This window comes from Chanodichthys erythropterus, chromosome 2 (genome assembly GCF_024489055.1).
Source record: "Chanodichthys erythropterus isolate Z2021 chromosome 2, ASM2448905v1, whole genome shotgun sequence".
In the NCBI taxonomy this organism is placed as follows: Eukaryota; Metazoa; Chordata; class Actinopteri; order Cypriniformes; family Xenocyprididae; genus Chanodichthys; species Chanodichthys erythropterus.
Genome location: NC_090222.1, coordinates 1,503,010 through 1,575,098, shown reverse-complemented (window position 1 = coordinate 1,575,098; position 72,089 = coordinate 1,503,010). Strand labels below are relative to the sequence as shown.

General features: G+C 36.2%; 3 protein-coding genes across 6 annotated transcripts in view; 1 reads left to right on the top strand and 2 right to left on the bottom strand.

Moving 5' to 3' along the window:
• hace1 (HECT domain and ankyrin repeat containing E3 ubiquitin protein ligase 1) overlaps positions 1–10,068 on the bottom strand; it is a 29,694-nt gene extending 19,626 nt beyond the window's left edge. Inside the window, exons 1-7 of the mRNA XM_067399457.1 lie at positions 9,790–10,068; positions 6,371–6,425; positions 6,107–6,196; positions 5,746–5,850; positions 5,444–5,519; positions 1,125–1,256; positions 947–1,029 (exon numbers count right to left, since the gene is read on the bottom strand). Of these exons, the coding sequence (XP_067255558.1) occupies positions 947–1,029; positions 1,125–1,256; positions 5,444–5,519; positions 5,746–5,850; positions 6,107–6,196; positions 6,371–6,425; positions 9,790–9,880 (632 nt within the window). The 5' untranslated portion in view covers positions 9,881–10,068. The remainder of the gene's footprint in view (positions 1–946; positions 1,030–1,124; positions 1,257–5,443; positions 5,520–5,745; positions 5,851–6,106; positions 6,197–6,370; positions 6,426–9,789) is intronic.
• A 42-nt stretch (positions 10,069–10,110) lies between these two features.
• Positions 10,111–30,210, top strand: cyb5r4 (cytochrome b5 reductase 4). 4 transcript variants are annotated; one of them, XM_067399470.1, is made up of 19 exons: positions 10,111–10,232; positions 10,397–11,173; positions 12,998–13,945; positions 14,985–15,103; positions 15,192–15,345; positions 16,724–16,824; positions 18,261–18,345; positions 18,589–18,624; positions 18,711–18,783; positions 19,102–19,159; positions 19,262–19,355; positions 19,426–19,458; positions 20,251–20,373; positions 22,681–22,821; positions 22,935–23,084; positions 25,545–25,695; positions 26,437–26,523; positions 26,857–27,018; positions 28,491–30,210. In XM_067399470.1, exons 3-19 carry the CDS (start codon positions 13,834–13,836, stop codon positions 28,543–28,545), a joined length of 1,734 nt encoding a protein of 577 aa, XP_067255571.1. In that variant the 5' UTR covers positions 10,111–10,232; positions 10,397–11,173; positions 12,998–13,833; the 3' UTR covers positions 28,546–30,210. The 4 variants fall into 4 exon arrangements, with proteins under 4 accessions (XP_067255571.1, XP_067255590.1, XP_067255599.1 ...); XM_067399489.1 differs by lacking the exon at positions 10,111–10,232 and having other exon boundaries at positions 11,066–11,173; positions 12,998–13,091; positions 13,843–13,945; XM_067399479.1 differs by lacking the exons at positions 10,111–10,232; positions 10,397–11,173; positions 12,998–13,945 and adding an exon at positions 14,000–14,842.
• Positions 30,211–32,724: 2,514 nt separating this feature from the next.
• Positions 32,725–53,664, bottom strand: csf3r (colony stimulating factor 3 receptor). Its single transcript, XM_067399444.1, has 16 exons — positions 53,464–53,664; positions 53,000–53,065; positions 51,542–51,844; positions 48,880–49,009; positions 47,179–47,345; positions 46,298–46,455; positions 46,040–46,199; positions 45,052–45,119; positions 41,737–41,935; positions 40,741–40,929; positions 38,967–39,065; positions 38,651–38,797; positions 38,417–38,551; positions 38,149–38,245; positions 37,829–37,910; positions 32,725–35,764 (listed from the first exon to the last, which is right to left on the bottom strand). Exons 2-16 carry the CDS (start codon positions 53,052–53,054, stop codon positions 35,282–35,284), a joined length of 2,472 nt encoding a protein of 823 aa, XP_067255545.1. The 5' UTR covers positions 53,055–53,065; positions 53,464–53,664; the 3' UTR covers positions 32,725–35,281.
• Positions 53,665–72,089: the final 18,425 nt, after the last annotated feature.

Genomic DNA, 72,089 nt, shown 5'->3' with positions numbered 1-72,089 from the left:
CTAAACATTACTTTATGGAGAACACACGACCTACTAGCTACTTTTACCTATAGCGGCTAATGAATCAAAAATCGTTAATTTATAAGGTGATGTGCCGGGGAAGCCAGTGAATATGTGTGCAGGAGATAAGGAGGACACCAATGAGGATGAGGAGAAAGAGAGCAACATTTTTCCTCAAGTTTTACTTGTATAACAGCTCACCATCCCTCCACTGACTAACATATGAGCAAAAAAAATCAAATTTGGGTCACTTTTGCCCGCAGTCTGAACGTAATCTTTGTATGCCACCCTCAGTTCAGGACTCAAGACAACATCCTGGTTGCCCACCAGTAATGATGGCCCTGCCATTCCCGAAACCAGAAGGATGGGTATGGTTCATTTACAATACGCAAGTATCACAAAAGTGATATTACAAGAGTCAGAGCAGACTTTTTTTCAACCCCATGTTTAATTACTCTCTTTAATTATCTGTTGTGAGGCATGTTAGTGTTGATCACATCATCATCAGCCTCGAGTGGACTGATATCAGTGGCAAAATGTAATCAAAACAAGAGACGGATGCAGTGCTGTTGCTCAGCAACCAAAGATGAACACTCAAAATACCAACAGCGGCGCATCCTCATCAGGACACATTCTTATTAGCCTGTCATTACAGCAAAGAAAGCTCAATTCTCTAGTTATGCTCATTAAACTCACAAGAAAGCCCTGTGTTAAAAGGTTATATCCAGTAGAAATATCTGTTCAAACCCCTAATTATGTTTTTTGTGTAGTCAGAAAGCTGTCCCGATTCAGTCACTGAATGGAAGTTAATTTTCTTAAGGGGTCACATTCTAATTCTTGACCAAATGTGTCACTTTCCCGTATCAGGCCGAAGCGAAACAAACAGTAATCATGGTAAACGGTCTCTCTTTACATGGGCAGCTGGTAGTTCTGTGAATATGATCACCTGCAGGCGAAATAGAGTGGAGTCGCTCCAGACACATTGGGCCTGTTGATGTCCGCTCCGCTGTCCAGGAGACACTGCACTGTCTGTGGGAAACATCACCAGAACATAACTTAATACGATTAGTAAAAAGGACGTTTAGTTCTAGTGTGCAACTGTTGTAGTCAGACAGTTTTCGTACAGTCTTGTGTCCATTCTGGCAGGCCACATGTAAGGCTGTCTGGCCCATGGCGTCCTCCACGTCCACATTAGACACATGCTGCACCAGGTCATGGAGAAGCTCAGTCCTTCCATTCACTGCCAGCCAATGAATCTAATCAGAGGATGAGATACAGAACACAATATTAGTAAATAATATTATAGGGTCATTTCATGTCAACTCAACCACAGTTTGCACATTTCACATTTACAATATTGCACATCGTTAGCCTCATAGCATTATTGCCTAAGTCATTTTTTTGGCCAAATTGTGATATCTGCCTTTGAAATATGATCTGGGCAATTATGTTATGAGGCTAACGACATGTATTTCCATTTAAATTTCCTTTTTGTTATATAACTTTTTTTTTTTGTCAATGCCACATATTACCCTTAATTGCTGCAGACATTGTTGAAATACCAATAATAACAATCTAAATAAATAATAATAATAATAATAGTAAGAGTAATAATAATACCAACAACAATAAAACCAGTCAAAGGTTTCTAATGGTCTAGGCCAGTGGTTTTCATCCATTTATAAAAAATAATAATTTTGTTAATATATGTAAAAATGTCTAATTAAATATAATAATTCAATATATAATGAAATAAGAAAAAAATAAATATTAAACTGTTACTGTGTATTTACTATTTAAAGGTGCCCTAGAACCAGTTTTTACAAGATGTAATATAAATCTAAGGTGTCTCCTGAATGTGTCTGTGAAGTTTCAGCTCAAAATACCCCATAGATTTTTTTTATAAATTTTTTTAACTGCCTATTTTGGGGCCTCATTAAATATGCACCGATTCAGGTACTGATATTGGCCCTTTAAATCCTCGCGCTCCCTGCCCCCCGAGCTCTCGACTATAATACAGTGCATTTACAAAGTTCACACAGCTAATAAAACCCTCAGATGGATCTTTACAAGATGTTCATTATGCATACTGCATTCATGCATCAGATCATGTGAGTATTGTATTTGTATTTGGATGTTTATATTTGATTCTGAATGAGTTTGATAGTGCTCTGTGGCTAAAGCTAACATTACACACTGTTGGAGAGATTTATAAAGAATGAAGTTGTGTTTATGAATTATACAGACTGCAAGTGTATAATAATGAAAATAGCGACGGCTATTGTCTCCATGAATACAGTAAGAAACGATGGTAACTTTAACCACATTTAACAGTACATTAGCAACATGCTAACGAAACATTTAGAAAGACAGTTTACAAATATCACTAAAAATATCATGTTATCATGGATCATGTCAGTTATTATTGCTCCATCTGCCATTTTTCACTGTTGTTCTTGCTTGCTTACCTAGTCTGATGATTCAGCTGTGCACAGATCCAGACGTTAATACTGGCTGCCCTTGTGTTATACCTCAATCATGGGCTGGCATATGCAAATATTGGGGTCATACATATTAATGATCCTGACTGTTACGTAACAGTCGGTGTTATGTTGAGATTCGCCTGTTTTCCGGAGGTTTTTTAAACAAATAAGATTTATATAAGAAGGAGGAAACAATGGGGTTTGAGACTCACTGTATGTCTTTTCCATGTACTGAACTCTTATTATTTAACTATGCCAATATAAATTCAATTTGTAATTCTAGGGCACCTTTAATCCCCATAAATCATAAACAGCGTCTCAGAACAAGCCGAGATCCCTGGCGGTGTGAGGTCACTTTAGCCACAGGCCCCACCCACAAATGTTGACAGACACTGACGTTTGAACATAGAACCGCCCTGAGCGAGTTCACAGTGAGTTGTACACACTCCGCTATTGCTGCACTGAACGTCTCCCAAGAGTTTTAGGTGTTCTGTAGCTGGATGGATTAATCCACATATCTCTCTCCATTTACACCCGAAATCTGAGCCGCTGAAGATGAGGTGGATTCATTCTGTTTTCCAAGAAAATGCTACCTCAACTCTACCAAAATTCGTTTATGTCTGCGCAAATCATTTCACAGCGGACTTCTTTGTGAACGAATGTCAATACAAATGGAATATACAAAACATACCGTCTCCAGAGTGATACTGGATACGGCAGTAATGAAGCTGAGAGCACATTATTACAGTTCATCGGAGTTGATTTACGGATATAAAGTTTACCAGTTTATTAATAGGGGTGTCACGATTCTCCAAATCCTCAATTCGATTACATTTTCGATTCTAAGGTCACGGTTCGATTTGATTCTCGATTTTTAGATTTTTTTTAAAGCAGAGGTTGCTATGCCATTTTTCAGACTAGACTTTTATGCAATATAATATTTGACCTTTGTTCGCAATGTACCACACTACATTGTCAAATTTAAAACTTTTATTAACAACAATGTGCTGTGACAGTCATGAAGCTCTTTGTTGTTCTGGAGGTCCAGCAATCTGTAGTCAAGGCAACTAAATGTGTGCAGCTCAGACCTTCAATAACTTTCTCTTTTACATTACTAGGAAGTATACTATTCCACCCCTAATGAAAATTCAAAATAAGATAAAAAGGGCTGTCAAACCGCATAAACTTTCCAGAGGAGCCTCGGATAGTATATTTAAGGTGCTCAAGTTTGAGATATGACATCACCTCTTTCACCCAGCGTTTATGAGATGGGGGCATTGCCTTTTTCCAACTGAGAAGAATCAGGCGTCTAGCCAATAATGTGGAGAATGCGATAAGCTCTATTTGATTAGTGGTTAGTTGCATTTCCTCTGGCACTACACCAAAGATGGAAGATCAAGATCTTTCTTGCATATAAATGAAACCGTTCTGAAAATGTCTGACCAGAATTTAGTCAACCTGGGGCATCCCCAGAACATGTGACTCAGGTCTGCTGGTTCCAGACTACATCTGGGGCACTTCGAGTCTAACCCTGGATACATTTTAGCCAACTTACTCTTATTCCTATGAAGCACCTTAAACTGCAAGAGCCCATGTCTAATACATACTGAAGATGAGTGCACTAATTTTATTGCCTACTGCCAAGCTGAATCTAAGATTTCCAATCCCAATTTCTCTTCCCATTGCCTCCTTATACGATCGAGAGATGGGGAAGCAGTTCTTTGAATGTTCTCATACAGGATAGACACCATACCCCTAAGAGAAGGCTCCGTGTTTAACAGATCATCTATCCAGCCACCATCCAGTTTGTTCAAAACGTAGCGTGGTTCTAGTATGCTAATTTAATGCCTAAAACTGGAGTTTTCCACCACCAAATAAGGTCGCATGTCTGTGGCGAATCGAAATCGTGACACCCTTATTTATTAAGCACCAACCGAAAAGGCATAAGGTCTTTATATATTTGTTTACTGTTATTTGTAACGAGTGTTTCTGTGTAATTCGCTGTGTATGTTGATGATAATGCAAGGGAGAAAGAGAGAGTTTATGGATAATATTTTAATGCACACTTGCACTGTTTTATTACAGTGATTTTCTAGAGTGCAAACAGACGCTTCATATTTTGTATGAAGTACAATAAACGTTATAAATCTCATCGGTATACTGGCACAAACTGGACCAAAACAAGACGACAATATAAGTTATAACCGCAATTGAACTAAACTATACCTGTTCTATCTCCATGCAGCATATATTCACAGTTTCTGACATTATAGTGCATCCTGACTGAATCCTGACACTAGAGAATCAGCTCTTGAAGCTCCGCCCTCTTAGGCCGAGTGCAGCAGCTCATTTGCATTTAAAGGGACCACATTGAAACGGTGTGTTTTTGCTCAACCCCAAAAAGTGTCAATTTTAACATGCTATAAACAATTATCTGTGGGGTATTTTGAGTTAAACTTCACATCAGAAGCTTATTTGACATCTTGTAAATGGGGCCATATTAGGTCCCCTTTAAGCTTATATGCGGAGGACGAAATCCAGCAGGAACTGGAAAGTCGCGCAGTCCTATGTCACCGGACTATCTTCACGGTACTTTAGACCACTATGGAAACGCAGCTATAGGTCTGGGGGGGGGGGGAAGTTCCTGGGACAAATTGTTCCGGGTAATTTTGGTGGAAACGCAGCTATAGTGACCATAGCAATGGATGGGACAAAAGTCTGATATATGTGCATTGATGCTAAAGCACCAGATTTGATTCTGGAACTGGGCCTGTGCTCGGTAACCCATCTGCATTCTCTGTTCATTGCCAATTTATTCAATTTATTCCATTTATATAACAATTATATGGTAAATATATTGTCATAAAGTGGTAGAGGAATAATAATAATAATTTTCTGTTGTTATTAATGTTGTTTTTGTTATTTCTGTCTTAAATGTGCAGTTTTATCATCATACTCACAGCAGTGAGACCTTCATTATTGCAGATATTAACATCAGCATTGAACTCTAACAGTCTGCCCATACACTTCTTCTGTCTGTGAAAATATAAGTCAACATGGGAAAAAATATCATGGCACTCAACATAAATTAATTTCTCAGTCTGAATAAAATTACTGATCAGATACCTTTTTTTTTTTTTTTTTTTTTGCATGCAATAAAGACAATTGCTCAGGCTTGAATGGATAAAAACTGATGAATGTAAATTGTTCTGCTTCCAGCAGGTGGCAGTGCTGTGCCGAGTTTATAAAACCCTCCATTTACCCGTTTCTTGCAGCCAGATGCAGAGGTGTGCAGCCGGAGATATCCTGATAGTTTGGATTCGCTCCACGCTTTAACAGCAGGACAAGACACTCTACCGATCCACAACTGAAACAACAACAACAAATAAACATCCGAAGAACATATTCAATTTGGGTCATGTATATACAGTATATATAAAATGCTGTTTATTTAGGAAACACTAAGAAAACTGGAAACCCCTTAATGAAGGGATTCAAAAATATATATTCAAATGATGGTGGCAGAATACAGTATACAGTATACATTTAAAAAATATGGTTGTGTCAATTCTGTAATTTTGTGAGAATGTGAAAATAAATAAAATGATACAGCAACAACTTACTTGGCAGCAATGTGTAGAAGGCTTCTTTTAACACGTCCAAAGGCGTAGTTGACATCAAACTTTGAGTTTAAAAGCAATTCAGAAACTGACCTGTAAGCATAAATAGCAATAATCATTCACAGTTGTTACATTCAGACGTGTGGCCCAACAGATAAGAGTTTATAGGAGTTTAATTGTGTTCCAGGCTGTTGCGTTCTCACCATAGTCAGGGAAAAAAATATGTCGGACTAACAATGTGTTCCTCATGGGAAGAGTGACACTCACCTGTGCTGGTCAGCCATGACCATGGGCATGAGGGTGTACACAGCTGTTTCACTGTCTACAAGAACAAAAATACACATATTTCAAATATACTTTCTGTCTAACAAAGACAGTCCCAAAACAGTGCACCTGGAGACAGCTTTGGAAGATGGAATATCTTATGTTAAATGTAAAATACATCAGGCCTAGTAGAACTACATTTGATTTACGCTGGATTAAATAAGTTACTGTATTACAATAATGAGAGTATATTGAGAATCGTCATCAAGAACAAAGAGAAAAGTACAATGTCCAGATGCATTACAGACCATTATGAGAGCCATTTAGGGCACATTTCATGTCCATTGAGGATACTGATACTTTTATAACTTTCTCTCTCTCTCTCTCTCTCTCTCTCTCTCAAAAATATTTATCAATTAAGGGAAAGCATTTTATAAATTTCAAACAAATATTTTGTGCACCCTATTTTGTTTCAGTTTGTTTGAAGCTGCCTTGATGTCCCTTAAATTACATTTTTTTGAAGTGAGTGGGTCAAAATGATCCTTTTATCTCAAACATCTAAATACTTATACAAGTTTTGTTGATGTTAAATTTAATTTAAGAAAATATTTTATTTTGTTCATGTCCACAAAAGTTCTGTCAACTATGTTACTGACCAAACAACGTCCTGCGAATAAAAAATAGTTTATAACAACACCATGATGAAATCAACATCATATAATGTTATTTTCTTCTGTGGTGGACATTATGAACAACATTACTGTAGGTCTCCTTCTCTCTCTCTTTTAAAATACTTCAGAACACAAATGAAGAACTTTTAGACGAAATTTGTCCCTCCATAGACAGCTTTGCAACTACCACTATTTTTAAAATTAAAGAAGTTAATAAATTGAATTGAGTGGTTTAGTCCAAATTTTCTGAAGAGACATGAACATTTTTTATGATGAACCGATTGAATTTAGGCTTTTATTCACAAATAAACATCGATCAGCAAACATAAACAGAAGCTCAACCGAACCCGCTCGACGTGTGAGATCTAGTGTTGTCAAAAGATACCAAGTCGGTACTGAAATTTTAAAATGTGACGCTTGGAGCGCTGTGGACTATATGCACGGGTTACTTCCTGGTTGTCGTTAAGCCAGCTCGAGCACTTCCGGTGAACTGTTAGCTGTTCATTCTGTAGTCGTTGTACATCGACACAAAACCATCTATGGTTGACTTTTCAATGTTTTATTTATATTTTAATGTAGTTATCACATTTACCTAATTTGCCAATAAACCAGTTTTATTGATTGCAATAAAGATGAAGCTATTGGGCCCGTTTAAAAATGCCGTGTCTGTAATTAGACACGCACACACATTTTTTCCCAGCACTTCAAATGTTATTTTTAATGTGATGACCACAAACATTATTTGTTCATCCTTCTGAGATTGTCCCCATTGTAAAACCGAACGTTTAAAAATATAGGAAATTTAACATTTGATAGAAAACACTTATCTAAAAATAAAAAAGACTGTAATTAGCACTTTAAGCACCAGATGGCGGCAAAGTTGCATTTATTTGCGCAGATATCAGCCATTTCCTCTAAACGTTTTTCACTTCGTTTTTGACTAAATATTAAACATTATAAAATAACTAGGTTTAAAATACATTTTGTCAATGTGAAGTATGAAATACTCACAAAATCTTTTGAAAAACAATAACTTTTATTGTGAATTACACAGAAAGCGAGCGCCGCTCTCTCTTTATAATCACAGCAGCTGTCAGTCAGTGCAGTGCAAGATCAATGATTTCAGCACACTTGTGAAAACACACATTTATTCAATTAATCTAACTAAAGTGCACAATAAATATTTAGTTTTTGAAGCTTTTTTCCACATAAAAGTGTGAAAACTGATGGTCGAATTGAATTTAGCCGAGGAGGAACATTGAGGTACGTCTTTATTTATTTATTTTTTATGCTGTCTTGCGTTTGAATAACTAAATTAATGCTATGCCACACTATTTAAGTGATTATATTCTGATTATAAACTAAGTATTACACTACTGATGCTCAACACACCAGCACATGACACCTCACCGGAAGTTTTCGAGCTGGCTTATATTAATGCGGAAGTTCTAAAGAACGCACCGTGCAAATAGTCCGTTGAGCGGATTCATAAACACCTCTGATTGGCCTTTGTGTTCACACGTTCAATGATCAACGCTTCAAAAACATGTTGTAAACAGACATCAGTGACGCTCTTCACCGAGCGCTGATCAGCGGTCCACTGATAGACAGACCCCTGTTTTCAAAAGCTCCCATGCATTGATCATTGTAGCCAATCACAGACATATATGTTGAGTGCATGAACACATGGGCCAATCAGAGGTGTTTACGGATCCGCTCAACAGCGCTTAAAGCTTCACATATTTAAAATTTCAGGAACGACTTGGTATCGGTACTTTTGACAACACTAGTGAGAACAAACCGCACTGGCTCTCGCGGACGCTCAAACATGCTGCGTAACACACGGGAACGAACCTCATTGGCTTGAGCCTCCGTTTACCACAACTAACATGTGAGTTGATGAATGTTTATATGTGAGTAAAAGCTTAAATTAAATCTGTTTATCATATAAATCGATCGAGTCTCTTCAGAAAATGTGGACAAAACTGCTCAATTCATATGGATTAGTTTTACAATCTCTTTTTGAACGTTTTGAAGTGTCACAGTGGTAGTTGTAGCCGTCAATGGAGGGATAGAAAGCTCTCAGATTTCATCAAAAATATCTTAATTTGCATTCTGAAGATGAACGAAGGTCTTACAGGTTTGGAAGAACATGAGGGAGAGTAATTAATGACACAAATTTCATTTTTGGGTGAACTATGCCTTTAATTGATCGTCAAATATGTTGGGTATATTGTTAAGGTTTACAATCTTTCTTTGATTATGAGTTCAAATGTATATTCAATTTTGAGGTTAACCTGATAAAGAAAATAACATTTGGTTGGCCAGACAAGGCCTGACATTGAAATAATACGAATTCAAAGTCAAAATGGTGAAATTGTCAAATATGTTACCGCTCGACTAAGTTACCCTGTAGAGCAAATCTTGGATAACATATTGTGTGACTGTCAGATGACAATATGTATATTATTTTGTGAATATCTTGGAATAATTAGACTAGTTATTCTCCAATCCTTTCACAGTATATTGTATTATTTCATTATTGTGAAATGTATATGTCCTGCCCGGAGAATAATCCAAATACACTTTTGTGTATTTGTAGTTTTTGACCATATATGGACAACCCCGAGAGAATGCGTATGGCCGCAGACAGGAAGGATGACTACAATGTATCCAGGGTCGCCTTGACAACTTCAGAAGTCTTCAGAAAAAGGAATGTTTGTACATAGAATGTACTGCGTGACGTCTCACCTTCGGGGAGTTCCACGGTCCTCGCGCGGCGCAGGGAGCGCGTCAGTCGATTCAGCTGTACATTAAAATGCTCCATCGCCCGTTCCATCATATGAGATGACCAACACAGAATTCAGCTCATGGAACACTCTCTCTCTCTCTCTCTCTCTCTCTCGCGCGCGCTCTCTCTGAAAAGCCAACGCCTCGATCTCTTCCATCGGCTGTTGGCTGATGCGCTGTGTTCGAGACTCATTCCACCGCACAATATCCCTCCATCGCTCTATGATTCATTTTGGGACAATATTTCCTCATGGTGTCTTTCTTCCTGTTTTTATTGAAATGCATTATGGGATGTGTAGTCTCGGGACAAATGCACATGTAGACGTAAGCGTGACGCCTTTCCATCAATTGGTCTTTCTTTCTGACTTAAATGTTATAAAACATTTCATTTTCACAACTTAAAGGTATTTAACACTTTTTTTATGCAGAACATTACAGTGTTGACTTGTGTTAGTCATAATCTATACTAGGCATAACTAATTATGCAATAATACACTTTATTCACTTCATTCTCTCACTGCACCATTTTATATTATTGTTTTATATTAAAGCTATTTTACTTTGAAAGATAACACAGTAAACAAACAACAGATGAGTGCGTGTGAAGACGTTCATCCAGGACCAGCAGATGAGTGCCATTCTCAGGAAAGAGGACAGCAGCATGTCTCGCTCCTCCGTGAAGTTTCCCTATTGACTAGAGATGGACAAATCACAACAAAGTGAATTTTAGTAGGATGTTCAATATTACAGCATGACAGTCAAAGGACGTGTGATTGTAGAGAGAAGTTCATTTCCAGGTGCTGTAATCCAGACCTCTTCTCTTCTACAAGGTTCGGCTCCAGATCCTCAGTGTGCTGCGCTCAAACAAAGACAGTCGAGACCAGTATCAGAAATACAGGGATTTTATGAGGCATTCAAATGAAACACAATCAGATTTTATTGTTATAAAAATGTGGGTTACTGAACTTTAGTTAGAGATCAAATCCAAAGACAACAAAACTACTGTCATAAAAGCAGTAGAAAAGAAAACACTTAAAGGTGCACTATGTAATAGTTTCTGTCTGCTCTAGAGGCCTATTCAAAATAAAGGCGTAGCTTGATGACGCCAAGTTTGAGTGCAGAATCTTGGGACGTGTGGTCTTCACATCACAGCCGTTGGAAAATAATCAGGATAGGACTCGTGAAGAAATCATGTTCATGGATGTTATTATTAACGTTACTGTAGTATATGAAGCAGAGGAGCGAGTGTTGTGGAGCTGAACGAGGAGCTGGAGCGATTGATCAACACACGCCTCACGAGCAGCGGGACTTTTATTATGACACAGTCGCCGGTCATGAGTATGAGGTAACGCAGCTCTGTTTATCATATAAGATACATTTGAGAGTGTTGAAAATGATGTTATAACGTTACTCTGTGCGTTCACTCGGCGGCTGCTGTGAGACACTGTTACACACTGCAGTAAGATAGATCCATTTTACAATATCAGATTAAATGCTGGATGATTGTGTTGATAAATGGCATGCAATTAATTTGAAAACGTATTGTATGATGGAGAAAATGCTGTATTACTGTTACTAAAAATAAAGCTGCATCTGATTATGCTATGTTAGCTACTTCACAAAATAGTGTTTTTCTCTGAGGATGGTAAAACATGAGACTCGCAAAAAACAAGAAAATTAGATTTAAACAATTTGACTAAACGTGTTGAGCTATATAACAATAATTAGTTTTGTGTCTATAAATAATATTATAACAAATATATTAATATATGAATCCATGGTTTCTACAAAATAAAATCGGAAACCGAGGATAACGCGGGTATGACACAACTGACGCGTCACAGGAGCCTTGGGTAAAACTGCAATTTTCTCACGATTTACAAATAGTTGGAAACATTTGGGATATTGTAAGTACTTAAGTGAGCAAAATATATAACACTGGACTAGTGATTTTGGATATTTTACTGCAAAAATATTACATATTGCACCTTTAAATGAACATACAGTAACAGTACATGTAACTGCAGCTCATGATGACATCTTATGTCCTTTACAGTGTGTGAAATACTAGTTCAATGCGTTTCAACACTCCAGTTAAGTGGTTACGGCTTGAGTTAAAGCAAACAGCAACAATAGGGTTACCTTATGTTTGACCTGTAATGTGACTCTTTTCAACTTTTACCACAGCAGCTCAAACAGTGGCATGTATGGAAAAAGTCACACAATAAGCAACAGAAAATATCAGTATTTGAGTTTGTTTATGTTTTTATTAGTGCTGTCAAAAGATTAATCACATTAAAAAAAAAAAAAGTGAGTATTTACATAATGTATGTGTATATACTGCATAATTATTATGTATATGTAAATACACACACATTTGTGTATATATTTAAGAAAAATGTTATATTTATATATGAAATATTTATATAAAATGTAATATGTATATATATATATATATATATATATACATCCAAATATTTCTTAAATATATACATGAATGTGTGTGTGTATTTACATAATTATACACAGTACAGACACATAATTATGTAAACACAAACTTTTCTTTTGGATGCGATTAATCACGATTAATCGTTTGACAGCACAAGTTTTTATATAGGGTTAATATGTTTTTGTGATTTTAATTTCAACATACGATTGACATTACATTATTTGTATTTCAAGAGATTGGCCTTCATGAGAAGACAGCCTACTTTGTTCGTAGTCACACACAAGAACTAAAGACTATAACAACACTACTGTGTGATGTAATAACAGCAGTAGAATGATCAGGTGCACAACAACAAAACCAAAAACAACAACTGCCGCTCAGTGTCATGACGTCATTAGAATGTGACACGGCATGCTGTTCTGCAGGAGCTCTAAAAATACTATAAAGCACAAGCGTGTAGATAAGCATGCTAGATAAGTACATTTGACTTATTTACATACTGAACAATCTAGTCTCCAATCATGGAATGTCTCAATCAAAATGATCAAAAGCATCTCCTTGAAGCTTCATGTTTGAGAAAAAAATAAATAAAACCTCTTTCACATGACTCATTAAATGTGCAGGTGGAACAACTAATCTTTATGTGACTGCAAAAAACATAATAAAAAATAATAATAACAAAAAATAATATGATGATAACAAGTTTGGCATTTCCCACAGCAAAAGCACAAGAAGACTGAAGAAACTCTCAGAACTACAGGCTTGTGATGCTTTTGGGGAAAGCAGCACAGATCAGTGAGCTCTACTGCATCAGGTAATAATGATATTCTTCACAATTTTTTTTTTTTGCAGTTAATCTGAATGCATCACATTGCATCAATTCAATTGGAATAGATTTATGTGGCTGCTTCTTATAATGTGTCTTTTTTAGTTCATGACTGTTTTTGAGGCCATCTATATTTGTCAGAATCAGAGAAATGAAGAGTGTCCAATAAGAAGGAGTTCTTCTTCTAGTAAATGATCTACTGATAACTCAAGAATTCACTCATGTAAAACTCATCTCACACAGTCTTCAAGACAATTTTAGTTGTGCATCAACTGATCAAAGAATTTTTTCAAAAAAAAAAAAAAAAAAATGTTAAAAATGTTAAATGTTCAGCTCAATGATTCAGAGTTTATATTTCATCAAGAAAACCACTTCTGCATCTTTGCCAGTAAAGTGTGATTCTGAGTAACTGTTCATACAAAGTGTTTGTTTTAAAGTGGAAGGACATAAGAGGATGTTTGAGGTTTCTTACAAAACACAATGACATTAGAGCAAATTTGTTTTAAACTTTGACACTTTATTTAGGCCTGATACTTTTATTTTGAAGACTTTGAAGTCCTGTGTCATTCAGTATAATCTCTACTAGTTCCTAAAGGTGGGATTAAACAGATTAGCCAATAATAAAAGTCATGCAAGTTCAGCATGTAGCTCCTGGCAAAATAATTGCATTTGTTTGATCTGACTGATAATTAGATTTTTAAAACCACTGAATGTAAAATATACCCCTGGAATGGTAAAGGAAGATGAAGAGTACTCTGAGGAAGAAGAGGAGGAAGATTACAGAACTGAAAACAGAGGGAACATTTCAGCTGTCTTTTCTGTCATCTCCAGTGTTTTGTCTGGTGAGTTTTTAGATACATAATAACTACCAGCTTTAAGAAACAGCCTGCATGTGACAGCAGCAGTTGTGCACAACACTATGTGTCAAAAGTAGGCTAATATTATATTATTCATCCATCATAACAGATTTTGGTTTCTAAACATTTATTTAGTCTAGGTGGAAAAATATTAAATGAAAATGTCTGAGAGACAGCAGATTTGTTAGGTCAAATATATTATACATGCATTAAAATACACAACAACAACAATAAAACTATGATAAAAAAAATAAAGCTAAACTAAACTAAGCTATTTTATTTCAGACCAAATTGCATTTTGCATTATGTATAAATGTATTTATTTCCACATACATTCGTTTTCATGTTTTATGAATTCAGAAAACCAGGCCTATTGCACGTTTTCATTTCATTTACATGGTTTAGACAAAAAAACAAAAGAAAGAAGAAGTGAAGTAAAAATACATAAATACATATAAAAATGAAACAAGAAAATATAAAATAAATAATATTCTTTTAAACATAAGAACCATATGAATCAAGATCATCACGTGTGGTATTATAACAAAACATATATATTTATCGATATATATAAATACAAAACCTAGATTTGTATTTATTTATTTTTTCATTTTTGGACAGGGTTTTTAAATAGCCTATTGTACCAAACAAAGACTTTTAAGACTGCAGACGATGGTGTATTAGTCTTTTATTATGAAATCTGCATTTCATAATAGAGGAAGACAGCGACGTCACATTCTCGCGACAGTTGTTTGAGCAGCAGGAAAGTGCTGCTGAGGAGCTGTTGTGACAGCAGTGTCATCGCCACTGTTTATTGCATATCTCTCATGTTTATGAGTGTTTCAGAGCAGCTGAACCGGGTCATGATGTCATGCTGGATAGGTAAAAAAAAATGAAGCCACTTGCCAAAATGAGGAAGTCGCGTCTTGCAGCACTTCCTCACAAGTGAACTCCCACGATCAGCGGCATCAGTGTGTTTCTGCCCGTTTCTTATTTATTAGTGATATCCAGTGTGTTGGGACAGGTTTTGTCAGGAACTGGCGTTGTTTTAAAGCATCAGTGATGCTGAACGTGCCGTCGCAGTCTTTCCCGGCAGCTGGATCCCAGCAGAGAGTCGCTCCAGCCGGACAGTCCAGGAACAAGGTGAAACTTCATTGATATGCTGATTTAAGGGGTGGTTTAAGGGGTGCATGTCTAAATCCAGCTGTGTGGATGTGTGTGACGCGCACAGGTGGCGCTGAAGCCCGGTCACAGTCTGCTGGACTGGATCCGACTGACCAAGAGTGGACGCGATCTGACCGGCCTGAGAGGAAGACTGATCGAGGTGACCGAAGAGGAGCTGAAGAAACACAACACCAGAAATGACTGCTGGACGTGCATTAGAGGTACAGCCTCAAATCATTTAAAGGGATAGTTCACCCAGAAATGAAAATTTGATGTTTATCTGCTTACCCCCAGCGCATTCAAGATGTAGGTGACTTTGTTTCTTCAGTAAAACACAAATGATGATTTTTTTTAACTGCAACCGTTGCCGTCTGTCAGTCAAATAATGGGAGTGAATGGGAACTTCTACTATAAGAGTAAAAAAAACACGCACAGACAAATCCAAATGAAACCCTGCGGCTTGTGACGACACATTGATGTCCTAAGACACGAAACGATCGGTTTGTGCGAGAAACCGAACAGTATTTATATCATTTTTTTACCTCTTAAACACCACAATGTCCAACTGCATTCAGCACTCGGTTAGTGAGGTCTGATCGTGCTCTGACAGCATTAGTGATCGCTCGCACTCATTGAAGCAAAGCGCGAGACATCATTTCCGTCATCAGAATGTGTTTTCTGACCTCACTAACTGGATTTGAGCAACAAATGATGATTTTTAACTCCAAACGTTGCCGTCTGTCAGTCAAATAATGGGAGTGAATGGGAACTTCTACTATAAGAGTCAAAAAAACATGCACAGACAAATCCAAATTAAACCCTGCAGCTCGTGACGACACATTGATGTCCTAAGACATGAAACGATCAGTTTGTGTGAGAAACTAAACAGCATTTATATCATTTTTTTACCTCTTAAACACCACTATGTCCAACTGCGTTCAGCACTCGGTTAGTGAGGTCTGATCGTGCTCTGACAGCATTAGTGATCGCTCGCACTCATTGAAGCAAAGCGTGAGACATCATTTCCGTCATCAGAGCGTGTTTTCTGACCTCACTAACTGGATTTGAGCAACAAATGATGATTTTTAACTCCAAACGTTGCTGTCTGTCAGCTGTATAATGCGTCAATTTCTCGCACAAACCGATCGTTTCGTGTCTTAAGACATCAATGTGCCGTCACGAGCCGCAGGGTTTAATTTGGATTTGTCTGTGCATGTTTTTTTGACTCTTATAGACGAAGTTCCCATTGCCACACATTATACGACTGACAGACGGCTGGGGTTAAAAATCATCATTTGTGTTCTACTGAAGAAACAAAGTCACCTTCATCTTGGATGCGCTGGGGGTAAGCAGATAAACATCACATTTTCATTTTTGGGTGAACTATCCCTTTAAATGATAATAATCATTTTTTGAGCATCAAATCATCATATTAGGATGATTGCTGAAGGATCATGTGACTAAATTATATTATAATAAAACAGAAAACAGTACATGTATTTTTATTTTTTTTTATTTTTTACAGTCTTACAGAAAAGTACTCTACTTTTGTAAATATAATATTTTGATTTTATGTTAAAGTTTGTGTGTTTTTTGTAGGTATGGTCTATAACGTGAGTGCCTACATGGATTTCCATCCCGGTGGAGAGGCGGAGTTAATGAGGGCTGCTGGGATTGACAGCACGGACCTGTTTGACCAGGTGAAATGCTGCATAACCAGAACTTGAATGGTGTTTTCAGAAAATAGTCCATGTTGTTTTGATCTCGAACGCAGTAATAAAGCTCTTACAAATCATTTGTAAACTGTTTATAGTTAATTCATAGTTTAAAAACTGTAGCCTCTATTTTAAATATATTTATTGGCTATTTATGAATAGCGAGTTGTTCATTTTCCCAGATATTTAAGCATTTTACCATAATCAGATATCGGTTTTGTAATATTGGATTTACGATAAACGCCGTCATCTTGTGGGTGTTTTGAGAATTGCACGCAGGATCGGCATTACAGCGCATCTGAGGGGAGACGAGACAACGGCGTGCACATTTAAAGTATACTTACCTGCTTTGCTGTAATTAGTAAACTTTATTTAATATAACAACCATTAATGCGCAAATTTGATGTGTTACATAAATGCCTGAAATATAGCTAGTTTATGCAGCTTGTCTCGAAGAAATACAGACAAGCTCACGGAGTCATGTAAGGTAATCCGTCACATCCTATCCCAATAAAGATGTAACTTTTAACAAGATTCACTTGTTTAAAACACCGTAATTATATAAACACTTTCTGTATAACCATTAATTCGCTAATAAACATGCAAGTAGATACAACTCTATGGAAATTAATTATTATAATTATGTACATTATAATTATTTATATATTGTAATCATGTCAAAAACAGAAGTATAACAGTAAATAAATATCGGTTCTGCATATTGGTTATCGGGCACATAAACACAAATTATCGGTTATCGGATTAAGAATGTTGAATAGGGTCAAGCAGAATAAGACATTAATATGTGCTTTATAAGTATTAATAAATATCAGATATTCTATTAATATGCATGATAATAAGCAACTAATTAAAAGACCCTAAAATAAAGTGTTACCAGTTTTCTTAAGTTTATCTAGCATCTAAAACATAAATAATTTATGTATGAATAGAATCTATGATAATTGAATTCATGGAATTAACCAGTGCATTCTATTGAATTTGGGATCAGTGAGATTGTTTTCAATCGCATTTAATTAATTACTTCATTATAACATTTATTTTCTGTGCTCAAAAATATCTATATTATAGTATATTGTAACTAAAATTATTGTCACCATAAATGTTACATTTTTTTAAATATATAAAAAAAAAAAATTGTGTCTTGCTTAATTTGTAAATATTTTATATTTCTATTGCTGTTTTGTACATTTTGGCACATTTCCTAACATACAAAAAAGTCTGTTTTTGTGTCTGTATGTTACATATGGATCTATACATATAAACATTAAATTCTTATTTTGTCTTATTTTAAGCCAGGGTTGTTAATAGTTCATGAAAACATTAGCAAGTTAAATTAATAGTAATTAATTTACAAGTGCTTTATACTTCTTCTAAAGTGTCACTATTTTTGTCCACCCCAGGTCCACCGGTGGGTGAATTATGAGTCCATGCTGAAGGAGTGTCTGGTGGGACGGATGGCAGTCAAGCCCAGTCCTGCTCTTCAAGGTTCTGTCAGCACTTTTGACAGTATATTTTTGTGGAAACATAATTATTTTCATACTTACATGTTGTCTCGTGAGCTGGAAATGAAAAAAAAAAACAGTACTTTCTGGGCTGAAATACTTTTTCTGTACTAATTAAAAGATTATTTGATTTAACCTGAAATATTCCTTTAAATTCAGAACATGAAATAAGCTTTTTATGGTTGTTTTAATTCCTCGTTACGTGGTTCTTTGGTTATTATTACAGCTCAGACAGAGAAGACGGAGAGCACTCATTTGAACGGTATGACAGCAAAGCCATAGTTCAACTATGTGGATTTCTGGTTATAATATTTCTAGTAATTGTGTGTATGCTACTCTTCACACCAGGATTGTGTGCTCCTCCACCCTTAAAACTGGAGCCTTTATCTGCTCCTCCCCCGGCCAAAGATCATCGCCCACGGTATGTTTGACTTTTGTCATATCACTATTATAAGAACAACAGTACTGAGTGACTCATTCATTGATGCATTAACAGCTGGTCTATGTGTGTTTTATTCCAACTTCTTCTCATGTTATTCAGCATTCAGCTGTGTTTGTGGTCTAATGAGTAATGTTGACGATATGTGTTTGATCTCAGCGAGAGTTTATCGTGCTGTCAGTCTTACAAATATTAGTATTTTATTAAAACAAAATTATATAAAAAAAAATAAAATATTAAAGCTAAAGCTGAAATTGAGGAAAGCTAAGTCACACTGTGCATTTTGTTTTTCATCTTTAGGTATGACTGGTTCCAGACAGATGGCACTGTCAATATTGTTGTTTACACCAAGCGAAAGGTTGGTGCCAACTGATTTTCATAAAGTGCAGTGATAATGTGGCTGTCTTCCATCATATGTAAAAGAAGAAAGTCAAAGACTTTATTGTGTCCCCCTCACCAGATTCCCAGCTCCGGCTGTGCAGTGGTGGATCTACAGGGCGATGCTCTTCGGGTGGAGATGCTCTTGGGGAAGATGTCATACCTTCTCTACTGGCGTGAGTCTTTCACCAGCAGCAACACAGACATGAGTTGATTATCGAGTCGATAACACTGTTTATTTTTCAGGCCTGTCCGGTGAAGTTCAAGGACGTGTTGATGGTGAGTAGTGTGTTAAATTACAGTAGACATGGCGGTATTAGCATTGTCAAAAGTACAAACTTTTCAGTACCAAGTCGATATTGAAATTTTAAAAATGTGACAATTCCAGCTTTTCCTCACTAGCATTTTGAGCGCTGTTGATATGTCTGTGTCTGTGATTGGCTACAATGATCAACGCTTCAAAAACTTGTTGTAAATAGACATCAGGCGTATCCGCTTTCTCTGCGAAGAGCATCTATCTACAACGTGTTTTTGAAGCAGTGAGCCAATCACAGACGTATCTGCTGAGCATGTTGGTACTTTGGCAACACTATTGATGGAATCAGATTATATAATGTATATAATTCAGATATATCACATAGTACTTTACTATTGACATAGCCCCGAAGGTTAGTAAAGGAAAAAAGAAAATTGGTCCCACTTTATATTAAGTGGCCTACTACAAAAAATAAGTGCAATGTACTTATACGGGTAAGGTTAGGGACAGGTTTGGTGGTATGGGTAGGTTTAAGGTGTAAGGGATGGGTCAACAGTGCAATTATAAATGTAATTACATAAATTAATTACAGATGTAATTACATGCAGGTGTTTTTAAAATATAAGTACAATGTAAAGACATGTATGTACACAATAAGTGCATTGTATCAAATTATTAATTTAAATGTAAGTACATAATAGTTAAGGCCACCTAATATAAAGTGGGACCAGAGAATTTTTAACGCTTATTATGAATTATTATCAATATTTTTTCTCATTCTAAATAAATGTCTCTATATTTCTCTCTGCTTATAGTCCAGACGGCCCACTCTGTAGGAAAAGTCCAGGTGTGTCTGCGCAAATCTGCTAAAGACAAATGGACACAAGTGGGACAACCACTAGATCTCCATGACACGTTTACTCAGTGTAAAGATCGTGGTGAGTAACAAACCTGTGAACTCCATTGTCAGACAAAGGTCTAAATCAAGTTTGTAAAGATAAAGTTATAGAGGAACACATTCGAGATATTACATTGTTTTGTGACATAACATGAACTAAAGGTGTACCACAAGGCTTGGTGTTGGGCCCTTTATTATTTGTTTTTTATATTATTAATTTATGAGACAGTGTTAATGCAAATCCTCATTTTTATGTTGATTGTATTACTGCTGTGCTTCTACATAAACAGTTTTCTTGTATGTTCACAAATAGCTTTTAAAATAATACAAATTTAAATAAGTTCTAAATACAAAGAAATAATCATTTTTATCTACTCCATACAATTTTGGCAACAGATTACAAGCAATATTATTAATTAAATTCAACAAATAGAATTGAGTTAGAATTAATCAGATTTATTCCTTAAATGTCAACCATTTAAAACGAGTAAAATTTAAGTAAAATTCAAACAAAAATATCTGAATAACAGACAGACGTCAAAGATGAATTACGAAATAATTAAGAAAGAACTCTTAATTTTTTATTGCCAACATTGAAGACACCTGAAGATAACAAGCAGAATTTCGTTTAGTTGGGCAGTTTGACGCTTTGTTTTTTATGTCAGTTTGTGGTTTTTGTAATGGTGTTTGCTAATTTAAATGGTTGACTTTTAAGAAATTAATTGGATTAATTCTAACTCAATTCTTATATGTTGAATTGAATTAATAATATTGCTTGTAATCTGTTGCCACAGTTTAATTGAGTAGATAGAGCATATTACTTTTTACAGTGTGTTCAAACAAATATTCCTGACTACTTTAAATATGAGCGTTTATTATATGCATCAGTGCTTAAAGTAAGGACTGAGTTTGGTAAGAAATTGTTTGTCTCTGCTCATTCTGCTGCCCCTGTTAACCCGTTAAACAGAGTCTATTTAAACAGATATTTTGGCTGATGTCAATATTTTAATATAAAGTTAAATAGTATATTTGCCTGTTTACCCAATTTCCTCCTCATTGCATTTATTTATTTTCACATTTCTTTCTGTTTTATGTGAAATTTCGGTCACACTTTCTATGAAGACCATGCTTATAATGAATTATAGGTCCATTTATACTTATTTATAAGCAAGTATTACTATTTTATAAACATATTTATAAAGACTTATTAAGACCTATATCGCATTATAAGAACAGTTATAGTTATGTTATATTATTTATCTAATTAAATTATAAGTCACGCATTTGCTTTTTCAATGCTCATGCTCATAATCCATTATACACTGATTAATAAGTGCTAATAATCAGTCGTATGGTTCCATGAATGTATTTATAAAGATGCAACCTGCATTGCTACAATTTTATTATATTATAGTTACAATGACTTTTTATTCATATTTATTTCTGTCAAATTAGTGAATATATTGTTATATATACCCGTGTTGTGTTCTTATAAATACTTATTGTGAGTAATAACAGTTACTAATCTCTATAAATGCGTAATTGATGGCTTTAAGTGAAGTGGAAACACAGGATGCAATTTTCCTAAATCAAATGTTAAGAAATCATGAAGATGTGCTCATTATACATTTTAAGTTGTTTACTTGTAAATGTAACTAATGAACTTCCAATAATAAAATAAAATAAAAATGCATAAATCATTACAACAAAAAAAGTCTTTTTTTAATGTTACATACTTGCAAAACACTGCAACAATATTTTTAAAGTGTAATTCCAAAGAGCTATAATCAATATTCATATGCATATGGCTGAGGAGATATCGATTTTAACAAATTAAAATGAAAAAATTCATGACCTCTAATGCAAACATTAGCCATTAAAGACATAATAACTAATTGGTATAGTAAACAAATGTCTCTGGCACTACTTTATATATGATCATTTATAAATCAGTGTATAATGGATTATGAACATGCACACTGAAAAAGCAAATGCATGGCTTATAAGTAATTATAAAAATAATATAAATGTATCTGTAACTGTTCTTATAATGCAGAATAGGTCTTAATGAATCTTTATAAATATATTTATAGAGTAGTAATACTTACTTATAAAAGTATAAATGGGCCTATAAATCATTATAAGCATGGTCCTCATATCAGTGTTAACGAAATGTCTTTATTGTTGTAATATGCTGCAAGGTCTCTCTCTCTCTCTCTCTCTCTCTCTCTCTCTCTCTCTCTCTCTCTCTCTCTCTCTCAAAAAACAAAAAAAATCAAAGAAATAACTTGGTAAAACATAAGATTAATAATAACTGTAATGTTTAATAACATTTGTTTCATCCCAGGGCTCTTCTACAGGGAATGCGTGTTGGTTTCAAAAACAGAAGTCACACATGACACGCAGGTCTTGCGTTTACAGCTTCCTCCTGGGTCACGTATGCAAGTTCCTGTGGGGAGACACGTCTACCTCAAAACGTCTGTCCAGGGTAACATGTCTCTTTGTCACACATCACATGCTCTTCTAATCTACAGTAGTGGAATGGAAGGTGACCTGTTCATGGAGTGTTCAGCAGGCTGGTTTTGTGTGTTGGTCGAGCAGGTACGGATGTTGTGAAACCCTACACACCAGTGGATCAGACGCTGATACCTCCTGCACAATCCAGTGCTGAAATGGGTTTGCACATTCATCTCATGATAAAGATCTATCCTGATGGAGTGTTGACCTCACACCTCGCCAACCTTCCTATTGGTTAGTGACTTCTCGTAACCTTTTTTAATTTATTTATTTGAACAGTATTATGTGCTTTTGTATCAGGGCTTTTAACAAGACATTTAACAAGTCTTTCTGTTGTCCATAAATCTGAGAGACCTATAAAATCTCAAAAAAAAATAAAAAAATTACACATAGGAGTTATATGATTTATTATTATTATTTTTTTTTTTTCAAATTTCAGTTCACTTTAATTCTATACTTCCTACACAAAGAATTGAATTTGAATTAAAACCTCTCAATTCAGTTCTAAATTGTGAACAACCCTGTTTTTCACATACAGAAAAAAAGTGCAAATAAATAGTGCATTAGTTTTATTTTAACGTACACTGACAATTTCACTTCCGGTGACTTTTTTTGTGATATACAATGATATTGAGTGTATATTGTAATATCATAGAAATTGATTCGTCACAGCTTTAATAAGTAAATTGAATTTGATTATTCTGTCCATTAGAAGAAATTACTTCTAATAATTATATGTACCAGGGCCCGTATGTATAAAACTTCTCAGAAATGCTCTTAAGAATAGTCTTAAGTTTTGACTTAAGTGTCAAAAAATTCTTAGTAAAGAGTAGGAGTTTTCTAAGAGTAGGAGATTTTTATAAAGAAGCTAAAAGCAACTTTTAGTAAAGTGTAAGACGGATTCTTAAGTGCTGACTTAAGTGTTGTGAACTAAGGACTACAATGATGTCAACTCAAAATGGCCGCCCTTAACCTCTGAATCAGCCAATAGCAACCCTGGAAGGGTGAGTCACAGCAGCACAATACCAGTCATTTAATGTTATTATAAAAAAACAATAATAACAATAATAATAATAAAAAAAAACACAAACGTATTAATGTGTTAATATTTAAATTGATTTAAAAGCAATAGCTTTGCATTGTGCAAAATTATCACAATTTAGTATTGATGGTTTGAATCTTTTTCTATTGATATATGTCTCCTCATTTACAGTTAGAGCAATGATGTGTCATGAGTTCATCAACGGCTCCAACAACTACAGGGAAGCCCACAGTCAACATAAAAGTGGCTTTCTTTTGCCACATGGTTTGACGGTCAGTTGGAAAGTCAATAAACTGCCATAGAGTAGAGGCCAATTGTGATGTCCAGCCATATGAAAATTTACATCTTCAACCTTAATTCAACTTAATTAAACTTTTAAAAATGTGTTAAAAGATGTAAGCTCTTCGACTAGCTGTGCTTGGAGTCAATTGTTTCATGTGTGATAATGAAATGAAATTTCAAATTATGTTTGGCCAGTCTGTCATACAAAGAAATTATGAACACATGCAGAAACCAATTAAATATTAAAAATGGATTTTGTTGTATTCAATGTCATATTTTAAAACATTTAAATAATATAAAAATAAAAATATGTTATACATTTTATACATATTTTACATATTTTGATGGTTTAAGAAAAATTGTTTGCGATTAACAAGAAACTCTTGTTTGTATTTACTCTTGTGTACTGCATGTTCACCTTTTGTGCTTCCTTGTTGTTCATCATCTGCGCTTTATTTTTGGTGAAGCATTTTGTTTTGCGTCAGCTGTGATAAACAGACATCCACTCTCATTACGTGTGTAACAATGGCCAGACTCTCAGAGTTTTGCAGGTAAACTACTGCACACTGACTCATTGGTAGTGCATTCGCCTCACATGCCAGCAGCGATCGGGCTGAGGTTTGAGACCGACTCAGAGCAGGGTGGTGACTCAGAGGTTAGGATTGGAGTGTGAGTTTTGGTGGCGGAGCTATGAAGAGAGGGGTGTGTTTGTTTGGGTTGATTTCAAATAATCAACAGTGTTCAACAACGAATTTGAGAAATCGCAGCACCTTTAAATGTATTAAAATGCATTAAACATATTAATTATTGTTTAAGTAATATTTATTACATTTATTTAAAGTTATTACATTTCTTATTAGGTCAGTTACAAAAAGAATTGACAATCAAGTTTATATCATTTTATCAACTCTTGGATACACTTGGAAATAGTGTATCTCCTCTTCTTTGCTGCCATCTTGTTACTCTTAACTAGGTTAAGACACCTCTGCAGCTCTCTTAAATAATTTAAGAGCTAAGACCTAGTCTTGACACTTAGGAACCTTTATGAATCACACTTATTCTTAAGTCTAAGAATAAGAGTACAATTTTCGTCATTCTTAGAATTTTGACCCACTTAAGACTAAAATTTTACTCTAAGCGGCTTTATACATACGGGCCCAGATCATCCCTACAATTTCTCTGAAACATATATTTATTGGACTGTGGTGGTTGAAATCTATTGAAGAGATGGTTTGATTCAGCTCACACTTTTGAAAAGATTTTAATACATTTTTTATTACATTTTAACCTGTTTGAATATAGCCATAAAAGCTGGAATCAAATCACAAACAAACCTTTCTAACTCATGTCATGATTTTGGTCTGTTCCAGGAGCCGGTCTGTCAGTAGGCGGTCCTGAGGGCTCCTTCACTATGCGTGCCCTGCGTGATGTCACTCATCTGTACATGTTAGCAGCCGGCACCGGATTCACACCCATGGCTCGTCTCATACGGCTGGCCCTGCAGGACCTCACATTACTCAGGTCTGCCCCATACAAATCTAGAAAAACACTATAAAGAGACAGTATTTGGTCAGTTTCTGCAATGACTTTAGCTTGTATCAAGGTGATTTTTAGTAGATGTATGTATAAAGTCAGTTCGTTCAAAGAGTTGTCCTAGCAAAGCCACCATAGGCGTAGTTCATCACATTAAAGGGTTAGTTTAGACGGCCCACTTGGTAGAAAAAGTTCAGGTGTGTCTTCACAAATCTGTTGAAGACAAGTTGGACGCAAGTGGGGCAACCACTAAAACTCCATGACACGTTAACTTGGTGTAAAGATCGTGATGAGTAACAAACCTGTGAACACTGTTAGAAAAAAGATCTAAATTAAGTTTGTAGAGAGGAACACGTTTGAGATATTACATTGTTTTGTGACATAACATGAACTAAAGGGGTACCACAAGGCTCGGTGCTGGGCCCCTTATTATTTTAATTTTTATATGATTAAGAGTCAATGCGAATCCTCATTTTTACGTTGATGTATTGCTGCTGTGTTCACAAATAGCTTTTGGAATTTTTTACAAACCTTTAATTTAAATTACTTCTAAATACAAATAAATAGTGATTTTTACCATTTAAGGTGTTCATAATCGCCTGAAGTAACACAATTTTAACTGATCCTACAGTTGAAATGTTTTCCTTAATTTAATCAGCAACACTACACTTAACATGTTTGTGTGTATTCAAGCAGGCATTATTTTTTTATGTTGGCATGTCTTTTCAGAAAAGCCAAGCTGATGTTCTTTAACCGTCAGGAGAGGGACATTCTGTGGTGCTCTCAGCTGGATGAACTTTGTACGAAAGAGGAAAGGTATAATTTATCATATTGCATAAAGTATGACTGTTCTATCAGGAAAATCACATTTTAACTACTCTGTGGGCTTATGAAGTGGCTCTAAATCAGTTAATTGCCTTTGTCAAGTCAAGCCACCTTTATTTGTATAGCGCTTTATACATTACAGATTGTTTGGAAGCAGCTTCACATAAAAAAGTTTTAATGTTGCAAAATTCCTTAATTTTGAAATGAGTTTGGTTTCAGCTGTAAAGCAGCTCTACAGAAGATGATAATGTCATTATACAGCTCAATTCAGATTCACTGTTGATTCAGGCAGGAAGCGTCCTAACTCTCATGTTTGTTTGTCAGGTTTGAGGTGGAGTATGTTCTGTCAGAGCCTGCAGACTCATGGAAAGGCAGAAGAGGGCGGATAGATGCTTGTATGCTGCAGAACTTCCTGGAGAGACCAGAAAACTCCAAGTGTTTAGTGTGTGTGTGCGGCCCAACTGGATTCACAGAGTTAGCAGTGCAGTGAGTCATTTGTTTAATGGTTTACACACACACAAACACACTTTTGATATATTAGAAGCTGTTTTTGTGAGTGCTTTATTTCATTTAACACACGTGCATTCATTTAAAAAAAAAGAAAAGAAAAGTTGCACAGGTCCTAGAGGACAAAAATGCCTGTCAAAAATAAAAAGTCATAAAATGTTATATATATTAATATTTTTTGTCCACTTTTTGGTAGTCCTGATCATATGGAAGAGGATTAGGGCCAAGCAATAATAAAAAAATAAAACCATCTCGAGATTAAAGTTGTTAAATTTCGAGAAAATAAAATAAAATTGAAATAAAATGTTGAGAATACACTCATTAAATTAAATTATAAAATAAACTCATTAAATTAAATTAAAAATTTCAAGAAAAAAGTCGATTAAATGTTGAGAATAGAGTTATTAAATTACGAGAAAAAAGTCGTTAAATTACGAAAAAAAAGTTGAGATAAAATATTGAGAATAAAGTCATTAAATTATGAGAATAAATTCGTAATTTAACAAATTTGTTCTTGTAATTTAACAACTTTTTTTCTCATAATTTAATGACTTTTTTCTCAACATTTTATCTCGACCTTTTTCTCAAAATTTAACAACTTTAATCTCGAGATGGTTTTATTTTTTTATTATTGTTTGGCCCTAATCCTCTTCCGTATGATCATAACTAGCAAAAAGTATAATTAATTTTTAAGATTTTAACCCTTTAAATGCAACTTTGTTTACATAACGCAACAGTTGATGAAAAAATATATATATATTATTTTACATATACTATACGCTAAGCAGAATTTTTAAGGGTGATTCTTACAGTCTTGGACATGTCATTGATTAGTAGCAAAATTAACTTTGATGCATTATTAGTTTTTGTGCAGTGTCGGTGTCAAAAAAACCCCAAAAAACCCCACTACACTACTATAACTACCACTCACACACAAACACTTGTCAGTACATGCATACAAAACACACTCTGACATCCGTACCTACACATCCACACATGCATAGGTGCATCATTTATTCCATTGGCCTAAAATGCCCTATAATACAGCAGAAGCAGAAAACAGAAAAAAGTGAGTATTTGCTCCATAGGCCAAACCTGACAAATGGCGCCATCTGGTAGAAAATCATAAAAATTTCTGTTTTGAAGCCTTGCCAACAGAATGAAAGCCTATGAACAAAAAATGCATGCTATTTTGCCCTTTAAGGTTTTTGTAAAATAGATTTATAAAAGGAAATGAGGATTAAATAAAGTTCCAATACAAACACACACTTTTGGCAAAATCTACAAATATACGCTGTTTGCATGAACATGAAAATCATTAAAAATACAAAAAAATGAAAAAGACAAAAATGCCTCTATGGACGCATAAGGCTTCATTTCCGCTTTATAAAGGTTTATTTACTGTTTGGTTAATGAAATGCTTGTTTTTCTCCTGGCATCCTCTCTCACAGATTGGTCAGACAGCTGGACTTCAGTGAAGAAGAAATTCACATTTTTCAGGGCTGACTGAGACACTGGAGTGTAACATGGATTTCTGATATACACACACTTGCAGACTACTTCTATGCATATAAAATGCACTTTCCAGTTATAATGAAACTGCAACAACCTTTCTACTACATTGTCTTTCCATTTGTGGAAATCCAGTGTACAGTCAAACACGTGCACTTCTCGATTCTCCTATCACACAGAGAACACAACGGAAACACTTGCTTTCTAACATTTCTATTAGAAGATTTTCATACTGCCTTCTGTCACCAAACCGTTCAAATACCAGGCCGTTTAAGACCGCGGCCTTAAGCAGAATTATTCTGCTAGTTTTGTTCTTACACTGAAATAGAGGATCAATTGTGTTGTCTGAATGTTTTTTCAGACATATTTGCCCATTCACAGGGACATGTGAGGTTTAGTTGACATGGTTGATGTGTAATGCAACTAAAGCAAAACTTCATGAAAGAAGCAATTCACGGAGCCAGTGTTGTTGCGGTGTCTCCATATAGCAAATTGAAATCAGTAAATCAGAATGCAATACATGGGTCATTTTACAATGAGAAGAGTAGTTATAGCTGTTTGGCTGCCAAATGAATAAAGACTGTACTTAAAGCCTTGATGTATAATGCATTGTAACGGTATTGATAATGTACATAATAATGCATTATATCTTAATAATTGTAACCAAAGTTAAAATGCATTATAATATTTTCAGATTCCTTGTTACAGCTGAAATTAGTTTTTTTGTCATGTTTTAATGCAATAACTTTCTACAGGTGAATAGATAAGTGTTATAATAATGTATTATAACTGGTTACAATTATTCATGAGATCATACAATGCATCATAAGGTCCAGATTTAATGCAATAAACATACTTTTATAATGCATTATATATAAAGGTTTCAATGTAAAGTATTACCAGTTTCTTTTATCTCAGAGTATGTGCAGATAATGTTTTAATATGTTAAATGGAGTGCAGTTTCCCTAAACAAATGTAAACTCCTTAAATATGTGTTGTGCCTCTAGTGCTGTCGTATCTCAGCTGAAATCTGGTGGTGTCCTGTTTATTTGCACTGAAAACTCATATCACAGGTCTGATGTCATGAAAGTCAAATCATTTCATGCGATGAAAACGAATATAGCAAAGCACTTTCTGTCAAATCTGCAGACCATGTTTTTTTTTGTTTTTTAAGTATCTGATCATGCAATGCGTTTATTGTATGTTACTTAAGATAAGATGTGTTTGAATGCATTGCAGTCCAAATATTTATTTTTAGAAGAAAGCTCTGAAATATGAATGACTGTATAAAATTGATAATTACTGGGCTCATCAGTCATCTTTATACATACAACTGATGGCTTCCAGCAGAAAACTTTCACAGGATTTCCTCTAGATCAGTGCTCACATGCAAGGGTTGTGGCATTAAACTGTCAGGAAGGTGAATACAGTGAATTAAATGGTTGAAAAAAGTGTTTATTGTGTCTTGAGACTACTTGATTAAAATAAACACTCCATTAGAAAGTTTTGTTGTTTAACGCTCATTCTGTATGTCTGCAGTCTTGTAGTCTGAAACAGGTCTCCTCACCTGACCATACAATACAGGGCAGTTTAATCAGTGAAATCATTAAAGAAAACTAAACACGACAGCTGGAGTTTTAGAACATTGACACATTTAAGGTAATTACTCAGAACATGTTTCTAATGTTCCTATTAGTTATGAAAACATTCCGTTTTATCATTGTTCATGGGAACATTACTTTTGAATTCTCTCTGAACATTCTGAAACAAATTGTTTGATGAAGATCCAACTAAAACATAAAACCTCCATGAACAATGTATAAATATTGTTACTTATTGTGTTATTAATGTTACTGAAAGAACCTTGCCAGAATGTTAGCTAAAGTTCTGAGAATGTCATTTTTCTTGATGTCTTAAATCTTAATTTTATTCAGGCACATGCTTTGGCACAGATTGATTAATCCCGGACTCAGTACTGAGTAGGCCTAGTTTCTCTGTTTGCAGAACAAATTGTCCTAAAAAACATCCTAATATTTAATTGGTAAATGACAATACATGAAAACAACAACAAAATGTTCTAATACAAGCTCACATTTTTCTGTTTAACAAATGCAAAACAAAACTGTCACGCGTCTGTCTTTTTCACCTGAAAATAATCAAAATAATAATCTCTTCTCATAACTATGAAGTTATTTATGATAATTGTGACAGTATGTCTCACAATGTTTTTTTGTTTTGTTTTGTTTTGTTGTTGTTTTACCCTGACATTGAAAGTGCCTTCCATAGCTTGCAGTCTGAATTTAATGTAAAGAAAGAAAGAAAGAAAGAAAAGTGTACCACAAAATGATAGCAATAAGATAAGTCTTTCTTCAAATGAATCATTCAAGATGACTCACAAACTCACATCAGTCAATTTACTGAATCCGCTTTGTTACCAAAAGCTTGGTAAAAGGCAGTAGACCATAGAGACTATTGATGCCAATGGTTTACATGCTCTGAGGCTTGTCATGATGCTTTTGGGAAATGCATCCCAGAGCGGTTATACAATCTGCATCTGACTCAATGAACTGAATGTTAGGATGTCTTGAAATCAATGTTGTAAAGTTAAAGTTTAAAAAATGTAAGGGTAATTGCTGATTGTTTGTTCATGTGCATGTTTAAAACACACATTAACAATTGAATTTTTGCTTTATAAATTTATATAAAAAATAACTTAAACTTAACAACGGTTCCAGTCCTCGAATTCAACTGGTCGATAAGTCTTTCAAGAAGAGTGCTGATATAAAACGGTCCAAGCCTCTGATCAGTGGTCAACTGCATTGGGACGTCTCACTGTTTGTGTCTTTGTTTGAGTGTTGACTGTCAGTGCATTAGAAGAGAGAAATTTTAAGATTTTTGACTGTCTTTATGAGCGAGTCATTGAATCATTCAATCAGCCCATTTGTTCAAACTGCTGATTTATTCGACTGTCTTTATGAATGTATAATTGAATCAGTCACGCAACCAGTGCAAATGAAAAATTCCCTATCAATATATACTGCAGAAGCCATGAAGCTACACACTTTGGTTTAGTAGGTGGCAGTATGTACATTTTAATGCTGGTTTATATCCCAGCAGCACCTTTAAAAAGAGTCTGTAAACAGTTTCAGCAAAGCCTTTAGAAAATAATGTAATAAACTTTACATACACTCAAAAAAATGATTCTAGCTGCTTGTTCAGTTTATTTAAATAAAATAAGCTGAACCAACACAAATCTTTAGTTTTTTACTTAATTGGCATTCGCACTCAATTGTATTATGTTAAATGAAATTAAATTTGCAAAATGTTAGGTCAACCTAAACCATTTGTGTTGGGACTACATGAATCATTTATGTTGCATTGATTGAACCTGGGCAGTGGATTTCTAGTTCCCAGCATGCTTTGCATAGGGAAAGATTGGGACAGTAAATGTTGAACTTAAGTGCTGTTTAATGTGTTTTTTAGTAAAGGGAAATACCTTTTAAAGTTTGAAGTTCAGTTATATTTGACATTTAAAAGAGTTTATGTTATGTCGATTTTTTGAGGTTACCATTATGCTGAAGTGTAGACCTTGTGGTTAGGCTCTAGGTGGCTACTTAAAACAAATTTATATTGTTTTCAATGAGCATTAACTGTGCTCAAGCCAGTAATGAGAAGTTCTTTATCTGATCATTACTTGCATGCTATAAATGTTACTTAGCATATGAATAAGTGTTATTTTAGTTTAGTTTTTATAGAAATATAAATAAATTACTTGGAGGGCCAGCACAAATTTTACACAGTCTACATATGGTCATCAGCTTTTCCCCTCTCAATGGTAATGAAACATGTATGTCTGTGTACAACAGCTACTCAAAACCTAAGCACAAGCGCACATCTTCACCATGATGGTAACAAAAAAAAAAAAAAAAAAAAAAGCACTGGTTGGATCAACAAGAATGAATTATGTTCAGGAAACATACACAGAATACGTCAAATGAAACTGGTGTGATCTCATTCAATTAGGATGAATTTCACTCATTAGTACAATTAACCTAGCTTAAGTTCAAATAAATCAGTTCAACTGTGTGGAAATAGGTGTCATAATTGAATTAAGTTAGACCAACAAGTTATTTTTTTGAGTGTACTGAAAAATGGACCAACACACATTTCAGTATAAAATTAGGAATGGCCAAATCATGCAAGTCTTTTATTTTGTCCTTCCAGAGGAGGTGCTGCTACATTGCCAGATGCAACCACAATTTTTATTTATTTTTTTTTTTTTTAAATGTTGAAATGCATATAAAATACTGAACTCAAAGTACCATACAGACAAAAGGTGAATGTATACAAAACGTGTCAAACATCAGGTAACATTAATTATGAAGTAAATGAACATAGCATTTATCACTTTCTTTTTTGTCTTTCTTTTCTTTCTTAGATTTTCTCTTTTACAAAAAAAACAAAAAAAAACAACAAATACAAATCAGACATATTTGTGCTCTTTTTCTAATAGTACATAAATTCAAAATTCAAATATATATTCAATACAAAATATACAGGCAAAAAAGGAAAAAAAAAAAAAAGGGAAAAAAAGTAAGTTTTACTCCCACAGTGACATCATTAAGACTGAACCATCTATCCACTGACGCTCTAAAAATACTGGATATTATAGCATTATTCTTAATGGGTAAAAAGAAAAAAAAAAGCTGCTGAAATGTACTGCATTTTCTCAAAGTTAAGAACACAAGAATAGACAGTTTTGTTTAGGTAAATTCATAAAAGAGTGGGCAAAAAGTACCCGGATGACCTATTTCCTCTGGCGAGATTCTGAACTGTTCATTTGATGGACACTTTACTATCCCATGAGGCCACGGGAGAGGATTTGTGAATGGCAGTGAAGTGACGCAACTGATGCTGGTAGGTCACATGATAGGCGAATGTACAGTATATGTCCAGATTACACTCATACTACAAACACTCATACTATATAGAACATTCATTTTTAGCGGCCGTGAAGTAATGACTTCTTCAAAATAAGTACCTACTCAAGAGGGTATGTGATTTCGGATGCAGCCTATGTGATTTCTCAAGACAAGTTTCACATATAGTCCAGGTAGTGACTGCTGATTGGCTCTTGCATTTGGAAGGCGGGGCTTACTTGATTAGAGCTGCCATATTAAAGGTTCCTCTTTCTCCTTTTTGTTGAAGCGTTCTGTTTAATCAATATACAGTCCCTGGCAATATTAAAGACAGTTGAAATAATGAACTGAGTGGTCCTATTAGTCTCAGACATTCTACAAATACTTCATGTATTAGAATGAGTTCAACGTTTCCTCAGTTTAAATGATAGATGAACCGATCAAAGTGGAACATTGCATATCGAAGTTGATTAAATATTTTAGTCAACTGGTGGCATTAATATACATTATTATACCATACTTGTTCAAAAGTTTGGTGTCAGTGAGATTTTATATATTTTTTGCTTTAAATTGAAAAGTGACAGTAAAAACATTGGTCGGTTTCCACAAAAATATTGATGATAATAATAATCAGAAATGTTTTCTGGAGCAGCTAATCATCATATTAGAATGATTTCTGAAGGATCATGTGACACTGAAGACTGGAGTAATGACGCTGAAAATTCAGCAGGAATAAATTACAGTTTAAAATATATTCAAATTGAAAATAGTTACATTTTTCTTCATTTATTTATTTATTTTTTTTTTGATCAAATAAATGCAGATTTGGTGAGCAGAAGAGAAATCTTACCAACCCCAAACTTTTGAACGGTAATGTATACTGTACATATGTATACAGGGAAAATTAATTGTGCAGTTATGATGAATGTTGAACATGACAATATGACTGCTAACGGCAGGATCACATTGCAAAAATATCTAATAATGTACATATCTGATTTTTTACATACTTGACAGTGCTCCAGTTATTTGAGGGAAAACAATCAGGTTTGGACCACATACAGCCTCGGTGTGAACGTAGCCTTTTTGGCAACTCAAGCTCATTGGGAAAATGTACCTGTGGCGACATTTCTACACAATATTTCTTGCACTTTTCGCAACGCTTTGAAAGTAAAATGTCCAGTAAGTGGCACTAATAGCATGTTTAGTTTTATCCAAAAAACAATAACGTGAATCTGAAAAAAAATATTGTTTTGGGTGTTGCACGTATCACAGCAGTTTTGAATTGTAATGTCAGGTAAGTGGTGCTAAAAGGTAACGCAAATGCAAATTAAAATAATGCACCACCTACACTAAAAACATGACATAAAACATTTTAGCTGCTTTTACGAGTCTTTGAGCTCTTTTATCATGACTCTTCCCTTCACGAGTGCACTGCTGTATGAGGGGAGCTTCTGAGCAAGTTTACTGCATCAGAAAACACACGTATGGAGCTGCTTATGTGATGCAAACGTCAAAATGTATTAGTTTACAAATCATGCACTATGGTAAAAGTGTTTTGAGGTCATAACATAGTATTGTGCAAGAAACTGCGCAAAAACAAATTTTATTTTCCGATAATCTAGCCCTGTAATAATTTTGTGTCAAAAGGAATAAAAGCTGTTGATGTTTTACTGTCTCTTTTCAACTGGAAACTGCAGTGATTTCTATGTGTTTGTATGTACATTTTCAAAAATGTTTAAAGAGACGCATTTTTCCAATGAGCCTGTGTTGCTTTCTGCATGATGTGTCTATATATACTCAAATTCAGATTAGTTATGATCAGTATCCCTCGTCTCTAACAATCTGAGCATAGGGAATTCTTCCCAAAGTTCTTCACTCTCCTCACTTTCAGTGGAATTCCGAGGGAATGCAGTGAAGCGTTTCACTTTAGTAACACCCCTGACTAGTGGCACATTCTCGTATGGCGGGGGGCTGGCAGGCTCGTCCCCCCCTAACAGCGGCTGTGTGGAATCGGAGCGTACGTAGGCTGGCAGAGGGGCCGAATGGCTTTGATACGGACCACCGAAAACAACAGTGGCGTAAGGGACGGAGTCCCTGTCATGCTCCGAGTTGTAACTGCTGCAGGCCTGGAAAGAGTTGTGACTCTCATCAGGGCTGTAGATATCATGTGACCACTGGCTCTCCTTGACGTAGTCACTCTTGAACAGCTCTTTCTCAGACTGATCAAGAAGACTGAAGTGGGACAGATACACCAACACAGGGTCCTTGTCTTCTTTATAGGGAGGCATGCCCTAAAAAAACACGTTAAGATATGAATTCATTTCAGTTTGATTCATTATTTCTAATTGACTTTTTTTTTTTTTTCTTCACATATTCAGTACTGGGACTTCAGTACTTTTTTTCCTGGATAACATATTTTAGTAATCATCATAAATTAGGTATCATTGGAAAGCGTAAACACTCAAAATTCATCCTTTGAAAACCATTTTGAAATTGGACATTGTGTTACCATGGAATCGGTACTTTACATCCTTTTCGTGGACTCCTCCCCCTAGTGGGCGGTCTCGTTTCAAATTTTACAAAAAGTGCTGCATTATTCTAGAATCAAATCTTTTTCTAATCTTGACAAAACACATATCCTTGAAAGATCTGACACTCAAGGTTCCATATTTGGCTGGCTTTTTTGTGATAGAAGTGATGCTTTGACAGAAATGTATTAATTTGTGACAAAAACAATTCAGCAGAACGTGGGTGTTACTTGTTGGCTATTTTTGTTAAAGCGGCAGAACAAAAGTTACCATTGTTTCTTACTGTATTCACGGAGACAAGAGCCGTCGCTATTTTCATTTTTAAACACTTGCAGTCTGTATAATGCATAAACACAACTTCATTCTTTATAAATCTCTCCAATTAGCTGTTAGCCACGGAGCACTATCAAACTCAAAATCAAACGTAAACATCAAAATAAATACTTTACTCACATAATCCGACGCATGCATGACGAACACTTTGTAAAGATCCATTTGAGGGTTATATTAGCTGTGTAAACTTTGTTTAGGCGCTGTTTAAGGCAAGTGCCAGCTCCGTGGGCGTGGAGCGAGAGATTTAAAGGGGCCGCACAGCATAAATCGGCGCATATTTAATGATGCCCCAAAATAGGCAGTTAAAAAAAATAATTTAAAAAAATCTATGGAGTATTTTGAGCTGAAACTTCACAGACACATTCAGGAGACACCTTAGACTTATATTACATCTTGTAAAAAAATGTTTGATGGCACCTTTAAAGGGATAGTTCACCCTAAAATGAAAATGATCCCATGATTTACTCACCCTCAAGCCATCTTAAATGTATATGACTATCTTCTTTCAGATGAACACAATATAAGTTATATTAAAAAAAAAAAAAAATATCCTGGCTCTTCTCAAACGGCGCTCTTGATTTTGAAGCCCAAAAAAGTGCATCCATCCATCATAAAAGTAATCCATACAACTCCAGGGGGTTAATAATGACCTTCTGAAGAGAAGCGATGCATTTTTGTAAAAAAAATAAAAATAAATCCATATTTATACCTTTATAAACTATAATCACTGGCTTCCGGCAGACAGCCGTACACAAGTCTAGTTCCGGGGGAAGAGTGACCTCTGACCCGATGCATGATAAATTGATGTCACAGAAGCACAGACAAAGCATAACAAAACACCGGTCATGAATGAGAAGCCTAAAACGAGAATTTTTAAATAGGAACATCAGAGGATTTCTATATATAAGAGAAGACTAGCTTTAGAACCCAGTTCTATTAGTTTGGACCGCGAGAGGCGTCTAAGCTTACGCTACTTCTACATCATCCGTGGGGTCAGAGGTCACTCTTCCCCCTGAAGCCAGTTATGTCTTATATCTTAACAAAACCCCATTGCTTCACTTCAGAAGGCCTTTATTAACCCTCTGGAGTCGTATGGATTACTTTTATAATGGATGGATGAGCTTTTTTGGGCTTCAAAATCTTGAGTGCCATTCACTCCCATTATAAAGTTTGGAAGAACTAAGATATATTTTAATATAACCCTGATTGTGTTTGTCTGAAAGTCATTTACACCTAGGATGGCTTGAGGGTGAGTAAATCATGGGATAATTTTCATTTTTAAGGGGAAATATCCCTTTAAACCTCTAGAACTTTTTTTACCTTTTCATTTTTTGAAGTGCAATAATCGGTATTCTTTAAAAAGAAATCTTAGGTCTGTGTTCCAAAGCAATCATTAATTACAACCATTTAAGTTCGGATTTTCACGGCAGTGCTCATGACAGTTAACAGGTTAATTAGTCCAATTATAAATTATACTCAGTTGATCAAACTTACCTGCAGTGAGTCAGTGTTGGTCCACTTCTTAATACTGCTGTTGGCAGGATCGGGAATTATAGGCCACAAACACATCTTCACCCTATGACAACCAGACATTAGTAAGTTATATTACTAGTACACTGTAAAAATTATTTCTAGAAGTTGTACATAAAGATTATTGGAGTATGTTTTACAAGAAAAATACTTTTTCAGTATTTCTACTTCAAAATGCCACATTTAGTTCAGTGTATTACTTGAAGTTACTTTGTAATTAATTGTAATATTAAATTTTTTTCCCAGTGTACTGGCACAGTAATAACGAGGCTGTGGATGCTCACCGTTCATGTTTCCCCAAACAGGTAAACACAACAATGATGATGACAAGTGATAACCCAATGCATGCTGGGATAACAAAGAGCACCATTCCAATGCCATCTGAAAAACATTTTCAATAATCAATCAAATCAATCATTTTAAATCAATGCTTTAAAATCAACATGCCATGTGTCGTATGTTAAGGAGAGCATTCACATGACTAAATGTACTTAGAGATTATGGTTTGTAAATATATATATATAATTGAACAGTATGGCCATAAATATTCACCAATACGTCCAGTTGTCAGGCTCTGAACTGATCCGTTTGAACTTCCACCCATTGTATGAACCGCTACAAAGGTATAATATTTGGTAAGTGGTTGAAGATCTTTCACCACATAGCTGGTCGCCTCAGTCCATATAACTTGAAAAAGGATAAAAACATTGTGGTTAATAAAATAACTATTCAAAAAACTGCTACCATCCAAATATCTGCTATCAACTTCTTTAAATCCTTGAATACCTTGGACATTATCCGTATCATTCCAAAAGTAAATAGTATATCCTTGAATGATCCCATTTGTCTCATTAAGGGGAATTTCATCCCAGCAAAGTTTGACCTGTGAATAACGGATATCCACAACCTTCAACTCTGGTGCTGCAGAGGGTGCTGTGAGAAAATATGAAACATTTGTCAGCATGCTAGAAATATACATCTAGCAAAATCTGAGCCCACTAGATGGAAGCATTGTATCATTGTCCAGCTTTGCTTTATTGCACATCACTTCCACAGTTTATAGAAAGCCCTCAGATATCCACTACTTTCATGCACTACACACCTTTCTGACGGCTGTATGCCATTAAGGTAAGAGGACGTCCAACCCCGTCAACATATTTGGGATAAATGGAGATCTCATAGGGGCTGAAATCCTTTAACCCTGAAATAAAACAGCCATGATTAGATTTGCATGCACTTTGTCTGCAACAAATAAGAACATATTAAGATTAAGTACCAAAAAGGTTATTTTATTGGGTTTTAAAGTATATTTTTAAGTGACTTAGCACCTTTAACCTTTTTTTCTGAACCACATTTAATTTGACACTTGTTTTTCATTATTATTATTACACAACTGTTCAAATGTTTGGAATAATTAGGATTTTCTCTAACATTGCTCAGTAAAAACAGTAATATTGTGACATATTACTACAATTTAAAATAAAATAATACAATTATATTGTTATATAATACAATAATAAAATAATTTTCTATTTTAACACATTTTAAAATGCAATTTATGATGGCAAGGCTGAATTTTCAGTCTTCAGTGTCACACTCTCCTTCAGAAATCCATTCTAACATGTTGATTTGCTGTGATATACCATCATTCAAAAGATGTGATTTAGTAAGATAGTACTTTTATTCAGCAAGATGTCACAGTGCAGGCACAAGAAAAGCAACTAGGAAAGCAATCTAGAAGGTTATGTTCATTAACATAACCTCTTATTTACACTGCACACGTCTGCGGCACGCTACGGCTCCGGCAAGGTTTTGTTTCGTCCTCTACGCGGTGTCAACTCACACCAAAAGCATTTCTGCCGGATTCGGGAGACCACGAGATTTGCCTGTCTGACCTTGTTTTCCTCAATTTTTCATGTTTTTAATGGCCAAATGGTTATATTTTGTCCAGTTTAATTGTGTTTATTGATATGCCCTACTTTATTTTGCTGTAGCTTACAGACAAAGTTAATACACTTAAAAGTCCAGTTATGGACGACAAGAATAAAAGTTTTTCAACTTTGAATCTCGTCGTCAATTTCTTGCCTCCTAGTGATGTGTAATATGAGCGGGAGTTTACACAGGGGGATTATTTTGACTTTATTTTGTATTTGAGCTGCATCCGTCAAAAATAGACTTGCCGCCTATCTTTAGCAAAGCGGTGCCGCAAACCGCTTCTGGGACGCTTCTGAAACGCTGCAGCACGGCTGGTGTAAACACAAGCATTGACCAGAGTGGCCGCTGACTGACGCATGCAGTGTAAATAAGGGGTGAAGACACACAGGGGAAAGAACCAGACAAGACTCAGGTAAACATAATCAATTAATCAATGAGTAACCATAGAAACCAAAGGAACACAGGAAAACCACGAGACGAAACAGAACAGAATCGTGACAAAAGGACACATTCATTTGATAAAAAATTACAATAAAGACATTTATAATAATGTTACAAAGATTTCTATTTCAAATTAATTCTGTTCTTTTGAACTTTCTATTCATCAAAGATACAAAAAAGAAAGGAAAAGAAAACATTATTATTAATGCAATCTTTTAACGTTTATTAATAATTTAGCTCCAATGATAATTTATAGTAATTTTGCAGCAAATTAGCATATTAGAATGATTTCATGTGATCCCAATGATGCTGAAAATTCAGCTTTGATCGCAGGAATAAATATATATTCACATAGGAAACTGCTATTTTAAATTGTAATAACACTTTTACTGTATTTTGATCAAATAAATGCAGCCTTTAAAAAACATGATTTATCCAAACTTCTGACCGGTTGTTTATATATAATTAATGATTTTATGATTTATAATAATAATAAATACCTGTTACTATGGTACTGGAGCTGTTTTTGTCCACCAGAATGAAGGACAGAGGAGCTGCCGGCGTCTCACACAGAGATCTCCACTCCAGCACGTATCCCGTGACACTGGAGGACACCGGGCTTTCCCACGTCAGGAGCACAGACGTCTCTGACTGGGGATGCATATCGAAATTAGACACAGAGTCCAGCCCTGAAACAAGACAAGAAGAAGTCATCAAACATCATCATTTCATTGGGAATACAGTCTGTCAGAAATAAGGGTCCCACTTTATATTAAGTGTATATTATTAAACTCGCTAATAATGCAGGTCCATGAAAATAAAAACAACATGTGCAGTTAAGAATCTTTTTTACTGAAAATTTTCATCACAGGTTCCTCACTTTAAGTGGTCAGTTTTTGTGTATTTTCAGTGTAAGTAAACATTAGTTCCTGGTATCAACACATGTTCCAGACCCTTTCTGATAACACTTTACAGTAAGGTTTCATTTGTTAACTGCTTGCTATTTGCACAGTGTCTTTTAAAGTATGTGAGTTGCACAATAAAATTAAAATCAAACTTAGTGAATCCTGGGCAGCCATAATGTGCTAAATGAGATGACTGAATATACGTTGGTGTATTCAGGTGTATTTTGCAAACATTTGTTCCATCCATAGCTTGAATATGAAATAGTTTGAATAATAAGTATCCACCCTCATACTCATATTTAAGCACAATGCGGTAGGCATGAACAATAATGCTTTAAAATAATAATAATAATAATAATAATAATAATAATAAATTCACAGAAACTGCAGAGTAGTTACAATATTCCAATTATGGTGTGTACAAAAGTAGTACTGCAACTACAGATAGATCATGCAGTTACTTTAAATGTACGTACAATGTAAATACATGTAGGTACAGAGTTAGTACATTGTATCAAATGCTTAATTTGCCATGTAAGTATATAGTTGTTACGGCCACTTAATATAAAGTGGGACCGAAATAAGTAATACCTTTCTTCCGATACACTGGTACTTCAGTAGGAATCGAGCTCCCCTTTGCATTAATGGCTCTCAGGTAGACCTTTTTAATCCGGTTGTTGAGATTGAAAAAGCAGTGGCTTTCTTGAGTTACACACAAAGTCCTTTTAGGTTCCTTTGATTCAACAGTGTATGTCAAGTTCCAGCCATTGGCACGAAATTTTTGTGTGGGCTAAAATGAGATGAGGCAGTGGTTAAAGGGAAGTTTCAGGTTAAATACATCTGTGACATGCTGTCAGTTATCACAGAAAAAAGTAAAAATAAACAATACTTTTGCTTCATGACCCTTCTTGGTATCCTTGCTTGTGAAAGTTACCATGTTTGTAGCATTGCATGATCATGGCATGAGTTGCAACACTGGACATAACTTGATATTTATAACTGATGTATCCTGCTGCAGTCCTTTGTCCCATAAACTTCCATTGCTGAGGTATGCTTTTACAAAATTATTCACAATGTGGACCACAGAGTTTAACTAATAACATTCATTAACATGACCTCCACAAATGTGAATGAACATCAGAGATCTTTCAATCACTAACTGACTCAGTGGCGCCAATGCACCAAAAACCAAGGTATAGTGAACTAAAAGTTTCATGATGTAGAAAAACATTTGGTGAAAAACAAACACTTTTTTAATTAAAAAAAAAAGAAGAAATGAACATACCACTATAACCATTAGATGGCAGCAGAGGAGCTCTTTCCACTCCTTAATAGATTTTTTTTCCCCCACATGCTTTGCTTTTGAATTTTTTTTCTTTTTTTTTTTTCACTTTTTGTAATAAAGTGTGAAGTATATATTTGTAGAAAAGGTCACAAATTCTACTGAGAAACTTTTTTTTCAAATTGCGAATGAAATTAGACAGCGAATAAAGAGCGCTTCCTTTATGATCACTGAAGCTGTCAGTCAGTACAGTACGAGAACTCCTGTTTTAGTCAATGAATCTGACGAAAGCCGCATTTTCACCACAAGAACTTTACCCAGGAACCAGGGACTTTGGGGTGGTACTCGGTGTGTTTCGTCCGCAGGGACCAGTGTGTAAATGAAGCTCCGGGTAAAATTTTCCCCCTCAGAAAGTCCCTGCTCACGAGGTAGTACTTTTTCAAAGTTCAGTAACTTTCAGGGGAGGCACTTGTGTGGTGAACATGCTGATTGGTTGAGTTCACGCAGCATTTTTAGAAGCCTGTTACGGTGCGTGCAGTAAGAGATGTTTGCTATTCAAATCAACAATGGAGATTAAAAAAATCAACTGATCGACCAACAACGAGGTTCAGGCTTCACAACCCGAAATCCGGAAAAGTTGGTACGTTTTTTAAATGTGAATAAAATGAAAACTAAAAGACTTTCAAATCACATAAGCCAATATTTTATTCACAATAGAGCATAGATAACATAAATGTTTAAACTGAGAAATTTTACAATTTTATGCACAAAATGAGCTCATTTCAAATGTGATGCCTGCCACAGGTCTCAGAATAGTTGGGACGGGGGCATGTTTACCATGCTGTAGCATCTCCTCTTCTTTTCAAAACAGATTGAAGACATCTGGGTGTGAAGTTTCTTGCCTGATATAGGTTTTTAGCCGCTGAAGAGTTTGTGGTTGTCTTTGATGTATTTTTCCTTTAATGTTGCTCTAAAACCTTTTATATACCTTTCAGCATTCATAGTGCCTTCCAAAACATGCAAGCTGCCCATACCGTATGCACTTATGCACCCCCATACCATCAGAAATGCTGGCTTTTGAACTGAATGCTTATAACACGCTGGACGGTTTAGCCCGGAGGACACGGCGTCCGTGATTTCCAACAAGAATGTCATATTTGGACTCATCTGACCATAGAACTCTTTTCCACTTTAAAACAGTCTGCTGAAAGTTATATAAAGGTTTTAGAGCAACATTAAACAAAAAGTACATCAAAGACGATCACAAACTCTTCTGCAGCTGGAAACCTATATCAGGCAAGAATGGGACCAAATTCCAACACCAAAACTCCAGAAACTCATAACCTCGATGCCCAGGTGTCTTCAAACTGTTTTGAAAAGAAGAGGAGATGCTACACCATGGTAAACATGCCCCCGTCCAAACTATTTTGAGACCTGTGGCAGACATCAAATTTGAAATTAGCTCATTGTGTGCATAATTGTAAAATTTCTCAGTTTAAACATTTATGTTATCTATGTTCTATTGTGAATAAAATATTGTCTCATGTGATTTGGAAGTCTTTTAGTTTTCATTTTATTGAAATAAAAAAAAAACATCCCAACTTTTACGTAATTCAGGTTGTAATACGCTTATATGCAGAAGATGAAATCCAGCGGGAAATGGAAAGTCGCGCACAGTCCTACATCACTGCACTAATGTTCATGGTACTTTAGACTGCGATGGAAATGCACAGCAACAGGTCTAGGGGGAAAAAAATTCCTGGGACAAATTGTTCCGGATAATTTCAGTGGACATTTGGCTTAAACTTAACAATAAATCTTTTATTTAAATCATGTCTCCGCTTTGTTTGTTATAATGAGAGGATTTGTGTGTGTATAAAACATAGTAAACTTATGCTAAACATAAACTCATACAGCATTTTGAGTGGATTCTCACTACCGGTAACTTAAACACCTCTGATTGGTCATTATTTTCAACAGAAATGGTTGTGATTGGCTACAATACTCAACGCTGCAAAAAGACATTGTAAAGAGACACATTTGCTGCGCTGTTAAACTTATAACGCACAAATACGACAACCAGATCACTTTAATTTATTTGCTTTTCTGTTTTATTAAATACAATTTATATGTTACACATAGTAATTTAACTTGAAATAAAAATATATCACTTTGCATTGACCTGACCAGGCAGCCGCCACACCCTGCCATACCCAACTGACGCCCCTGAACTCACTAGTCATAAATGTACGTGTGTGTGTGTTTGTGTAAAATAATATAATACATACACTATACACACTAAATAATATAAAATTTGAGAGAGATTGTGACGAGCAGGGCGGGCGAGAGCCGTGAGGGAATGGCGGCTCGAGTCTCTCACGGAGGAGCTCCGGAGGTATAAAAGGAGGAGCGACTACAGTGAAGGACGAGAGAGGACCAGGCCTGGACTTTATTTTATGTTTTATTATGTCTGCCGGCATTACTTCCGTTTTGTTGTTTGTTTATTTTGAGATTAAAGTTTTGTTGAATGTTCGCCGGTTCCTGCCTCCTTCTTCCCACATCTACTGACCTCGTTACAGAGATCCTTCTCCAAGTTGTGTTAAGACTGTCAGAAGGACTCTTACCTTCCAGAAGAGCTGAGCAGGCCGCTGATCATTCAGTTTGAGCCATGTGTCCAGATATCCATTTGGAGCTGAAAAAAAAAAAACAACAAGTTCTGAGTGTCGCATTACAACAAATATTTTTACACAGATAATTGTGTTCTTGTTCTTTAGTAGAAGATTTTAAGCCATACCACAAAGAGCACAGTAGTGGCCAAAAATAATGTCCGGTCTAAGAAAATTGGCATCTTTTCCATTTATTCAAACATTATTAAAGAATTGTTAAAAATGTTGTAAGCATATTGCATAGTTGTGCTAAGAGTCAATTGTTTTATTTGTGATTACACAATGAAACATCTTTGGCCAGGCTGTCATACAAAGAAATTATGAACATTTGCATAAACAAGAGAGAACCTGCAATAATTAATTATGTTATAGTCAATGTACGTTTTTTCCTGTCAGCCTTTTTTTTTTTTTTTTTCCTTTCTAGTAATTTTTTACATAGCAAAATAAAACCTGTAGTTGTACTTTTTTTTCCAAATAATTTTGTCAGATAAATACTTAAATCAAGTTTAGTGTTTGTCCTTCCCTCATATTTAAAATGCTTAAAAATCTATACAATTTTCCTCATATTTTGATGGTATAATCGAACTTGCAGGGTCATCAAAGACAAATATCCCCCCCGGACATCACTTTTGCCCACTTCTGTAGCAGCATTGTGCTGCAGATTCACAGTAATTACTGTTGTATCGTCTATTACAGTAATATCTTGTACATTAACACAGTATTGTACTGTACATAGTATATTTTGGTCATCATAGTTTCCCAGGATGCACAGCGACATGAATAAATTATGCTATTGCATTTTCAAAGGCAACACCAATCACCACACACTATTATTCCACAAGGCATTACAGTAAGGTAATTATAATAATTATTATTTGTACAGTCATTTGCAAAAATCCGAATACAATATTTTATTACAAGATAGTAAACACATAAAGCTTGTTACCCCTCATAAGTGTGGTGGCTGATTTCGGATCACTCCATTCACTCCATTCATTCCATAATTTCTCTGCATACTTCACTCTTATTGTAGTGCTGTAATTTGTCCCATGAAGGAGGCCACACACAGATATCGTTTTTTCTTGTCGTCCTCTGAAGCTGACATTCTATAATAGAAGGAATATTTAAGGCACTTTTTTTGGATAACTTGCAGACTGTCTCAGCTTTTAGACAAACAATATTATCATGAAAAGCAATCACTTACCAACTCTTTGCCGAGCTGGTTATTCAATGTTTTCAATCTCAACTGTACACTGAAGACCACCTGCAACCATTTCTGAGACTCTGCAAGACTCCAGCTGAACTTTAAGCATCCAGACGTATGTGGTTCAACCCTTGTAATCTTGGGAGGATTGACCTTTGCTGTAATACAATACATGATTATTATTATTATTATTTATCACAACACATACGTTAGACGGACCTGATATTCTTCAGAACACAACCACTGATGTCATAACCTATTTTTAAATACAAGGAAAGATAATTATGAATGGTCTTCTTCAAAGTAAAAGTTTGACTGATACAGCCAAAAGCAGAATTGTCCAAAAATGACAGAATTTAAGAATTTGCACGCATGAAATTGACTTTAATGATTAGAGATATTAAATTAGAATTTGAAACGGGATGACATGAGGAGAATATCACTGAATTGCAATTCAAAGAACTTCTAATTTCAAAATAATAGTAATTAACTTTGGCTAAATATCCAAGCTCAGCATTTAAACAGTTGGGTTCAGTGTTTGCTGTGAAGTAGTCCTGCAGCGCAGAGTTCCTCTGAATGAACCCCTCCACCTCCCCCAGCTCCACCTGCCTGGATCTGCTACAGGATTTATGTGTGTCCTTTTATACATTGTTTATTAGTATTATCTAATGTGTCTGGAAATATCCCGTATGTTGTGTCTATGATAGCATGTTTATGAGTACTGCATATAAAATGATAATAAAACCACATAAAACTATTTAATTTGTACCGCTTTATACTCAAATTACTATTCAACATCCTTATATATCAATTCATATTTGGTCTATATGTTCACCAGTTAAATTAATTTAATAAAAAGAAATTCTGATTGCTCTTTTTACCTGTTTCCATAGGGATCCATTTCAGAGGAGCAGAGGTGGCATTTCCAAAGACATTCACTGCTGTCACATAAACTTCCAACTCTAAAAATAAACTGTAAGAATCCCGTGGAATCAAGCAGAAATGCTTTCCAGGTGGGATCTCAATTTGTTTTTTTCCAGATCTGCCCCTGGAGAAATGGAAAATGTATAAAACATGTCACCACAACCATGTCACCAATTAATTTGAATTTATTCTAAACTGCCATAAGAGTGAATCTCACAAAGTCACAATATCCAAGTCATATTTAACCCCAAAGTCATGGGAAATGATACATTTTATTTTGCTGGCTCATAACATTATTGTACACACTCCAGTGGGGGTTCTACGGAAGAGGATTAGGGCCAAGGAATAATAAAAACAATAAAACCATCTCGAGATTAAAGTTGTTAAATTTCAAAAAAACTTATTAAATTTAGAGAAAAAAGTTGAAATAAATGTTGAGAATAAACTCATTAAATTACAAGAAAAAACTTGTTAAATTTCGAGAAAAAAGTCGAGATAAAATGTTGAGAATAAACTCGAATAAAGTCATTAAATTACAAGAAAAAAGTCATTAAATTATGAGAACAAATTTGTAATTTAACAAATTTCAACATTTTATCTCAACTTTTTTTCTCATAATTGAATGGGTTTTTTCCCCAAAATGTAACAACTTTAATCTTGAGATGGTTTTATTTTTTTATTATTGCTTGGCCCTAATCCTCTTCCGTAGGGTTCTATATAGAACTCTTAAGGTTCTGGACTTGATGTACTTTGTACCAAAAATGTTCTATAGAAGGAGAAATGTCTTAAATGATTGCCACGTTTAAAATTCAAACACTGTACACACACAGGAAGCGCCAGTCAGCGTCTGTCCGTGGTGCCTAGATACGATTTAGGATGATATTCAAAATCCTGCCAGTGGACTCGTATTACTATGAATGGGTGAAAGTTCAATACCCAAAAAGTCTGAAGAAGTCCTGCCTTCTAAATAAAAGAGCCATTCGCCAATTGGTAAAGTCATTGCGTCACTGAAGCTGCCATTATGAGTGCACATGCACATTGGCTGGTCCAACCCAAATAAAAAAAATAAGTTTTTGAAATGCTATTTGAGCACAAGAAACTGCATTTGAGACAGTTGCTGTCACATTTCATTGGTAAATCTAAACATGAAATTTAATTGTAAGCTGGGTGAACGGCTTTTGAAAATTTGTTTTCCCCATGCTGCACTTGCATGACTAAAGTAGCTGCCGAGAAGCATTTCAAAGATGGCTGCCAAGTGAAATTACTTCATCATTATGCCATACATCATTGCAGATACGCATAAATTTCCAGTTTCTGTTTTCAGTCTGATCAAGTTTTCATCAGTTGATTAGAATTAGAAGTTTTAATTTATACATCATGATAATATGTATTATACTTCCTTGTATTTATTCTGATTTAATAATAATAATAATAATAATAATCAATGAAAATCTATTGAGAATCAGCATTTAGGTAAACATAACAAAAACTCAAAATTAAAACACCTAGACACACTATGGTAAAGCAAACTGTGAAGGGAAATGTACTTAACTGTCATGAAACTGTCATGAAAAAACTTTGCCAAATAGCCTTGTGACTTCTGTGAGATTGATCAATAAACAAGCTACACTTTTGAAAATGTCAGCAGAAATTAGTACCTTAATGCATGAAGAGTATAATTTGTAGGAAGGATGTCTGTTTCCTGACCAGGATCCCATTGACACAGGAGTCTGCATGGCTGCGTTAAATTCAAAGCACAGCTCAGGTTTGTAGGAGTGGATGGACGATCTTAAAAGATAAAAGGAAGATTAGAAGTCTGGTGAACTTTGGCCTGGAATGACAATGATGAACAGTCTTCAATATTGAATTTCTGAAAATGTCATATTCTTCAAATAAAATTTCTTGATGTGAATGTACAAACTGACCTTCAGAGTAGACACAGTATTTAATTTGGTGTGAATAGAAACAAGGCTGTGAAAGATGGAAATACAGTCCATTTAAGATATGTTTTGTTGGCTGAATGATCAGTGCCAACATCAAAGCCTTGTTTTCATTCATATCAGATTAAATATGGAATGGACCCTGGTTAAGCTCTATGACTGTATTTATTAATTAGCAACATAGTACTTAATCATGGACCCCTTTCACAGACTGTGATGATGCGTTTTCACTGTCAACATTGCAAATCTAGTAATGTTTTTAATATATTATAAACATTATTTTTAACCCTTTCCCTGCCATTGACAAGATTTTCCATCATTTATGGCACAGCGCTTCCTGCCATTGACAAGTTTTTTTGGCAATCCATGTTTTCACTGTTAAACGGTAGGGGGTGCTGTTACGAATCTTCTAAAATAGTACAGCAACTCCAGATCCCAAAACATGTGAAGAAGAAAATCAGTGTAATCCAGAGAGAAGGGTCTGTCTGCAGTACAAAGTATTACATAAAACACACACCCCTGCGAGTTACTCCAACTACTACAAGTTCCCTTTCGATTGGGAACCACACTGTGTCCTAGGACGCTATGGGGAGCTCCTCCAGCATGACCGGTGTGTGAAGCATGTGTTCAAATGCTACAATGTCATTGGCCGATGACAGTCCTTGATGTCACTATCAGTCTGAACGTGAGTTCAAAAGGGTGCCTGAAGTACACGTCATCTGTTTCTTTTGTCTTCAGGATCTGTTTGTTTGCGTACGTATGTGTGAAGGCATTCACTATGGGGTAACACCCAGCCAAGTGTTTCAGATTGTGTGTGCCTCCTTATCAGAGATATCGAGTTCCTGAGGACACACACGACTTGTGCATGTGTTTGGTTAGGGAGCATGCATATTCAGTTCTCAAGGGGGCGCTCATTGTAAGGCGGTCTTTGTAATGCATTTGTGAGACTGACTGAAAGAGACAGGCAAGAAACTTTTACCTAGTCTGACCTGAGGGATAGTAGGTTGCATTTGCATTTCGACTCTCGAGGGTGTTTAAGGCACTCACAGTGATGTGTTCGTGACAGTTCTTGCGTGATTCTTGATTAAATAATCAGAATCTGCTGTTTGAGCGGAGCACGTTCAGCTTTTGAGGGAGTTGAACGTGCTCTTTGTGATGTGGTTGCTGGGAAAAGCTCCTTTGATGCTTGATTCTCTCTTGAAGGATAAGAATTGAGCATGGGGTCTGAGGCATGGGGTCTGTGGGACAGGCACTGGCACCCGCCCCGGTAAGAAAGAAAGGAGGATTAAAAGCCACGATTTCCTTGCATAGGATATGGAGCTTTGGTAATGGCCGTAGAGAATAGTGTCACTGATGACCTGGGTTTGGGAATCTGATTCTGGCACTGAAGTCTGTTGGGTTCTTGTTTTTTGCTTATTACAGCAATTAGACAGGTATTCCTTCAACATGATGGATTGGGCATTTGTTCCCCATAGCGTCCTAGGATGCAGTGCAAGTTCCCATTCGAAAGGGAACATCTCAGGTTGAATGTAACCTTGGTTCCCTGAGAAGGGGAACGGGACACTGTGTCTCATTGCCATGCCTGTTTACATCTCCTTCAGACAAAGAAGTTGATGACGTGTACTACAGATGCCCTTTTGTACTCACGGTTGCACTGACAGTGATAGTAATAGTAGTCATTGGCCAGTGACATTGTCACATTTGAACGTGCTTCAGACTGGAGGCATTCCCCATAGCATCCTAGGATGTAGTGTCTCATTCCCCTTCTCAGGGAACCATGGTTAAATTCGTAACCTGAGATGTTATACCTTCTGCGAAGAAACAAGCATGGATGTAATTGACTCAATCTTTTGAAGTAAATGTTTTTTGTATGAAATGTTTGTAAGGCTAACTGATGCTGGTAGGTCACATGACAGTAACAACATGTTACTTTCACGTAAATTAAATTGTACTCGACAGTACACGATTTCAGATGTACCGAATTTCTCAATATTTTTCCCCCTTTTTTGGAAAGTCATGGAAATGCCATCATGTGTTTTTTTCTTTTGCTATTGGAGCAAATGCGAATGGTCCCACTTTATATTAGGTGGCCTTAACTACTACGTACTTACATCAAAAAATAAGTACAATGTAAAAACATGTATGTACACAATAAGTGCATTGTATCAAATTATTAATTTAAATGTAAGTACATAGTAGTTAAGGCCACTTAATATAAAGTGGGTCCATGGGAATAGAAAAATTATATTTGCTGTCACCTCCCGTTCACTACTACACAAGTTTATCCAACTATGATGGCTTCTGCTTTTGAGAACCCTGGAAATGTGAAAAGGGTCCATTATCAAAAAAACAAAACAAAACAAAAAAAAAAGATCCTCACATCCCACTTTAACGCTCACTCCATCGGCTATTTGGCAGGTATGATCCCCAACACACAGGACACAAGCGATGTCTGCCCCTGTGTGTGGTAGGCTGGGGATGAGTATGCCATATGTTCTGTTGCTCTCCTGGTATGAGAGATTGCTGGGGGCATAATTGTTGTTAATCCGCCATGCCACACGAAAGTCTTTGCCTTTAGTCAGCAAGCAGTTGTCCTCGATGTAGCAGGACACTGATACGGGCGAGCCAGCGAGCACCACTGTGGAAGGAGTGTGTACCTTAGCACACGATGATGCCTGAATCACTGCAGATAATAAAAGTACATTACAGTTAGTGTTTTAAATCTTACTAACACAGTGTCAAAAAGTGATGTCCGGTCTTGAAAAATTGACATCTTCACTCTTCACCCTTCACAAAGATTTTGTAAGCATATTGCGCAATTGTGCTTGGAGTCGATTATTTTATTTGTGATGATAACACATTGAAACTGTGTGTCAAACATTAAATTGTTCTGACATTTTTTTTGGCCAGGCTGTCATAAAAAAAAAAGAAACCATGAACTCACGCAAAAACAAGAGAGAACCAACGTGAGATTTTGTTTTCATAGTAAAATAAAACCTGTAGCTGAAGTTTGCTCTTTTTTGCCAAATAATTTTGTCAGATAAATATCTTTACCAAGTTTAGTGTGTTGTTCTTCCCTCATATAAAAAAAAAATATATATATATATATATATATATATATATATATATATATATATATATATATATATATATATATATATATATATATATTCCTGTCATTTTGATGGTTTAATCAAACTTGTAAGGTCATTAAAAACAAATATCCCCTCCAGACATCACTTTTGGACAATACTATATATGAATCCAGGGAGAGAATTCAGGCTCTACACTGATACAGTTCACTAGTCTTGTGATTTAGCATTGCGTGACACATTCCCGACAACTAACATATTTCAAAACGTGTGGGTTGTTGCATGACAGAGAAACTTTTACTTTGGTGTGTCTAAACAGACAAATGACATTATGTATTTGAAGCATATTTGAGATTGCAATAAAATGATTTACTGTATGTGCAATGCTGTCATGTCAATACATTTTTACAGCATTTATTAACCGTTGTTAATGCTAGTAAAATAATACAGCTGTTCATTGTTTTTGTTCATGTTAGTTTACAATTCATCAACTGATGTTAACAGATACAACTTTTCATGTTAGTAAATTAGTAAATTAACTAATAAATGCTGTAGAAGTATTGTTGATTGTTAGTAACAAATGTAGTTAACTAATGGTAAGGAATTACATTGCAAAGTTTAACCCAATTTTTCTGTTTAAAGAACAGTACATTAAAAATAAATAAAGAAAGGTTTAAAGTGATAGAAAAAGAACAGAAATGGTCTAATAATAATAAAGTATTGAGTAAAAAAACATGTTGATTCACCTTTTAAGACATCAATATATATCCACAGCACAAGCATACGCCAGACTGATTCCATGGTTATGATGACTGAAAGAAAAAGTGAAATCTTGTTACTATTTCAGAGAAGAAAAGTCCTCAAATTACAAAATCTTCAGTTTCTAACAGACAATATAGAAAACCTAAGATAAGACAAAGATAAAAATGATAAAAAAAGTACATAAAACCATTGTCTTTCACATAAAAAGAAACCATACAGTAACATCTTATAATATTCTTATATATAATATAACATTATATAATGCTTCATTAAAGTACAATCATATGGTTAAAAAATGACTTTTATATGTTGTCATATATTCATATCTGAATGTACATGAACTGTTTAAAGCGTTATATAATATTTATAAATGACTTATTAATGAAAGATATTCTAAAGCATTACCAGTTATTCTAATTAAGATGGTAAAGATGAATTCGATACATACTTTAAAGTGTTTAAAAGCATCTGTAAGTGGTGAAGGTCACATTTAAACTCGGGTGAAGTTACTTCCCAGCGAGGTCTGGAACTTCTCTGTAAAAAATAAAATAAAATAAAAGGATTTTGAAATAAGCCTATCCAGCTGCCGTTCTGAGAACGATTTCTGTGCTCTGAGTGAGGAGTCACTGCTGTCAGTCCTTCCGTGGCATTTCATTCTTACCATCCTGAACCACAAGTGCAAACCGAAGGAGGAAATGTCAGGGTCTTGTGAAACCCCTGTACACGTGTCAGTTTCTGCTCCCACTTTTTACTTGTACTTATGAAAACTTTAACAGAAAACAGCATCAATCATGGACTCATGACCTATGGAACAAAGCACAGGGGCTCAAGATTTGTTTAACTCTTTTTAACTTGAAACATCACCTTAATAACATGGCACTCTTTATGCGAGACAACAACAACAACAACAAAAAAAACACCAAAAAAACAACAAAAAAACACAGATTGAACATGTTCTGTGAGAAGAACCCATAAGTCCACTTTAGACAAACTGACAAACCCAGCAAAATGGACTACTGTGTGCCATTTATAGACTTATGTGCAATGACATGCAAATTAAACAACTAATGTACATGTCACAAGCTGAAGACCGGCGAAGGCAGATTCAAAGTAGATTCAAGGTTTAATCCAAATGCAGGCGCAAAAACGTAACAGTGTGTTCAAGAGAAACACATACATCATGACAACTGATGACTGGTGGGTAACTAAGACAAAGACTCACATGTGACTGATGAAAACAAACTGAAAGTCCATGAACAAACAAAACTGAGTGCGTGTGACAGTAGTGGCCTAAAGTGATGTCTGGAGGGGATATTTCTTTTTAATGATGAAACCATCAAAATGAGGAGAAATTTTTGGTCCCACTTTATCATACTTTTATGTGTCCTTAACTACTATGTACATGTAGCAAAAAATAAGTACAATGTGTTCATATATATATATATATATATATATATATATATATATATATATATATATATATATATATATATATATATATATATATATATATATATATATATTTAAGGTCCCGTTCTTCGTGATCCCATGTTTCAAACTTTACTTAGTGTGTAATGTTGTTGTTATAGTATAAATAAAATCTGTAAAATTTTAAAGCTCAAAGTTCAATGCCAAGCGAGATATTTTATTTAACAGAAGTCGCCTACATCGAACGGCCAGTTTGGACTACATCCCTCTACTTCCTTCTTTAATGACGTCACTAAAACAGTTTGACTAACCTCCGCCCACAGGAATACACAAAAAAGGGGGCGTGGTCTTGTTGCGCTCCCACGGAGAAGAGCAAGAGTTGCGTTTGTAGAGTGTGTTTGTCGCCATGTCGTCGAAACGCTGTTATTTTCATCCCACAGTCCAATCACCTTTGTTTGGCCTTCCCAGGGACGCTGTACTTAGAGATCAATGCTTACAATTTATGTTTAACTCGGTTCCCGAAAATTATAATTGTGGTATCCTTACTGCAATAGTTGTTGGATATAATAATAGTTGGACTGCAGTGCACACAATGGCCACAAGAGGGGACTATGTTTATGTATATGGCTGTTTTCCGTATGAGGGACTCTTCTGAGTGAGTGCTAACGTACATTTTCTGTCGCTGCTTGTGGAGATTAAAGAGTTCAGTCTCTCAGGAATTATTGTCTTTTGTGTTCATTCGGCATAACACCACAATAATCCACATGTACAACTATGTGCAGCACACGTTATGGTAAGAGGCGTGACCTTTCCGGGCAAGGAGCGCTAAGCTGCTGTCGAATCACAACACAGGAACCGCTGGCACAATCAGAACTCGTTACGTATTTCTGAAGGAGGGACTTCATAGAACAAGGAAGTCATCAGCCCGTTTTTATGACAGTGGAAACAGCGGTATACAGATAAGTCAATTGTGTGAAAAATACTGTTTTTTCTTTACACGCGAAACATGAACACGTTATATTGCACACTATAAACACAATCAAAGCTTCAAAAAAACACGAAAAACGGGACCTTTAAATATAAGTACAATGTAAAAACATGTATGTACCCAATAAGTGCATTGTATCAAATGATTAATTTAAATGTTAGTACATCGTAGTTAAGGCCACCTAATATAAAATGGAACCAAATATTTTATATGTATAAATACGAGGGAAGAACAAAACACTAAACTTCGTTAAGGTATTTATCTGACAAATTATTTGGCAAAAAAAAACAAACAAAAAAAAAGCATAGAAAATCAAACAGGTCCCAGCATACATTGACTACGGCAGTGTTTCCCAACCTTTTTTCAGTCATGGCACCCTTAAAAAAAAAAAAAAAAAAAAAAGTCTTGATACAGGAATTTCTAACTTCGGTACGATACCTTGAAATGTATCGATATTCGATACCATGGGGAAGAACGGCCTTATATAATGTCATATAGATATTTTTAATATTATCACATTTTTTATCCTTCCATTGAAAGTCTAGGCAATCAATAATTTCTTCTGAAGAGATTACTTTATATGATGACAGATTTTAATTTAGCCTTTTATTCATATATAAACATTGCTTAATTTCCATTACAACTATCTCGCCTAAATGTTGCTCACTTAATGTATTTGTGTTTTTACAGTGGGGTCATTTTGTTTGCTCAAGCTGGATTTCAAACTTTGAATTGATTTAAAAAAAACAACAAAAAAAAAACAAAGATGGTTACACTTTATTTTACAGTGCCATAGTTACATTGTAATTACTCAATTAAGAGTGCTATTAATTAACTACATGTACATAGAGTTAGGGTTAGGGTTTTGTTTAGAGTTAGTTACTTGTAATTATGCATTATTTACTGTTATTACTATGTAGTAGCATGTAACTATGGCACTGTAAAATAAAGTGTTACCAAAAAAGACAGTAATATAATAAGAACAAATGAACAAATTACTAACAATAGCAAAAAGAAATACAATAGAATTCAGATACAAATTAAATAAATTGCTTTAAGTTTTTCAGGTTGGTTTAACAGTAGTAGGGCTATTTAAGTATGAATTACTACAGCAGTACGGCAGGTTTTTTAGGCTGCTGTCACTTTAAGACCTGACGCACGGATCCAATATACTGTTGCACATTAATTTTTTTCTGAATTGTTTATGTTCACTTAGGACATAACCATGTTTGAGAGGCGGATTTATGTGTTCATTTTGGATTTGAACACAGGAATGAAAATGATGAGCAACCCCTGTAATCCCAAGCCTAAATTTAGACTGACCTTTCTTGTGATTTGCATTTTTATTGTGAATTTGTATTTTGTTTTTGTTTTTTTACTGTAGACCTAAGAGATTGATGGTATATGCTATTTCGTCTTTTTTTTTTTTTTATTTTTTTTTTACACATTTTAGCTATTTAAAAATGTTTGAAGTTTTTTTTTTTTTTTTTACACGGCACCCCTGCTCTCGCCTACAGAAGAGGATTAGGGCAAAGCAATAATTAAAGTTGTTAAATTTCGAGAAAAAAGTCGAAATAAAATGTTGATAATAAAGTCATTAAATTACGAGAACAAATTTGTTAAATTATGAGAAAAATGTCGTTAAATTTCAAGAAAAAAGTAGAGATAAAATGTTGAGAAAAAAAGTCATTAAATTATGAGAATAAAGTCATTAAATTACGAGAAAAAAAATTGTTAAATTATGAGAACAAAATCGTAATTTAACAAATTTATTCTCGTAATTTAACTACTTTTTTCTCGTAATTTAATGACTTTATTCTCAACATTTTATCGCAACTTTTTTCTTGAAATTTAACAACTTTAATCTCGAGATGGTTTTATTTTTTTATTATTGCTTGGCTCTAATCCTCTTCCGTACTCACCCTGGACTACAGTATAATCAGTTATTAATATTTAATTGGTTCTCTCTTGTTTCTGCATGTGTTCAACATTTCTTTGTATGACAGCCTGGACAAAAATGATGTTGCCCAATTTGTCATGTTTCATTGTGTAATTATCACAAACAAAACAATCGACTCCAAGCACAACTACGCAATATGACTTTAGAAAAATTTAATGTTTTTTTTTTTAAAAGAATATTTGCATAAAGGCTGAGGATGTCGATTTTCCTAGGCTGGACATCACTTTTGCCATTAGAGTTTGTATTGTGTGTTCAATTTAAATTCCTTTAATTTGATTATCCAATAAGCTTACCGTGCAATTAACTGAATGCATTTTAATAATTGTCAGACAGCTAATCATTTTGAACAAATAAACTAATGTTACAGTATGTGTTCAGTGTTATCATAATAATATGGTAAGAGGCCTATATGTGATTTCTGCAGTGCCGGCAAGCTAATTCAGCTGCTGTCCAGTTTATATCTGTTACTTATTACAACATACAATTGGGTCAAACCAATGCAATCAAGCTCAGAGTTATAGAATTCTGCCAATCTCAGAGCGCACAACACAAGAAAGCCGACAGCATTAAAGTTCTGCACCATTCTCTGCTTATCAGCGGCTCACATAAAGGCTGCCCAGCATTTCTGCTCCTCGCAGAGCCTAATTGCCTGTGATTCTTTGCAGCCCCCCTGCTAGAGAGCAGTTATTATGTTTATACTGAATTTCTGTCTGGCATTTTGCTTCAGTTGCATGATTTAATGTGCCTGTGAACACAAATGAGCTTGCCAATTTCTCCTTTTCCATTTATGTACTTCTGTGTGTTTGTCTTATTTTTACGTGTTTTCACCCTTCTCTCGAATTGCTTCCAGGAACTTGATGCAGTAGCTGATTTCTTCTTTTCTTCATAGAATTATTGGTGTCACTTCTATCTAGATTTGTTTCTCCATGTATATAAAAAACACCTTATAGCATCTTTAAAACTTCTCATATGGCCCAATAAAACATTACGGTTTTGGCCTCTCAGACGTGTCACGGATTGTTATTCATTCTTTCCTGAAACCATGTATGATGGTAGTTCTTGTTATTTATCTTTAACTTCTTTTAATATTAGATAATTTCGTTAAAAATGTTGAGAAATGATTATAAACAGCTCCAAAATCATCTCTTGCCTTCCATTATTGTGAAATCTAGCAATGTTGTTGCACAATGACAAAAGAGGAAGGGACAGATTTCCTCAATCTTTCATGTCCTCTTTACAAGACAGCATCAAACATCTAAGAAACCTTCAAAACAAACAGAATGAAGTGCATTCTTCATTTTTCACTTTACACTTTAAAAGTACAGATGCATAATTTTATCCTGTTATTTAAATTAAAAAAAAAAATCCTATGTTATTTTTTGCCAAGGATTTCTTTGGTAACAGTGTTGAAATGACTCGGCTAAAGAGATGTGTGACAATGATCACATCTTGTAAATATAATTTGTGGTAAACCAGTGTCTGTACTGGTCAGATCATATAACATGATTCTTATAAAAGAGCAACAAACATAATTGACCAAAACAATCATATCAGTGATGAGGCCTCCACTAGTGAGGAGAAACCCCCTGCAATTAACCCTAAACCAAACCCTCGTCCTGAACATGTACTTTATTTTTATTGCTCAGTACTTAAATGTATATTTACACTGTAATACTGACACCTTAAGATAAAGTGTGGCCACCCTTTTTAACGGTAGGGATGAACAAAACAGAAAATGGGTTAACATGTCTGACTGAATGGTCCAAACAATCACGCTCAATACAGAGAATCTCTCGCATGGATAAAGATTGTTTCCATTCCCTGAACATTAAGTATTTTCTGTACATTGATCAGAAAGGAAGCTGGAGACAGATGTGGGTTTGAAACAGGAAGTGTTGTAAGAGCAAGGGCCCCTACGTGCCAAAACAGCGATGGGTGTGTGATTTTGTGTTGACATCCTAATGTCTTAAAGGTGAAGTGTGTCCTTTCTGTGCCACCATTGGCACCAAAAAGAGCCCAGGTCACTTCACAAAAACAAAGAAATCAATTGTTCAAGACAATTCTGCCAAATAACGATTGACAGAAATGTTTTTTCCATCCACAAATCAAGTTTTATGTTTCAAGCTAGTTTCCAGTGATCTGATTAATGGGGAATCTGAATTAAATTCAAAGTAATCAAGTAATTTCCCACAAAAGAAATGGTGGTTTAGCTAGTCTTGTTGTTTCAATGAAAGAGCAAATCCTTATCAATTTTATCACTTGTTCCCAATTCAGGACAAAATGGACGACTGGTCGCCCGCATGGTGTCTATGGAGACCCTGAAGGGACATGCCATCATGATGATGATAAAAAAATAGAAAAAAAAAAAAAAAGGATGGGAGGAAAGATTATATTTTAATGATTTTGTGTTCCCTCTTAAAATGTTTACGGTCCCCTGATAAACTTTGCATTCGCTTGCAAAACTTTTATTATGGGAATGATCATTATGTTTTTCCAGCCTGGTCTCATTGTTAATACGTAGGTATTAATACATAACTTTCAAAGACACAAAACGTACATTTTTATTTGTTTAGAAAGGTGCTAAAACATACAATACTTACGATACTTACAATACTTACGATACTTACAATACTTACTTACTTACAATACTTACGATAAACATACGATACTTACGAATCTTTCATGTCAGAAAAGTATATGTATATTTTCCCTTTTTATCATTTTGTAGATAAATGTAAGATCCCTAAACCCCATCCTGAACCTAAACATACTTATTTTATACAGAATGTTAAAAGAATAAAACATAATGGACATAAATGTGTAGGAATATGACAATTTTAGTAAAAATATAACATTAAAAAGATATTTTGAGCCACTTATCCTACACCTACCCCTAAACCTAGACATAACCATTTCTTTAAACTACCTACTGTTATAAATAAAAGAATAACAGACAAACAAGCATAATCACAGTAATTTTTTTTTTTTTTTTTTGTGAAAATGTCAAAAGTGGTACCAAAAGTAGTTTAAATGATTCGAGTTCCAGTCACAGTCGTCTCTGGCGGTAATAGTTTTTTATAGGGTACAGAGCAGAATTTAATTTATTAATCTGTGAAATTATGAATCCGGCTTCTCTCTGTGAAGGCGCGCACTCATTTCAAATGTCAATCCACTGAAACACGGCATGTCGCAATCTGTGACGAAGCAGGTGAGAACCAATGAGCGTTCGATATCAGTGCTGTAAACCATGTCGTAACACTTCTCGAGGACGCGACTTTCAAATTTGAATCACAACGAGCGCGAGCTTTGACTGTGACGGTCGCTGCTGAGAATCAAGATGAAGATCGATGGATAAAGGGCTGAATTTGGATCTGTTCCTTACAAACATTTGGACTCTGAAGATATGGAGTACAGCAAATAAATGGACTCTGAAGATATGGAGTACAGCAAATAAATAAAATAGATGTGATTTGTGAATTTATGTTGTGCTTTGATGTATCTTATGGTTGTATTGTCAGTCTCTGCATTATGTAATAATCCTCCGAAACGAGTTTGCAGCACGAACAGAAATGTTATTTCCTAGATGAGTAGACTGCTTTCAATAAATTCACACTAAAAACATGTATTGATATTACAATTTAATACAACAGATTTAAATCATTAAAGCCACAATTTTATATTAATACATGGGAATTCATATATATTCACACTTTACGTTACATGATTTAAGTTTTTTTGCTGTTAATATGTCAATGTTGTACGTTTTTGTGTGTATGAAAACGTAAATAAATGTACGTGTGGTAGAACCACACGTAACGTAAAAATCGTCTCAGGTTACGCATGTAAACATGGTTCCTTGAGAACAGGGAACGAGACTCTGATTGCGCTATGGGGAATGTCCCCGTGACCCGTGTTCGAAATGCCAAAAATCACAACACTCCAATCCTATTGGCCGACGAGAGCCTATCACGTCAAACGGCGCAAACCGTGACGTATAAAGGGAGCGCCTGAGGAAACAGCCGACATCCTCTTGTCTTTGAGGGACTGTTCAGCAGGCATCCCGAAGCATGGAGGGAAGCGCAGAGTCTCGTTCCCTGTTCTCAGGGAACCATGGTTACATGCGTAACCTGAGACGTTCCTTTTCCAAAGGGAACTTCAACTCTGCGCTGATTGCGCTATGGGGAACGATATGCCGCCATGCTAGAGGAGAATGCCGGCCCAAAAATGTCTGGACACACATCCGGCAGTTCCAGGGAAAACCGGGAGCAGAACTCCAACCGCCCACAGAACTTCCCTACGGCCAACAGCCCAAGCTGAGCCTAAAAGAGGCCTTCCACAAAAGGCCTACCAAGGCTGCTCGAGCATCTGGAACCAACAAACCAAAGAAGAGAAAAGACAAAAGGATGTCGGCTGTTTCCCCAGGCGCTCCCTTTGGACGTCACGGTTCACGCCGTTTGACGTGATAGGCTCTCGCCGTCCAATAGGATTGGAGCGTTGTGATTTTTGGCATTTCGAACACGGGTCATGGGGACGTTCCCCATAGCGCAATCAGCGCAGAGTTGAAGTTCCCTTTCGAAAGGGAAACACACGTATTCTCATGAGATCATGTTGGTTTTTCCGGAGAATGCAAAAGTTTTGCGATAGAACGCAGCATTTCTCTGGGGAACACAATACTTTTGCAAGGGAACGCCATACTTTTGTGTCAAAACACAAAATCTCCTATCTCAATTTTTTTCTCATCACCATGTCCCCTTTGTATGGAAGCTTGTTTCGGACATGAAAAAAAAAAAAGTTATTCGCAACACTTTTTATCTCACAGTTCTGACTTTTTTCGCAGAATTGTGAGTTATAAAGTCACAATTGCGTGATATAAAGTCACAGTTGCGAGTTATACATTTGTTATAATGTGCAATTGTGAGGGAAAATAGACATTTACCGTTTTAATTTTTTATTTAGTGGCAAAAACAAGCTTTCATACCTTAGGGACTTTAGTGTCAAATAAATAAATGAATAAATAAAAACTGCTATGCACACGACTTAAATGTCAGGGTATATGTTGATTCTGTATCAAAATGCATGATTTCAAAGTTGCTGACTTTGACAGATTTTCGCACTGGGCATGCTAATGTTGGATCATCTTTAAACTGTTTCATATCTGTGAGTGAACAGTAAGGCTGAGAAACTGGAAAGTGGCTCTGTGTGCTTGACGGCCGTCTTGATGAGAACAGACCGAGACAGCAGAGGAGGAGGGTCAGATAAGCTCAGACTCACGCTCTTGCTACTTACAAGCATCCAATCCACTCCTATCTAATAGCTGTCAGAGGCAGGCCACGAAATGGAATTGACTATTGATCTCCTGCTTAGCACAGGTCAGTGGCGATGGCAGGGCTGCATGCTGGGAAGGGCGCGGGGAGGTGGACAGCCAGAGAAGAACACGAAGGAGTGAGTGTGAGGAAACAGTAGAGTTTTATTAAGCATGGCAGATCTGCAAAGCACTGTAGCAGAGAGAGAGAGAGAGAGGATGAGGGACATCAGAAGAGAGGCTCAGAAAAGATCAAGTTCTGCTGTATGGAGATGATTTATTTCAGGCCTTGGGATGATTTGAGGAGAAAAAAATACATTAAATGATGCTATATAAATTGAATTCACATATCTGAATAAAATATTTGTAATATTCTGTAAATTCGCTAAGCATGAATTGTTGTTTATTTGCACATGTAGTCTGTGTGAGCAGCATTTCAGGTCTAAATTTGTGTCAGTATTCAATTTGTTAGTCCTTCAACCAAGAGCAGTGAGGGGTTTTCTCATCAGTATTGTTGTTTGATTAATAATTACCCATTATGTGTGTAAATAACATCTAAGGCCCTCTGGTAAATCCATTCAGAATATTTTGTTATATATTGGAGATTGATTCTGACATTTACAAGTGCCCTGCTATAATTAGAAACGGCCAAATTGTCCCCCAATATTTGATATTCTTGATGCTGCTCCATTGCACTCCATTACGCACTTCCCTGTTTGTTGTTAGGATGACAAAGTTTTAAAGGGGACCTATTATGCAAAATAAAAATGTAAGAGTAGGGGAAGCCCCGCCCATGACAGACAGACTCCGCCCTATTAGCTTAGCTCCTCCCCTGAGTGAGCTGTACATGGTCCGCCATGTTTATCTCCTGCCAGAGCATTTAACAGCAGCATTCATGTAAGAAATGTATTCTTATTAAAGCTACTAAAGTTATTCAGTCAGAGCAGTGATCATTTTCTGTTTTTCTTTTGTTGTTTGATTCACATTAACAGCATACAGCAGTCGATACTGTATATTACGCTGCCGTCACTTTAATGCACAAATCTAATGTACACATGCAATTTCTTTACTTTTTGTTTACATTCACAGACATAACTGACTGTGTTTATATGAACTTTGTGTTTTTTACTGCACCCATGTTGATGGCACATGGAAAAAAATATTACACATTTTTTTTATTGATAAAAAATGTTTTGATCCCCCACCCCAAAATATTTTTTCGTTGCCTCAGATCAACGTTGTGCAACAATGGTATAGAATCATAGAAAAAAATACCATAAGACAATGCTCACAGAGCAATGCAAAATCACAATTTCTTAAAACAAATGTCAAGAAATCATTAAGTAAAAAGGGAAAAACACTTGAAAGACATGGATATATTGAATTTGATACACACCTAGGTGTCATGTCAAATAATGTACTTCATGTAATGAGATTTCACTGCGTACGAAACTTCAAAAAGCACTTCTTCTCTGCTATGAAATAGAGGTGTATGTTACAATTTTTCACATCACTTTGGGTGTTCCTGCACACCCAGGAACCTTGCATCTTCCCTTCTTATAACACATTATGGCCAATGTGAGATATTGTCCTAAACCTCCTCGAAAAGTACCCCTTATCGCACAACGTTGCCCTGAGGCAAAAAAAAAGAAAAACTGAATTTCTGAACATGCAAAATAAAAAATAAAAAAACTTCATAAAACCTGACAAAAGGCTTCTATACACCTTCATAGACACACACACACACACATATTTTTTTATGTAAAAAATCTTGCCTTCTTCACACACCATGTGCTCCTGTGACCATGTGTCAGAACAGGAAGTCCCACCTTTAAATGGTGCTTGATAGTGAGTCTCACACCTTTCTGGACTGTTCTTTGATACTTTTTTGACCTTTCTAATTGGTTGTAATCATTTAAAGAAAAAATGTACAAAACAAAACTTGTTGTGTTTGTTCAAATAACACAAATAAAAGTAAGGACAACGATGGGCAGTTCTTCTTTTAGTTTTTACTGTGCAATCTCTGAAATACGAACTCTGTTAACACAGGTGTCTCATTGGACAATTCACTGGCCAACCAATGTCTAACCCCGAGTGGCCAACAGTGCTTATTCCTGGGTTTGTGTATTTAACTCAATACACTACAGGGCTTAAGAAAACGTTCTGTTGCCTGAGGGCAACACTGTGCTGTAGAGGGATAACCTTGTGTGTATTGACAGTTTAAGTGGAATAAGACGTGCAAGAGAAATCAGTTTAAAACTCACAGGACGCACCATCTGACATCCAGCTTTCTGTGCGCGTGCTTCAGATGTGTGCGCTCAGAAAACCATATATCAGAAGTTTAAACTGTTTAAACACATGCAGAAAATAAAGTTCATGATGATGAACAACTGCAATGTCATGTGAGCATGACCGTGATAGAAATGATAATCAAAAGCAAACAGATGTTTTTAGCAGCGTATCGAGGCACAAGCTGTACAGGCTCAACCCTCTTCTGGAAAGCGGTGTAGGGAGCAGCAGCTCATTTAAAGATACATGCACGAAAACAACACGTTTTTCCTTCCACTCAAAAAAGGGCATTTAAAACAAGCTATCTGTGGGGTATTTTGAGCTGAAACTTCACAGACACATTCTGACACACCTGAGACTTACATTACATTTTGTAAAAGGGGGCATAATAGGTACATTTTTAGGTTTGTCTCAGCAACGGTCTATCAGAGTTGTTTGAGATGGCCAATCAAAATCACTGAAGGCTGGGCTTTACTGTTCATACTAATTCCAACACAATGCCTAGTTTTGGCAGTGAAAAAGTGCATGGTAAGATGTAAGTAGATGTAAATATTTGATAAATGTTTTACATTACATAAATGTTAAATGGCCGACAGTATTATGCCAACATTTACATGATTCATGTAATTCATATCAGAATGTGATGAGACAAGGAATGTTTTGCATTTTTGACATATTAGACATTCGAATAAGAGTGAGTGTCTGCAAATTTTAATAAAAATATTATTTTCAAATAGTTTAAATTGATTACTTCATAACTACAATAGACCTGTAACCTGTAGGGTACAATAGGGCTAAAGGCGCCGCAGGACAAAAGGCGCCTTTGATTTTATTTCCCTCTAAACCACTAGAATTTCCCGCAGCACTTTCCTTAATATCCGCTTTTCAAAATGCACATGCAAATTTGACGGGATCTCGGGCAGCAACGCAAAGTTGATTCTGAGGTAGTTTGATCTAATATTTGATGTTTTTTAAAATGTTTTTGATTTAAGTAGCAAATGAGAATCTATGAAATTAATATTTATATTTTCAGACCAAGGTCTTCTTAGGGTAATTCAAGCAACAGCTTTTCAATAACGGAAGAATATGTAAAAGTATGGTAATTGGGGTAAAAAGTGCCATTGATTTTGGGGCGAAAGGCACAACATGATAATGAATAGCTGGCTTAAATATCATGTATCAAATTGGGTATCCATCTTAGAGATAATACCCATATTTACAATGAAACAACCATTTTTAAAAATATTATATTAATCATATCATAATAAAATATTATTTATTTTTACTTCTGTAAAACTATATTAATATTTTGGGAATCTTCACTTTTTAAAGTAATTTTGTTTCTGTATTTTTAAAATATATTTTTATATTAACATTGTCATGATCAACGTCTGTTCCTGTCACATCCCGGACTACATTTCCCATGATCCTCCATTGCTTATCACCTGCACTCACTTCACAATCACTCCACACTAATCACCACACCCAGCTGCACATCATTACCAGGACTATAAAGGACTCACACTCACACCACCAGTTTGCGAAGTCTTGATTACCCAGTGTATCATTTCCGAGCGTTTCCCTGTGTTTATTGTCTGCCTGTTTACTGTTACTGATCCTGCCTGTTTCCTGTTTATCGACCCGTTGCTGCCTGTCCTGACCCTTGCTTTGCATACCGACCTGTGAGTGATATCTGCCTGTCCTGATCTTTGCTTGTTCCTTGACCACGATTCTGCCTGTCCCTTGCTGTTCCTGTTTGCTCCTGTTTGACCCTGCCTGTACGACCACTCTCACTTTAATAAAAGCTGCACATGGATCTCTGCCTCAGTCCCGCTTCGTTACAGAAGACTTCGCCATACCCAGATCCAGCAGCTTCGGTGAGCATGTCCAGCCTCAGCATGGACCCAGCATGGTGTCTCGTCAGCCAGCGTCAAGGTAACAGTACTCTCGAGGCACATATCCAGAAATTTTTGGGGATTGCTAATTTATCTGATCTGCCGGACCACGCCCTCATTGACTTCTTTACCTATGGATTAAACGAACCATTAAAGAACTGCTTACTTACCAATGGTCCCCGAGGGTCGCTCATGGAATTTCTGGACTTTGCCCTGTTCTCTGTCGGTTCACTTTTTACTGTGGGTATCGCAGAGGAATGCGACACCACAGTGAATCACGTCATGGCGGCCGCTAAAGAGAACACTCACAAAATGGCGGCCACCACAACAACATCACATCACGTCTCCGCTGATCGCCCAGAGCAACGTCACGTCTCCGCTGATCGCCCAGAGCAACGTCACGTCTCCGCTGATCGCCCAGAGCAACGTCACGTCTCCGCTGATCGCCCAGAGCAACGTCACGTCTCCGCTGATCGCCCAGAGCAACGTCACGTCTCCGCTGATCGCCCAGAGCAACGTCACGTCTCCGCTGATCGCCCAGAGCAACGTCACGTCTCCGCTGATCGCCCAGAGCAACGTCACGTCTCCGCTGATCGCCCAGAGCAACGTCACGTCTCCGCTGATCGCCCAGAGCAACGTCACGTCTCCGCTGATCGCCCAGAGCAACGTCACGTCTCCGCTGATCGCCCAGAGCAACGTCACGTCTCCGCTGATCGCCCAGAGCCCGTTCCAGCCAGTGTATCCGTTCCCGAGCCCGCTCCAGCCAGTGAGTCCACTCCAGTCCAGCATGCTTTCCCTGTCAGTCCTGTGATGGCCAAGAGGGCTGTCTTCACTTTTTATGTCTTGGCTGTCATGCGTGCGTGGAGGATGTACTCGAGCTCTATGGACTTGGGAGCAGTCTGCCAGCCCGAGCCCGCTGTTGTCCCAGAGCGGCCCGCTGTTGTCCCAGAGCGGCCCGCTGTTGTCCCAGAGCGGCCCGCTGCCGTCCCAGAACGGCCCGCTGCCGTCTCAGAGCAGCCGTTTGCCCCGCTGGCCGCTTCGCTCTCAAGTTCGCCGCTTGCAACGCTCTCAAGTTCGCCGCTTGCAACGCACTCAAGTTCGCCGCTTGCAACGCACTCAAGTTCGCCGCTTGCAACGCACTCAAGTTCGCCGCTTGCAACGCACTCAAGTTCGCCGCTTGCAACGCACTCAAGTTCGCCGCTTGCAACGCACTCAAGTTCGCCGCTTGCAACGCACTCAAGTTCGCCGCTTGCAACGCACTCAAGTTCGCCGCTTGCAACGCACTCAAGTTCGCCGCTTGCAACGCACTCAAGTTCGCCGCTTGCAACGCACTCAAGTTCGCCGCTTGCAACGCACTCAAGTTCGCCGCTTGCAACGCACTCAAGTTCGCCGCTTGCAACGCACTCAAGTTCGCCGCTTGCAACGCACTCAAGTTCGCCGCTTGCAACGCACTCAAGTTCGCCGCTTGCAACGCACTCAAGTTCGCCGGTTGCAACGCACCTCAGCTCTCTGGATGCGATGGACAAGATGGCTGTTTCGCCAGTGCCTACGGGCAAGATGGCCGCCCCTTTGGTGTCAAGGAACATAGGGGGTGTTCCAGCCATCGAGTCCGCTCCAGAACCTGTGCTACTTGCCCTGCCAGCGCTCCACGAGCTCCTTGTCCACGAATCGACCATGGCCACCGTTGATTTCCCCAAGAACTTTTTGGGGGGGGGCCATATACCAGAGGGTGGGGAGCTTGTGGGTGGGGACCCTGCAAGGCCGCAACCATCAGCGTGCTCCGAACTGCTAGGGCCGCCCATGGACTATAAACCCCTATGGCCATTAATGGACTGTAGGCCACTAAGGCCATGTATGGACTCTGACCTACCGTGGCCGCCCAGGCCACCTGACCCACCGTGGCTGCCCGAGTTCCAGGGGCTGCATTGGAGATCCCGTTCCTGGCTGCTACTAGATCTCCAATGCACCCACCCCCCCCTCCCTAGCTGTTCCTTCACGTTGCGAGGACGCGCCTTCCGGGAGGGGGGCGTTATGTCATGATCAACGTCTGTTCCTGTCACATCCCGGACTACATTTCCCATGATCCTCCATTGCTTATCACCTGCACTCACTTCACAATCACTCCACACTAATCACCACACCCAGCTGCACATCATTACCAGGACTATAAAGGACTCACACTCACACCACCAGTTTGCGAAGTCTTGATTACCCAGTGTATCATTTCCGAGCGTTTCCCTGTGTTTATTGTCTGCCTGTTTACTGTTACTGATCCTGCCTGTTTCCTGTTTATCGACCCGTTGCTGCCTGTCCTGACCCTTGCTTTGCATACCGACCTGTGAGTGATATCTGCCTGTCCTGATCTTTGCTTGTTCCTTGACCACGATTCTGCCTGTCCCTTGCTGTTCCTGTTTGCTCCTGTTTGACCCTGCCTGTACGACCACTCTCACTTTAATAAAAGCTGCACATGGATCTCTGCCTCAGTCCCGCTTCGTTACAAACATAGGCCTATTTTAATGACAGTATATTTATTGAACACAAATTTATTATTTTATTTATCAAAATAAACAGAAAATAGTACAAATTTTGCTAAAGTGATTCTTTTCAACAAGAATTAACCTAGACATTATTAAAACATATTATTTTAGCTAAAGTATTTGTATGAATACTGTGTGCCTTTTACCCCATGTGTGGGGTTAAAGGCTCCCCTCACCACCTCATACATTTTAAACAAAATTAACAACTTTTATGATTTATTTTCACACAAAATCTGTTGCTCCATCAATGTTCAATACAAACATATATATTTTTCCGGCAATCATACACTTTGAAAGTAGTGAAAAGCACATTTTCTCTTAAGGTGTGCCTTTAGCCCCGTTGTACCCTACTGTTCGTTTTTATTATTTTATTCCCTTAAATCCTTTTTAATCATTTAATTACTTTAAATAAAAAGACCAATGTTCAAGACATGGTGGTTAGGGTTGCCTTGACTGAAGGGTATGTTGAAAGAGTCAGAACAGCGAACTGAAATGTTGTCTCATGTAATCTCTCAGTCGGTGTTTCAACTGAGGAAAGACGTCATTAAAACATTTTGTAAACAATGTCACGTAAGGGTACAATTACCTCAGGAAAGTCATTCGGTGTCTATAAACTCTCCAGTTGGCAAGAAAAATGCACTCTAGAGAGGAGTATTTTGCCAAAAAAATAAACCAAAAAAACTCTACGATACATATTCATATTTTTACTCATATCATTAAAAAGTTATTATAACATTAGAATTATTATAAAATGGCCTTATATGCAATTATACAAATCATTTGTTACATTTCTTGTTTAAAATTAGCTAAGATTTTTTGCCTTGAGGAAAAAATTAACATGTATTATATATTCATGTGCTGTATACATTTAAACGAATCGAACTGAATTCAAATTGCGGGACATCAAATCCAAACTTATTGTTCGAAACGCATCTTATTGTGAAGTTTGTGTCAATACCACTTGCCCAACCTGCAGGAATAATTCACTCAGAGCTGAACTCAGCCCTGAATTACATGAATCACCTTAAGTTAAGTAGTTTTCATCAGAGGGTATTGCGACTGGTCGTTTAACATTGCTATTATTAAACAGTTGTCAAATATAAAACATTTTCTAGGACTTTTTGTACACAATTTCACCATTAAAAACTGAAGCGTCACGCTGAAGTTCATGTTTGGTAGCTATATCTGTGAAAAGTAAAGCCCACCTTTGTAGATCTTACTGGCCAACTCGATCATTTTGACATTGATGAGCGCTTAGAACACTGATGAAGACCTGCTTTTTACAACTATTTGTCAGCCTAACAACAAATAGAGACGCATAAATATCAAATATAACTCTTGTAGCTACATAGATCTGTAGTGATTAGTTGCTGACCGAGTTTATACATGAAAGCTACTTTTTAAAGTGATGGCAGCCATAAACAAATTGATTTATCATTTATGTTTTACAGCAAAGATTTTCAGAAAGAAGCTATATTGTGCTAAACCTAACCATGTCTATCCAGAACTTCTTGATAACACATATGCTTAATATCTGATTGATGTAGTCAACATTCACTCCACTGGTGATACTGGTCTTCCATCCTAAAGTGTGCAGAAAAACAATCTTCCCTGTCAATATGATGTTCAGTAGGGCTTTGGTTTTGTTACCTTTTTTGACAGCACAATAAAGCTCCCAAGATTCAAAGTTCTCAAAAGGTACAGTTTCTTTTCACACAAACAGTCCAGAAATAAGACCTTTGTTAAGCCAGCCTAAAGATAGCTATGTTCTACTGTTTTATAGAACTTTTGCATTCATTTAGTTTTACCTATGCAATTTTGTAGATTCTTGGAGACAGATGCAAACGTTAAGGTTCTGTTCTATCTGACTAAAAAAAAAAAAAAAGTTTTATAAAAAGCGAAATCCCAATAAAAAAGAGGATTCTTAAACAAGTTTATCTCACTGAGACAATGAGACAAGCACTCACTCCTTTCATTGACTTTCACAGCCAAATAAAACCCAAGCATGCTGATAATAATTATTCCCCCCAGTTTCCACGCTTTCTCATAGAACCGCCGGTCCGACATATGGTGATGAATGGCCATGCTGTTCCATATTCACTCCTTTAAGAAAACATAGTTAATTGCCTCACTTTGTTCTGTCAATTACTGTTCCATTTGCACTCAGGAGAAAGGCTTAAAACCAGCTCTCTTTTCAAGGCAATTGATTTATGAACTGCTCAGCATAACCTTTTTCATCCACCAAATGTATCGTTTTTTTATTTATTTCTCTATTCTGAAAGGGCCTTTCAGGTGGAGATGTATACATCTGGAGTGGTGTGAGGCACAGCAAAACCCTGCTTTAATTAATCAAAAGCACAAAAACCCTATTGTGAACTTTACAATCTTGGACAGTAAGCATATATTGGAATGTCTGACAGTTTTCCATTTTGTTCCAGGCTTGACATGGAATAGTAAATGCAAGCCAAATGGTCTCATTGTTACTTACATCACCATGATATGGAACAATGAGGAGAAAGGACGGCTAGAAAATGAGAGATTGTCAAAACATGAAACTACATGCTACTTTTAATACAATAGTGTAACCTCTGTGCTGAATTGCAGTATTACCAAACTTTGATGCCTAAAGTGAATTATTCTGCTGGGAAAGTCTTTAGAGATTACAAGTACCACCT

What these genes read in the sequence shown, in the direction of transcription:
- cyb5r4 (XM_067399470.1), top strand. Translation starts at nt 13,834, where the DNA reads ATGGTAAAGGAAGATGAAGAGTACTCTGAGGAAGAAGAGGAGGAAGAT. An exon ending in CATCTCCAGTGTTTTGTCTG is followed by an intron (nt 13,946 to 14,984) that starts GTGAGTTTTTAG and finishes GTGTTGGGACAG; the next exon opens with GTTTTGTCAGGAACTGGCGT. An exon ending in TTCACAGAGTTAGCAGTGCA is followed by an intron (nt 27,019 to 28,490) that starts GTGAGTCATTTG and finishes CCTCTCTCACAG; the next exon opens with ATTGGTCAGACAGCTGGACT.
- csf3r (XM_067399444.1), bottom strand. Translation starts at nt 53,054, where the DNA reads ATGGAATCAGTCTGGCGTATGCTTGTGCTGTGGATATATATTGATGTC. An exon ending in ATATATTGATGTCTTAAAAG is followed by an intron (nt 51,845 to 52,999) that starts GTGAATCAACAT and finishes TATTATCTGCAG; the next exon opens with TGATTCAGGCATCATCGTGT. An exon ending in CCAACACTGACTCACTGCAG is followed by an intron (nt 35,765 to 37,828) that starts GTAAGTTTGATC and finishes GTGTTTTTTTAG; the next exon opens with GGCATGCCTCCCTATAAAGA.